The sequence below is a fragment of the Giraffa tippelskirchi genome, chromosome 3, assembly GCF_054371585.1.
Source record: "Giraffa tippelskirchi isolate mGirTip1 chromosome 3, T2T-mGirTip1v1.2.pri, whole genome shotgun sequence".
In the NCBI taxonomy this organism is placed as follows: Eukaryota; Metazoa; Chordata; class Mammalia; order Artiodactyla; family Giraffidae; genus Giraffa; species Giraffa tippelskirchi.
The window spans coordinates 162,351,530-162,404,702 of record NC_137277.1 but is presented as its reverse complement, the minus strand read 5'-3'; the positions used below and the strand labels follow the sequence as shown (position 1 = coordinate 162,404,702).

At 48.0% G+C, this 53,173-nt stretch overlaps 1 protein-coding gene and 1 long non-coding RNA gene across 2 annotated transcripts; one reads left to right on the top strand and one right to left on the bottom strand.

Annotated features, from left to right (window-relative positions):
* Positions 1 to 23,271: 23,271 nt before the first annotated feature.
* LOC145541550 (uncharacterized) lies at positions 23,272 to 25,638 on the bottom strand. The gene is made up of 2 exons (XR_014079105.1): positions 25,106 to 25,638; positions 23,272 to 24,608 (listed from the first exon to the last, which is right to left on the bottom strand). It is a non-coding gene; the product is annotated as an uncharacterized LOC145541550 (long non-coding RNA).
* On the top strand, positions 24,302 to 48,395 carry IGFBP5 (insulin like growth factor binding protein 5). The gene is made up of 4 exons (XM_081578234.1): positions 24,302 to 25,428; positions 40,313 to 40,542; positions 40,840 to 40,959; positions 43,739 to 48,395. Exons 1-4 carry the CDS (start codon positions 25,095 to 25,097, stop codon positions 43,868 to 43,870), a joined length of 816 nt encoding a protein of 271 aa, XP_081434360.1. The 5' UTR covers positions 24,302 to 25,094; the 3' UTR covers positions 43,871 to 48,395.
* The last annotated feature ends 4,778 nt before the right edge of the window (positions 48,396 to 53,173 follow it).

The following is a 53,173-nucleotide window of genomic DNA, read 5'->3' as shown; positions in this document are numbered from 1 at the left end:
TCACCATCAGCAGTGATTTTGGAGCCCAAAAAAATAAAGTCTGACACTGTTTCCACTGTTTCCCCATCTATTTCCCATGAAGTGATGGGACCAGATGCCATGATCTTGGTTTTCTGAACGTTGAGCTGTAAGCCAACTGTTTCACTCTCCTCTTTCACTTTCATCAAGAGGCTCTTTAGTTCTTCTTCACTTTCTGCCATAAGGGTGGTGTCATCCGCATATCTGAGGTTATTGATATTTCTCCCAGCAATCTTGATTCCAGCTTGTGTTTCTTCCAGCCCAGCGTTTCTCATGATGTACTCTGCATATAAGTTAAATAAGCAGGGTGACAATATACAGCCTTGATGTACTCCTTTTCCTATTTGGAACCAGTCTGTTGTTCCATGTCCAGTTCTAACTGTTGCTTCCTGACCTGCATACAGGTTTCTCAAGAGACAGGTCAGATGGTCTGGTATTCCCATCTCTTTCAGAATTGTCCACAGTTTATTGTGATCCACACAGTCAAAGGCTTTGGCATAGTCAATAAAGCAGAAATAGATGTTTTTCTGGAACTCTCTTGCTTTTTCGATGATCCATCGGATGTTGGCAATTTGATTACTGTCATTCGGGATTTCCCAGCACTTTTCAAGTCTGGATGTAGGTTTCAGCCCAACTGGGTGATGTATATGCTGCTATTCCTCTCTACAGTTTCTCTTCCTTTTCTTCCAAGAACTGTGTATTGAAGTTAAGTTAAATAATCTTTTGTAAAAAATTGAAATTGTTTTTGGGTAACCAGCAGTTTCTTTTGTTAACAAATCCTTCAAACCTAAAACAAAACTTTCAGCAAAACATCTGTGGTAGGCTGAATAATGCCCCCCAAGGATGTCCATGTCCTAATCTCTATCCTGTGAATAGGCTACCTTATAGGACAAAAGGGGCCTCCTCAGGTGGTGCTAGTGGTAAAGAATAAGCCCGTCAATGCAGGAGATGCAAGAGACGTGGGTTCAATCCCTAGGTCGGGAAGATCCCCTGGAGGAGGAAACAGTAACCCACTCCAGTTTTCTTGCCTGAAAAATTCCATAGACAGAGGAGCCTGGCGGGATACAGTCCACGGAGTTGCAAAGAGTCAGACACGACTATGGCAAAAAGGATTTTATAGATGGAAGCCAATACTATTGATATGGGGAGATTGTCTTGGGTTATCTGAGTGGACCTAATGATGCAATCACAGAGTCTGTATAAGAGGCAGATGCACTTGACCCTCCAGGACCCTGGCCACCCTTCTTCCTCCTCCACTGCTCCCCTCAAGAGCTTTGCAGAGTCAGCTCCCAAATCACTGCAGAGAGAAACCTGCTCCAACCAAATTCATCCCAGCCCTGACCAGCCCTGGAGAGAAGGCTTCTTGGTCAGTGCACTAGAAAGTTTCCAACTTTTTGCAAATCCCCTCCAGGCAGAGAATTAGAATAAAAAGACAGACAGGGAAGGAGGAGGAGCTATTTGAGAACTAAGCTTTCCTCAAACATTTCAGCAAGTCTTAAACATCCTGAGGACTGGGGCCCGACAAGTTCTGACTTACCAAGAGCTCTTCCCCGCTAGCTGTACCAACTAATTATAAGGGAAAGGTTGAAAGGGGCTTTTCTGAGCTTTTCATGACAGTGCAGTTTTCTTTTTTACTCTCCTCTCTCCTCCTCCATATCCCTTCCCCATTATCTGATTCCTGACAATACTCTGTTGCAGGTAGGTAGGAGCTGGCTGGGCCCACTGAGCACAGACTCGAATTGGATCCCCACCTCTACACACTGCTCACCCATCAGCATCCTCCAGAAAAAGTTAGCAAAAAGTCTAAACTTCCCCTCAAGATAGCATTTAAAGGTAATGTTAATTTCTCCTTATACAAGTAATGCATATTCATGAAAAAGCTACAAAGAAGACACTTAAGATCATTCTTCCAACCACCAGGGATAACACACTATCAATATTTTGATGTACAGTAAATTCTTGACACTCCCAAGAATTGTCTGTCAAGATTTTCATGAATCTCCAAATTTAAGAAAAAGGAGGTGGCAAAGTGAATGCCCACTGGTGAGGAGCACTGGCTGAGATGCAGGGAGGTGCTGAGCTACTTGCCCCCAAGCATGCTTCTCAGGACCTGCCACCAGGTATGCTGGTGCTGGCCACACGGCCAGGACCTGTGGCAGAGCATCCTGCCCTATAACCCTGCCAAGGTGCGGCCCATCACCCGCACTTGCCTGCCCCCTGCTGAGGGCCCCAGGCCCTGCATCCTGGGCCGCTTCTGCAAGCACAGAACCATAGGATGCAAGCCCATCGTGAACCACGTGGGCAAAGATATCTGGAACTGTATGATGCTGAGCGGTAGCGATGACTCAGAGGAAGAGGAGGAAAACGTGGAGGTCAGGCCAGAGGCTTCTTGGGAGGTGAGCTACTGTCCTGCCTATGGGTGTGGATATGAGGGAGAACTTTTAGACTTGGAGAAGAAAGGTCTGTGGCTGGAACTTCTGGAGAGTGGAAGGATTGGATTTCTGTCTCTCGCTGCTGAACAGAACAACAAGGCAGTGACCGTACGTATCTGCCAGTCATCAGACTTCTAGATGCCAACTGTGCCATCCTGCAGTATTTCTTTCATAAACGTTTTCCCATCTAGTGGCAGACAGAGAGTTTCTCCTTTTGGATCATGTGTACATTGACTAACATCAAGAAGGGCGTCCACTTTGTGTTGTTTGACCACAGTGTTGAGGGCTTTGATTCGTGGCCTGAGCAACGTGGAGTCTGTAGGCCCCAATCCAGTGTCATTGTGTGGGGCTGTCTCTAGGCCATTCTTGTAAAAACAACCTGGCCATGCCTTCCAGGAGCTGGAACTATTGCTGGGCCACCTCAGTAATCAAGGGCTTGTAGCTCTTGATGCCAGGATGCCATCTTGCCAGAATGCCAGGCATCCTGGGATCTCCTGGGTCCAATTAAGGGTCCTACTGGGCCCTGCCTTTAAATTCTGGAAGCTACGAGAAGAACGTTCTTGCATCAGATTTACTGGCTGCTGCTGCTCTAAGGCAGCACTTGTTCTACGGAGTGGAGACGCAGGGGTGAACACAGAGGCCCTCGCCAGGCCCCTCCGGTTCAGCCCCTGTGCCCTCTGCCCTTGTCTTCCATTTCTGCTGCAGAGGCTTCATTGGTCACTTCCAGGAACCCTCTCCTCACCTCTGAACTAGAAGCTCATCCCTATCACTGAGTAATTCCAGCCCCTAACCTTCTGTGATTTCAAGACTGCGACCAGGACTCAGAGCTGAAAGTTAAACTAGCTTAAAAAGTTGTTTGAAGGCAGAGGGTTCTGCCCACCCTGTGAACAATGAATTTGGTCATCCTGAGCCCAACCCTACCCTGGATTCTATGGTGTATAAAATTATTATTTTGTTACTTTGAAATTTGAATATGGAGATAATAAATCAGGAATATATCTTAGGTAAATATATAAATACAATATTTCCCTTAAAGAAAAAGGAAATATTAGGGGCAACCAACCTCAAGAAGCTTTACAAAGAGATTCTAACTCCATGGAAGCAACCTAAGCATCTAATATCATACAAATAGATAAAGAAGATATGACATATTCCATTATATATATATATATCACATTTTATATATATATCGTATATATATCACATCTTCTATCTGTATATATCCCATCTTATTTTTTATGGCTGAATAATATTATATTATGCTGTTGTTTAGTCGCTAAGTCGTATCAGAACCATTTGTGACCCCAAGGACTGTAGCCTTCCAGGCTCCTCTGTCTGTGGGATTTCCCAGGCAAGAATACTGGAGTGGGTTGCCTTTCTCTTCTCCAGGGGATCTTCGTGACCCAGGGATTGAACCTGCGTCTCCTGCATTAGCAGATGGATTCTTCACCACTGAACCATCAGGGAAGTCCCAATATTATGTTTTTTATATATATTTACATATATAAATATATATTTATTTTATGTATATAGTGGAATATTCATATGCTCAGTCACAAGAGAGAATGAAATTTTGCAACAACATGGATGGACTTGGAGGCTATTATGCTTATTGAAATAAGAGAAAAACCAATACCACTTACACGTGGAATCTAGAAACACAACAAACTAATGAATATAACAGAAAAGGAGCAGACTCACAGATATAGAGAACAAACTAATGGTTACCAGTTGGGAGAGGGATGGAAGAGGAACAAGAGAGGAGTAAGGAATTAAGAATTGCAAACTATTATGTATAAAATAAACTACAAGGATATATTCTACAACAACACAACCAATACTTTATAACTGTAAATGGATTATAATACCTTTAAAATTATGAATCACTAGATTGCACACCTGTAACACATAGTGTTGTGCAATCAACAATACTGCAATTTTTTAAAAATGGAAAGAGAAAAAATGTATTTAAAATAAAGATCTAACAATAGCTTTAAAAGAGAGAGAAACTGTAACTCCATATCTAATCTATGTTATATCATATCTAATCTATAGCATCATAAGCTTCAAGGATATCTCAGTTCAAGGCTGAGGGATGGATAAAGTGCCAGCCACTTTAAAGATGAGGAAACTGAGGCCAAGGAGAGAGATCAATTTGTCTGTGGCCCTCAGCTAAATGGGAGTCATAATGCGGCAGAGAAGGGAAATGCTTTGACAGCATCTGGAGAGAACGGGCTGGTGCATGCATTTTCCAGGGAACAGGGAAGCCAGCAGGAACCCTGATTTCCCACTTGCACAAACAAGTTGAGCCTCCAACTTGATCAAATCCAAATTTTACAGGATCTGAAGCCAGGCATATTGCCTGGGTTTGGAAAAGAGACACCAGTGAGGTTGAACATCCTAATGGCAGGTGGCCGGCCGCTCACTGAGACAGGGCATGTGCTCCCAGGTATCAGAGCTGGGGCCAATGTATCCCCAGAGAAGATAACCAAGAAGGAGAGATGCTCACCTGAATGTCACAGGAACACTTGGTTCAAGAGTGTGTGTCCTACCCACACAAGCAGGGTAAGCTTGCCTGAGCTGAAAATCTAGGACCAGCCCGCCTCCCACCCTTGCCCTGCACTTAACACTGCTTAATCCTGGTCAACTCTCTGACAGCTAGCATCATGCAGTAACAAATCTGCCTTGAACAGAAAGATCCAGACACGCCAGACTGGCAGTTGAGCTTACACCTCCATTCCAGGGCAACCAAAGAGCTCGAGGCAATGCTTTGGATTTCTGTTGCAACCTGTAAAGCTGCCTGTCCCTCCCATGCTCCTCCAGGATTTAGCCTGAGGCTAAAAGCCCTCACTTGCCACTCCCTTTGCACCGCCCGGAGCCAGCTGTGTGGAGTCCTCCATTCCTAGACCTGCCTGGGACTGATTCATCCGCTGCCAGATTTCCCTGAGTCCCAGCCCAGAGCCTGTTCTCACCGCGCCCACAAAGCCCTGCTGCAAGCCCCTCTCTTGCGCAGGAACCTCTAAGAGTCAATTTCTTTTTCCTCCACCACGCCTAAGCTCCTATAGCTTCTGTCTTCATATTTTATCTCCTCAGTGGTTCATCAAAGAGAAGGAGGAGGGTGATGAGAACAATCCTCAAGAACGATTTAAAAAAAAAAAAAAGAAGTGGGAAAGATCTACATGCTACTCTTAGAATTTTAGCTAGCTCATTCTTCCAAACGGCCTAATGGGACTATTGAATTTAGAAAGATCAAACACTCAAATTTTAGGAGGGCCTTTGGAACTCCCCAAGGATCTCCAAGTTCTTGGGAAATGTTTGGAAAGAAAAATTAATAAATCTTGGAATCATTCAAAGTACACACAAAAAATTATTTCAGACCAAGATATTGTTTCCTCTTAAGATACAGACACACTTTTACACAGAAACTCTTTGGTACCCGTGTCTCCCACATGCAAATCTATGCATATTTCACCTTCACACAAACTTGGAGTCACCAGGGACTGTGCACACCCCAGGCAGAGTTGTCAGAAAAATACAAAAATATATAAATACAAAAATACAGCAGTCAAATTTGAATTTCAGATAAACAGTTCAGTTCAGTTCAGTCGCTCAGTCCTGTCTGACTCTTTGCGACCCCATGAACTGCAACACGCCAGGCCTCCCTGTCCATCACCAACTCCCGGAGTCCACCCAAACCCATGTCCATTCAGTTGGTGATGCTATCCAACCATCTCATCCTCTGTCGTCCCCTTCTCCTCCTGCCCTCAATCTTTCCCAGCATCAGGGTCTTTTCAAATGAGTCAGCTCTTCACATCAGGTGGTCCAAGTATTGGAGTTTCAGCTTCAACATCAGTCCTACCAATGAACACCCAGGACTGATCTCCTTTAGGATGGACTGGTTGGATCTCCTCGCAGTCCAAGGGACTCTCAAGAGTCTTCTGCAACACCACAGTTCAAAAGCATCAATTCTTCGGTGCTCAGCTTTCTTTATAGTCCAACTCTCACATCCATATATGACCACTGGAAAAACCACAGCCTTGACTAGACGGACCTTTGTTGACAAAATAATGTCTCTGCTTTTTAATATGCTGTCTAGGTTGGTCATAACTATTCTTCCAAGGAGTAAGCGTCTTTTAATTTCATGGCTGCAATCACCATCTGCAGTGGTTTTGGAGCCCAGAAAAATAGTCAGCCACTGTTTCCACTGTTTCCCCATCTATTTGCCACGAAGTGATGGGACTGGATGCCATGATCTTAGTTTTCTGAATGTTGAGCTTTAAGCCAACTTTTTCACTCTCCTCTTTCACTTTCATCAAGAGGCTCTTTAGTTCTTCTTCACTTTCTGCCATAAGGATGATGTCATCTGCATATCTGAGGTTATTGATATTTCTCCCAGCAAACTTGATTCCAGCTTGTGCTTCCTCCAGCCCAGCATTTCTCATGATGTACTCTGCATAGAAGTTAAATAAGCAGGGTGACAATATACAGCCTTGACGTACTCCTTTTCCTATTTGGAACCAGTCTGTTGTTCCATGTCCAGTTCTAACTATTGCTTCCTGACCTGCATACAGGTTTCTCAAGAGGCGGGTCAGGTTGTCTGGTATTCCCATCTTTTTCAGAATTTCCCACAGTTTATTGTGATCCACACAGTCAAAGCCTTTGGCATAGTCAGATAAACAATGGATACAATTTAAATATGTCTCAAATATTGCATTGTTGTTGTTCAGTCATTAAGTCGTGTCCGACTATTTGCAATCCCGTGAACTGCACCATGCCAGGCTTCCCTGTCCATCACTATCTCCCTGAGTTTGCTCAAACTCATGTCCATTGAGTCAGTGATGCCATCCAACCATCTTATCCTCTGTTGCCCCCTTCTTTTCCTGCCCTTAATCTTTCCCAGTATCAGGGCCTTTTCCAATGAATTGGCTCTTCACATCAGGTGGCCAAAGTATTAGAGCTTCAGCTTCATCATCAGTACTTCCAATGAATATTCAGGGTTGATCTCCTTTAGGATTGACTGGCTTAATCTCCTTGCTGTACAAAGGAGTCTCAAGAGTCTTCTAAAGCACTACAATTTGAAATCATCAATTCTTTGGTACTCAGCCTTTTTTATGGTCTAACTCTCACATCTCTACATGACTACTGGAAAAACCATAGCTTTGACTATACGGACCTTTGTTGGCAAAGTGGTGTCTCTGCTTTTTAATACGCTGTCTAGGTTTGTTTAGCTTTTCTTCCAAGGAGCAATCATCTTTTAATTTCATGGCTCCAGTCACTGCACTGATTTTGAAGCCCTAGAAGAGCATGGAATATACTTACATTAAATTTATTCATTGTTTATTTGAAATTCCAATTGAACTGGCCATTCTAAACCCTATCTGGCACCTCTAACCCTAAGGGATCTACCTCTAGGTCCCCCACAAAAGTACTCTCACCTAGCCCCACATAGACACTCTACCTTGAACATGAACCTTGATCCATTGTGAATTTTCTCGATTTTCAGCTGAAAATTACCAGGGCTGAGGATACAGGGAGAAAAAGGCTATTTTCAGGCCCTTCACCCATTTGTCTTACTCCTGATCTCACTTAGGAAGGCAGTCAGTGGCTCAAAGTTTGAGCTGTTGCAGTGTGCAAACTCACCAAGTGCCAAAGATCTGTGGTATCCCAAAAGATTATTAGTGCACTTGTTCTAAGTTTGGACTAAGAAAAGGCTGCAAATATAGCTCATATGAAAAGTTTAATTCCCAGGTACTAGAGACAATCAAAGAAGTGGTTTAGCTGGTTTCTAAGGTAATATCCGTCCATGACAGCAGTGGTGTTATCTTAGATCTAGTGTTGAAGGATGAGAGGTATGTTTTGTGCCTGTTATGAGTGCCCCTCAACCCTGTGCTCCAAGAGACTACCATTACCATGGAGACAGGGCCTCAGGGCATCTCTAAGTCTCTTCCCTGCTCATCACCTAGAGAGCTGTGCATCCTCCAAGTTGGTGGGCTCTCTCCTAGTGGATAAAAGCAAAGATCTCCAAAGATCCTGGTAGGATTCCTTGAAACATCTCTGTCAGGGACATTTCCCTTGTTGGGTACAGATCAACAGAATCCCTCATGTTTTTGACTCCTCCTAAAACAAGCTCAGCATCCAAAGCTCAGGGTTGTAGCTGGAAGTTTGGCAATGGGCCTGGGATAGTGGGGAAGGAGGCATACTACCCAGGTTTCCAAAGCTGACATGCCTTAGAGACCCGTACTGCAAACCATCTTCCTCTGAGCGTCTATGTCCAGGTTGGTAGAATAGGTTTACTTAAACAGTCAGGTACTGTCAGGAGAATCAAAGAAAGGCTGACTGTGAATATATGGTGAATTCTCAGAGGCCTAGCCTCAAGATCTGAGACAAGAGACATCTTTCAAGAGAAAGATATGGTTTAAGGCTTTCAAAATGAGTTTTGTATCTCCAGGCTCTCTCTGTTGAGAACTCCGACCCTTTTGGATGCAGAAAAAAGATCTCCAGTCTCCTGGAACCCAAACAATTTGGAGGAAACAAAGAGAGCACTTCAAGGATCCCAGGGGGAATAAAAAGAATTATGAAAGGAGAGATCTAAACTTTAGCAAGAGGGCCAGGTTTAGCACATCAGGAGTTTCCTAAGAGTAAAAGATCCTTATGCATGAAAACTGACAGGATGATGAACTCTTACTGCACAACTTCTTGTAGAGCTGACATTCCATAATGACACACAATCCCAATATGCTTCAAGGTGGGAGAAGGAGAGGACTTCCGTGAGAGCCCAGTGCTACTGCAAATCAGAAAATCCAAGATGTTTTAGTAAAAGCTCTTTGGTTGCCAAGAGCAGAAACTTTCTCCAGTTAGTCATGGTTGTTGACAGGGTAACAGAAATGTCATGGAATGGTGAGGAAAATCATGGGACTGTGGAACAAGAAAGCCAAGAGCCTTTGTGAGTCAGGGCCTTTTGCTGCTGAGTACGTGTTCATCTTGTCATCCCATTACTCCAATCTCCTACGAGACTTCTTAGCTCCACTTACTACCACCAACTGGTCCTTGCTTCAGTGTCTTTTATTCACATTTATGTATGGGAAAATCTAATCAGCCCAGCCTCACCCATTGGTGATGGGGTCAGGTATCCTACCCAGAGTCGATCACTGTGATTGGCAGAGAGGATTAGGGCACTGAGCTTTGTTAAGCATGAGTAGGGGCAGGGCAATCATCATTAAGCCCAATAAGAAGAGAGTAAGGAGGACAATGAGAAGAGAAGGCATCTTTTAAAATTGTGGCACTACTTTGTGTCCACTACCCATAACAAGTATGCAAGTTGAAGCCCATTCATTTAGTGGACTGAATGATAAGAATTTTACATATATTTTCCTGTTTAGTATTCCCTCCCTGTACAGTAGGCTTATTTCCATTTTATAAGTAAGGAAAACTAAAACTCAGAAAGGTAACTCACCAGGATCACTCAGTTAAATGTTTCAACTAAGGTCTATATGACTCCTAACCATTATGTTTTCAGACATCCTGGCCACAGCCACCAAACAAGGTTCTCTCTCTGCAAATGAAGTGAAATCAACTACACACAGAAAAAGACAATCTACTCCCTAAAGCACCCTAAATAAAGATGAAAGAGAAGGGAGGAAGGCTAGATAGAGGGAAAATGGATTTGCTTTCCCTGAGGAAATAGGAAGGATGAAATGGTAGAAAAATGGAGGAAGTTTGGACCATTGAGGACCCTGGATAGGGGTGGGAGGGGCAGAGAAAATGAAATCCAAGGCCATAGAAAAGTGCTCACTTTAAACGAGTGATCTTTTTTGTTTGTTTGTTTTTGTTTTCCTTTGTTCCTATACCAAAAGTGCCAATAAAAAAAAAAAAACCCTGCCATTGCTCCAGCAACAGAGCCAGGACTCTGCAAGGCCTTTGCCAGGAGAAAGAGCTTTCTCTACTTCCCCCACCCCCAACATTTCCATTGTCAAGATGAGGGGCAGAGGTTTGCTGAGACACACCAGTCAGAAGATGTGACAGAAATTCAGACCTCACTTGAATTAGAAGGGAAGCTAAAGAGAGGCATGAGGGGTAAGGGGCACCATGAAAAAAGTATTAGTCACTCAGTCGTGTCCGAGTCTTTGCAACCCCATGGACTGTAGCCCATCAGACTCCTCTGTCCATGGGGGGCACCAAGGGCTCAGCCCAGTTATAACCTAAAGACAGTGACAGAAGTGGAGACCAAAAACAAATCCTGAAGCTAGTCCACAGAGAAAGTAAGAGGACAGGAACAGAGAGAAATGAACACAGATAAAACACACACGCACATACCCCTAAAGACCCAGAAATAGACATAAATACACACAGAGAAACAGAGACCAGAGAGAAGGGAAAGCTGCCTTGTTTATTCTTGTGAAAAGCATCTGGATTTCTCAGTGCGATCCTGACTTGGGTTTTTCTCCTCATTTTCCAGCTGGACTGAATGGTGAAATGCCTGGCATGAGAGGTGGTGTGAGTCAGTCGCAGATCCAAATCCATCCCTCTGCCCCCTGCCCTGCTCTTTGCCAGACCACACAGATTCCCTGCCCCTGCTGCCAAGTATGGCTTAGCTCCCTGTCCAGGTAACACACTTCAAAGACTTGGGGGTGAGATGGAGTGGGCTGGACCAGCCTCCCAGACCAAACACTTTTCATCAGTTTTCTTGAATGTCTTCCCATCTTCTCATATCCCTGATACTTTGAATGATCCCTGGAAGTTAGAATTGGAAAACCTGATTTTTCACCAGGGCTTTGTTGTCATTCTCTTTTGCACTGCAAGCCTTTGCGGCTTTAGTGTTGTGGGGTTGACCAGATGTCAGCCAATGCCAAAGAACAGCCTGGCAATAATAGAGTTTGTATGTTCATCCCTGGAGTTGGTTATGATCTCCATGGCAATCAGAAACAAAAGGAGGTACTTAAGTGACCAGACGGCTTCCCAGGTGGCACTAGTGGTAAAGAACCTGGCTCCCAAGGCAGGAGATGTAAGAAATGCAGGCTCAATCCCCGGGTCAGGAAGATCCCCTAGAGGAGGGCATGGCAACACATTCCAGTATTCTTGCCTGGAGAATGCCATGGACAGAGGAGCCTGATGGGCAAGCTCCACAGGGTCGCAAAGAGTCAGATACGACTGAAGTGACTTAGCATGCATGCATGCAAGTGACCAGAAGCCATAGGACATCAACTAAAGTGTGTGTATTATCAGGATACTCCCAAGTGTAGGTCTTATGGCCCCCAGGCTGCCTACATCTAGTAAGGTATTTCCTTTAGACTACTGTGTACTAACTATATGTGTCCAATTTCTTATAGAAAATTGTAAAGGTCTATGCAATCAAACACACTCATCTTTGTGTCTCTGGTAACACAAAGTGAAAGACAGTGCCTGGGGTAAAATGCTCTCATTCAACATCTGCTAACTTGAGTTCATTTGCTGGCATCTTCCTCTGACTTTTTTGAAACACTACAGAACTTGAGAAACTTGAAAATAACTTAATATTTCTTCCTCTCTTAAGTCTTCTCTCTTGACAGTTAGATCTATGCAAGAGATTTAGTAGTGTCCCAAGGACTCAAAGTCCTATTATTGTACTGGTGGGGAATCTGAGGACAAAAATGGCATTGACCTGTCAAACACTGGGGTAGGCAGTATTCTAAAATGACCTCTAATAACCCATATACTCTTCTGTAATCCCCTCCCCTTGAGTGTTGGTGGGACATGTAACTTGCTTCTAACCACTAGAATATGGCAATAGAATATCAACTCCTGTGATTATGTTGCCTTATATGGCAAAGGTGAAGGGACTTTGCAGATTCAATTAATTTGCAGTTGACTTTGAGTGAATCAAAAGGTAGATTATCCTGGGTGGGGCTGCCCTAATCAGTTCAGTTCAGTCGCTCAGTTGTGTCCAACTCTCTGCAACCCCATGGGCTGCAGCTCACCAGGCCTCCCTGTCCATCACTAACTCCTGGAGTTTGTTCAAACTCATGTCCATCAAGTCGGTGGTGCCATCCAATCATCTCATCCTCTGTTGTCCCCTTCTCCTCCTGCCTTCAGTCTTTCCCAGGATCAGGGTCTTTTCCAATGAGTCAGCTCTTCACATCAGGTATTGGATACATTCTGCTTCAGCAGAATGAATATTCGGGGTTGATTTCCTTTAAGATTGACTGATTTAATCTCCTTGCAGTCCAAGGGATTCTCAAGAGTCTTCTCCAACACCACAGTTCAAAAGCATCAATTCTTCAGCACCCAGCCTTCTTTATGGTCCAACTCTCACATCCATACATGACTACCGGAAAAACCATAGCTTTGACTAGAAGACCTTTGTCAGCAAAGTAATGTCTCTGCTTTTTAATATGCTGTCTAGGTTGGTCATAGCTTTTCTTCCAAGGAGTAAGTGTCTTTTAATTTCATGGCTGCAGTCACCATCTGCAGTGATTTTGAAGCTCAAGAAAATAAAATCTATCATTGTTGTCATTGTTTCCATTTTTTTCCCCATCTACTTGCCATGAAGTGATGGGACCAGATGCCATGATCTTAGTTTTCTGAATGTTGAGTTTTAAGCCAGCTTTTTCACTCTCCTCTTTCACTTTCATCAAGAGGTTCTTCAGTTCCTCTTCACTTTCTGTCACAAGGGTAGTGTCATCTGCATATCTGAGATTATAGATATACCCTAATGAGGTGAACTATTAAAAGAGGCTCTAAATGTTCCTTGAAGTTAGAAACTCAAACCAGCAGAGGTTATTCTTCTCCTCCTCCCTTTCTTCTCCTTCTCTCTCTCCTGGAACAGATAATTTTTGGTGTGGGTACAGAGGTTTGCCATCTGTGGAGTCAGGGAGTCACTTCCGCCTCTGAGTTTCCTGGGACTCCTCTCTCTTGCCCAGTGCATCCCAGCTGTTTCAAAGGTTCATTTCTCTCCACATGTCCCAATCTCTTCCTACCTTGACATCGTGACCAGTTCTTGACATCTTTCACCAAGTTCAAATCAAACAGGTGTCTTCCATCACTCCTTCCTCCCAGTACCACCTCTCTGCCTTCCTGGGAAACTGAATAATAACCAGGTTCCAGGCAATAACTTGAATTCTCCTCCTAAGCTCAGAACGAGGTGCTCTTCTCTGCATAGTGCTCTCCCTCTGGGCATTCATGTTCATACTGCCACGATTCTGTGGACAGTCCTTAGATCTTTCCCACCATCCCTGCTGTCTTCTCTGAGTTCAGGGCAACTTCAGCAGATGTACCCTGTTTACCACCTTCTCTCCATCTTTTATCAGTGATTCCTCTGTCTGGATCATCTGCCTCCCACTCCATCCTCTCAGATGTCCAAACTGAAACCTCAAAGTCACTTATCCTCCACTAACCCATTTTCCTCAACTATTCTTTTATCGGTCACCGATTTCCTCCTCCATAATATAGAAGGAAAGCATCTCCCTATATATTATGTAGAAATGTTTGGGTGAATTTTCAGCATGCAAGAGGAAAGAAGCTCCATAAATATAACCATGTACCTGAAGCTGAAGCATTATGTTTTCATTTTGTTTTAAAAGTTCAGTCAAAGGGAATGGAAGAAGTGAAGAGAGCTGTGTATACGGTCAGGACAGCCATGGAATGGGCTTCCCCCAGTGGCTCAGCGGTAAAGAATCCACCTACAATGCAAGAGATGCAGGTTCAATCCCTGGATCATGAAGATCCCCTAGAGAAGGAAACAGCAACCCACTCCAATATAGGCCACATACTATAGGGTTGCAAAGAGTTGGACACAACTAAGCAACTAAGTGGGGTGGTGGAGCTATGGAATAATGGTTGCTTCCAGCTGAAGAATGGACTCATGGGGATTTATTATACTATTCTCTCCACTTTTATGTATACTTGACAATCTCCATGATAAAAATAAAATGCGTTTTGTAATAAAATTAAATATCCAATTAAATCTTCTTTTAACACAAAAACATTTTGCGTTGGGGTAGAGCTGATTAACAATGTTGGGAAGTTTCAGGTGGACAGCTGAGGGTCTCAGCCATATGTATATATGTATCCATTCTCCTGCAAACCACCCTGCCACCCAGTAAATTAAAAAAAAAAAAAGTCAGAGTAGGGTGGGGCAATGCTGCTTTCATAATCTCAAAGGGTAATGATAGTCTTAAAGTGAATTGTAACAGGACCTCTTGAACCTAAGTTTCTCCTCAGCCCCCAACCAGCCTGCATCCTGTGACTTGCCAAGGGCTATGAGCATTTGTGACATCTGTTCTACAGTTGTGAGAAAACAGCTAAGTAGATGGATAGCTATATATACGCATAGGTGGTGAAATTCAGTAAATTATTAGTATGTTTTCAGTTTTCAGTCACTTGTTTTTAGACCATGACAACCAACCTCTGGGTCTCTAAAATACAGAGCATTGTCTCCTCAAACTACCACAACTGACATGCCAGTTCCTGTCGGAGTCCAAGATTTATATAGAATTCCTGGTTTTCAGACCAGGGCACCATATGACACAGGTGGTCACATCTTTGGGACCTGAACTGGTGGTTTGTGGAGCAGAGTCATTGCAACAGACAAAGTGGATATGCATCTTTCTGAAGACTAAATAAAACCCCTGTACCTTTCCAGCCTGTGGCTCCTGAGTCACATGTGGCTTTTGAGTCTTCTTTGGAGAATTCCATGGACAGAGGAGCCTGGCAAGCTACAATCTGTGGGGTCAAAAAGAGTCGGACACGACTGAGTGACTAACCCACACAAACACACACATTTCCAGCCTGTGGCTCCTGATGTAGATTTTGACTCTCAACTTGTAGAGCCAATATTGACCTTGTGGGTTTCTTCCCAGAGTCCCAGGATAGAGTTGGGTGCCCTTCATTCCCAAGTCCTAGTCCTGGCCAACATCAAGTCCCAGGAAGTGCTCCAAGTAGGCTCCAGCTGGCTCTAACACAGGCCCCTCCAGCCCCCCCGCACAAACACCCCCACTGCCCATTGCCATCTGGCCAGTTTCTAACTGGCTGCAGAGAGTAAGTGATCGGGGAGGATTTAATAACTATCAACAGAGGAAATTAAAATTTGTTTGATTTCATTTCTTTCCCCTTTAATACTTGGCAGTTGAGAAAAGATAACTAGAGAAAGAGTCTGGCTAACTGAGAAATCAATCCAAAATGGGGGGGAGCGGGAATGGGAAGGAAGAAAGAGGAAAGAAACAGACTTTGTTCACTTATCCACAAAACTTCAGAGTGTCTGCAGTGTGCCCATCACTGTTCTAAGCACCTAACAACACAATGGTGAACACAACTGTTCGATCACCTGGTCTCAGGGCACTTTCTAGACATAAACAGGCCGGGAAAGACAATGAGAATAAAGAAGATCTAAAAATTCCAACTATAAAACTACCCCATGGAAAGGGGACTGAAGAAGGCCTTGTGAATAATAGTAACTACCAAAGGGGTGTTAACTCCTTGTTGTAGACGGAATTGTGTCCCCACGAAATTCATATGTTGAAATCCTCACCCCAGAATGTGCCCTCATTTGGAAATAGGGTCTTGGCAGACATAATTGGTTAAGATGCGGTCACACTGGAGTGGGATGGGCCACTAATCCACTATGACCAGTGTCCTTATAAAAGGGGGAATTCAGACACAGACACACACTCAGGGAAACAGCGTGTGAAGATTGGAGTTATGCTGCCATAAACCAAGGAGCTACCAGAAGCTAAGAGACAGGCCTGGAACAGGTCCTTCCCTAGAGCTTTCCAAGATAGCGTGGCCTTGCCAGTACCTTGATCTCAGACTTCTGGACTCTCCAACTGTGAGACATAAAATTTCTGTTGTTTAAGCCTCTCAGTTTGTGGTACTTCGTTACAGCAGCCCTCATAATTAATTAAAATAAATTAATTAAATAAATTAATTCACAATGCAATAGGTGTGGTGCTAAACAAGATACATAATTATCTCATGTAACCCTCACAACAGCCACTGACAAGGACCATAACCCATTTTACAGAATAAACTGAACCAGAGGAAGGTTAAGTAATTTGTCCAAGGTTGAGCTGCTTTAACATAAAAGGGCAGAAGTATTCAAAGCTTGGGGCTCAGGGAACGCTGCCTTCCACACTCAGTCTTCTCTAATTTAGTAAACCCCACCTCTCTCTCCAGTCTTTGGATCTTTGCTCCAAACACACGTTGTCTCTTCTGTTGGTTTATGGTTAGTCTTTTCTGTTGGTTTATAGTTAAGATGCTCCTACTTCCTATTTGATAGTCAAATTGGCGCCTCTACCTGTTCTAAGTCTGTATAAGCAGGATGACCTAGTGAGTCATGATGGCATGCTGAATGTGGCACTCATTCACCAACAAACAAGTAGCCAACCACCCTGGCTTCATGACCCCTCTGTGTGCAACCTCCAAATACCCCTCAAATACACACACACACCAGCCATAATAGTACAGGCTATTCATGTTGTTTAATTTGTGTTTTTCTCCAAAGCTCATCACCTGGTTGTGTGGAAGTTCCTTACCTCAGCCTTGTATCCAGCAATAGAAGACATTTTTCATTTTCAAAGGTATAGAAGTCACTTAACTTCATTGTGATTGTCATGTACTAATGGGCCAAAGAGTAGGTATGGATTTGATCCTGAGACAACCCATAGGAGCTGAGCAAAGGCTGGTTGTGTTGAGACTATTATAAAAGTAAAGGTTTCGCAGTATTGTTTTGTTTTTCAAATGATTTAAGGGGTTTTCCTGGGTAATTTTGTTTATACTCAGTTTTTGTATGTCAAACTGACTTTAACCACTATCTAAGCCATGACTCCACTATGGCTTAAAAAAAAAAAAAATAGTGGGAGACTTAAATCATCAGACAGGACATCGAACATGTGCATGCCAAGCTCAAAAACTCTGCACCAGAACAGTTAAACCATACTCACAACATAAACAGTGATTTATTTCCAGCAAAACATCAACCAATACACTAAATTAATGTTGTCATTTTGGGTTTTGTTGGGTTTGTAGTTTTGATTGAGTTTATTTACATATTTGTTGGATTTTACAGTGAGATAAGTGCATGAAGCCCATACCTTAATATGTTTGTACATGTTCAGGTTACACTACAATTAACATACTTCAAGTCCAACAATAGGAGTATATTGGAATTTATTGTAATTTTTAAAGAGTTCATAAATTACTCACATTTGAAACACAAAGGATTGACCAGATCAGTATATAAAGTTACAAAGTAGAAACACATCAACATGAATTTTAAAACAGCCAGAATGATGAAGAGATAAAGCTCATTTAGGAAGACGTTGGTATAATTAGGGAGTGGTAAATGTTTTTCATTCAAAAATAATTTATAAAGTGCTCTCTGCTCCAGGAACTGTACTAGGAACTCACAGCCAAGAGGTAGGGAAAGAAGGAGAAGTGGAAATAAAATATCAAGATGAGTAAGACCTTGGGTCCTTCAAGACATTTACTCTAATGGGAAGATAAGGGTACAGTAGGTAATGTTAAGTGCTAATGAGGCTCATATGCATGCTAAGTCACTACAGTCGTGTCCGACTCTTTGCAACCCTTTGGACTGTAGCCCACCAGGCTCCTCTGTCCATGGGATTCTCCAGGCAAGAATACTGCAGTAGGCCTCTGTGCCCTCTTCCAGGGGATCTTTCCAACTCAGGGATCGAACTAGAGTCTCTTTTGTCTCGTGCAATGGCAGGCAAGTTCTTTACCACTAGCTCCACCTGGTTCACATAGACGGCCTCATTCAAGGATCACAACAACCCTAAGGGGTAGGCAATATTATTCCCCCATTTTATTGATGAGGACACAGAGGACCACATGGGATAAACACCACTACTCGGCTAGGTGCTCTTAGAAAATCACACATGGGAGTCAGAGAAACCTTCCAAAGTAGATACGGTTTCACCTGACTCAGGTGAAAACTAGTCATCTTTAATGATGACTAGTATTTCAAATGGCACCCCACTCCAGTACTCTTGCCTGGAAAATCCCATGGACGGAGGAGCCTGGTAGGCTGCAGTCCATGGGGTCGCTGAGAGTCGGACACGACTGAGAGACTTCACTTTCACTTTTCACTTTCATGCACTGGAGAAGGCAATGGCAACCCACTCCAGTGTTCTTGCCTGGAGAATCCCAGGGACAGAGGAGCCTGGTGGACTGCCATCTGTGGGGTCGCACAGAGTCGGCCACGACTGAAGCGACTTAGCAGCAGCAGCAGTATTTCACCAGTCAGCACAGAGAGGGAAAGGCGTTCTTGTCAGAAGGGACAGTTGTGCAAAGCCATGGGGGCACAGAAAAGCATGGCCCAGCTGAACCGGTTGCCTTGAAGGGGTTCTCGCCTATCCCTCAACCCTAGGAAGGGATCAAGCCAAGTCATGTCACTGGACCCATCCTTCCCACACTAGTAGAAAAGCAGTGCTTCCTGATGGTTTGGAAACCAGGCTCAACTCTTCCAAATAGGACCATCACATACAGCTGTACACACTGAGCACTGCACAATAAGAGCCCCACCTAAGAGGCACGTATCACACAGCAGACAGTGTAGATACATACATTCATTATGACACTTTACTGGAAGGGGTAGGAGAGTTGATTTTTCCTAACAAAATCTGTATGTTATAACACTTTTCTAACAAATAGAAAGAAGTAAGGTACTAACATCTTGGGGAAGGGCATCTTTTCCTAATTCACACAAATGTGCCCTATGGGCTACTGGTGGTAAACTAGCTCTTACCAATTCTCCTTCTTGCACTGTGATGAAACCTATTCCAATCACACACTGTTACTTTATTTGACCTTTTCATGACGCAAATGCATTACATCAAACCTGCTTCAAGCAGGTAACACTTTCACTTTCCTCCTATCCCATGTCATTCCATCTTCCCTAATCAGTCCATCTGTATCCCTCCTAGATGTGGGTCGATCCACAGTGTCTTCTGACTCAATGGATCACTTTTCCTGTTGTTGTTGTTGTTTAGTCGCTGAGTCCTGTTCAAGATCGCATGGACTACAGTACACCAGGCTACCCTGTACTTCACCATCTCCCAGAGTTTGCTCAAGCTCATGTCCACTGAGTCGATGTTGCCATCCAACCATCTCATCCTCTGTTGTCCTCTTCTCCTCCTGCCCTCCATCTTTCCCAGCATCAGGATCTTTCCCAATGAGTTGGTTCTTCGCATCAGGTGGCCAAAGTATTGGAGCTTCAGCTTCAGCATCAGCCCTTCCAATGAATATTCAGGGTTGATTTCCTTTAGGATTGACTGGTTTGATCTCCTTGCTGTCCAAGGGACTCTTAAGAGTCTTCTCCAGCACCACAGCTTGAAAGCATCAATCCTTCCATGCTCAACCTTCTTTATGTTCTAACTCTCATACTCTTCCTGGTTAATCTCATTTTTCCAAAACTCACACACAGCCCTGGGCCTACATGTTGTCAGGACATACCAGGTCCCGTGACCCAAGAAGACAAAAGCCCTCCAACCAGAAACATGAAGCCCTCCCTATTCTGCATATCTTTCTGGTTCCATATGCATTATCATTTTTTGGTGAGGGGGGGCTGCCCACTCAGCTTGTGGGATCTGAGCTTCCCAAGGGATTGAACCCATGGCCCTGCAGTGGAAGCGCAGAGTCCTAACCGCTGAACCGCCAGGGAATTCCCAACATAAATTCTTAAAACTATTAACTTATATATTGCTTGCATAGAAATATAAATTATTCTGAACTGCAGTTGGCTCCAACTTCTTCAAAATACAGCCTGAGATCTGTTTACCCTCTAGTTCAATGGCCACCACAACAAGCACAGCTACAAAATGAGCTCAAAAGTAGTCCATGGGTTCGCCCTCAAAATCGTTCTAAGAAACTTCATAAAAGCTAGAAAAACACTGTGCAGAAAGGATACAGAACTATTTCAGGAGGAGGGCTATCTCTGCAGAGGGAAAAGGGGCATGGGCCACAGCCAGGGGTGAGCTGTTCTCTGTAACATTGTATTTCTTTAAAAATAAAACAATAAATAAATAACCTCTAACAAGATGGTGGCAAAATCTTAAGGTGGTCAATGTGTGGAGTGAGTAGGCTACTCTACCATATTATCTCCTGCTTTTTGAATGCTGGAAATACACCATAATTAACATTTTAAAATGTGAAACAAAAGGACATTTCTCTGCACTTTGGCTGTAGACTAGTTTTCTAATTATTCACCAGAGACGCTTTAGGGCATCCTTTGATGAACCCCAAGTAATCAAGTTCTGACCTGGTCCGTTCGCGGTTCAGAGGGAAAGTGATTGTTAATACAGCTGCTGGGGGGACTTGGAAGATCTTCCCCCCTCCAGGTGGATTGATGCTATCACAGCAAAGGGCAGTGCCAAGGCTGGAGCGGTGGATAGTGCACCCCAGATACACCATCCATCCGTGCTGTTGCTTCCCCTGCCCCCCATTCCTGTTGTCAGACTTCCACCAGCGTCAGCTTCTTTTCCTTATCCTAAGGAGGGGTGTTTTAAATGATGTATCCATTCTGCCACCTAGCCTTCAGCCCCATCACTACAACAAAGCTGCCTTAACTAGCTCTTCTGCAGAGATCTCAATCTTGCTACATTTCCCTAATCTTGGGGGGTTGGGGGGCACAGGACCTGGGTGACTGGGGACACTTTATTTCTTAAGGGTCACCATACCTTAGATTTGGGCCAGGATGAAGTGGTAACATTGAAACGCCCAGTGTGAAAGGGCATTTTCCTTTGGGAAAGGGACCAGTCAATCCCATAGGACCTTTAAAAAGGAATAATAACTCACAATTTAGGCAAATCTGTCGAGGACAGAGGAGAGAGCAATGACTAGGAATAAATAAAGACAAAATCCTTAGCTAACATTTTTCTTCTCCAATCAGAGGAATCCATGATATTTTATGTCCCATTAAAAGCCTCGCTTCCCCAAGTCATCAGGCATCACTCTGGGCTCAAAAATCATATAGAAACTCAGGAAAAATGACCACAGGAAAGGACTCAAACTTTATAAAACACAAATGCTATGTACCCTTGGAAAAGTTGTTCATACAGAAGCACAAATCTTTTACTGGGTTGCATTTCTTAAGATATTTGGTTAATCGTTTAAAGGAATGGGAAAGGGTAATCTCTGGGGAAATGGACACAAGTGAATGATATTTAACTTCTTACTTTTCTAAGAAAGATATAGTTGAAAGGCATCAATACTGCTTGGAAAGCAGTATTGGGAAGCTCCTGACAGAGAAGGAGGAAAGGGACCTCAGCTTCTGACATTTGAATCTGGCAGGCATAAATGTGCCACCCCCTACCCGCCACAAAACTAAATTCATTGATGCAAACTTTTTTTTTCCCAAAAGCAATCCTCTAAAGGTGCTTGTGACAGATCTAAGGCTTCAGAACTCAGGGGAGGGGAAAATGGAATCAAGAAAGGCTCCAACGCATCTCCCATAATCCAACATCCTGGAACAGACCTTCCAGTCCACCGTCAGATGTTAATTACCAGCTCTTAAGGGCAAAGCCATCCATCCAGGAGCACATCTTTGAGCCAAATTGCCATAGACTAGCCCAGGCTACCGAGAAAGTTCTCTCTTAAGCCCTCTCAGGGAGCCTGCCTACCTGAGGGTCCCTTGGAGGGCAGCTTCTGTCCCATCAGCCAACTGTCAACCTCTCATGACATAAGCCTGTTTCTCCATCGAGAGACAGACAGTCATAATGTGTACAGACCTGCAGAGCACCCCTCTCCCTCTCCCTGGCCCCCTGCCGCCCTACCCCACAGACCAGCTCTGGCTTCCTTTCTCTCTACCCTTTTCGTCTTCTCTGTGAATCATCCCCTCTCCTTTTTACCTGTCTTCACACATTTTATTTTCCAGCCACTGGAAGTCGGCTAGACAAAAAGACGTGTCACTGAGGCCGTCTCTCTCAGAATAGAGGGTGGCTGGAACTAGGCAACTCATGTTTCTCTGGAAGCAGCACCACAATCTCCCCATTCATCTGAAATGCTACCAGTGTGCCCAGAGCCGGCTTTGCCGCGGAGTCGGTGCAGAAATAGGAGCAGGGGCCGGGACACACACAACACCCTGTCCGAACCTGACACAAAGGGAAAAATAATACGTGATCTCCCTCACTCCTCAAATATTCCAACCAGAGTTGGGAATATTAATTTTCCTCCTACCTTACCGAGCCCCCAGACACAGAGGAGAAGCAGTACTAATGAGCCTTCCTTGCTTTTTTTTTTTTTAATCATTACACACAGCTCCTCCTCCCTCTCCCAGCCAACACTTAAAGCCCCTCTGGCAATACGAACAAAAGAAAACTTAAAATTTTTGCCTTCATTTTAAAATGTGCCTTTCAGCAAGTAGGTAAGAGGGAAGAGATCAGGATCTGGGGGTGTTAACAGCTTAGAGCGAGATGCTTCTGAACCCAACCGGGAAGACAAATATTTTCTACCAGCAGAAGGAATTCTTATCATAGAGGAGGGTGCAGTCTAGTGGCAAACTTCATGAAATGCAACCCCTTCTCCAAAGGGAAATTAGAGCCCTTCCAGAGCAACGAAGAGAAATGTAAAAGGGGTGACAGCACTGACCCAAGTCGCCCCAAACAGGACAGCCACAGCTGCTCAGCTCTCTCAGATGGGGCTCTGAAGGCCACAGCCCCCACCCCCCATGCCAAGTGCAGGAAAAAATTAAAACCCCACCTTCCTTCTTTGAAGGCATTCACTTTCTTTCCTTTCACTAAGGAAAGAAGGGTCCCTAGGGTCCCCATAGATCCTCTGAGCTTTCAAAAGGGATCACGATGTTTCTGGTCGGGATCAGCTCTCTTGTGGTACGCCAGCGGCTCCAGTTCCTGGGCTATGCCTGCTCCCAGGAGGGTCCCTCATAACCAGGGGTCCCTCTGGTCTGTTACCTATGCCCTCCAGGGCTGTGGCTCCATAGAAATACTTTCAAAGAACCTGGATGGGCAGGATCACTCCACTCTGCCTTCCTTGCCTCTGACAACCCCACAGCAGGGCAGGACACCGTGGGCCTCCAGGCACGATTTTCAGAACCAGCATTTCCTCCCAAGTGCCAGTCTCTGTAACTCAGTGCTGCCTATGATGCTGCTGCTATGAATGCCCCTTGGTGCAAGTACACACAGCACACACACACACAGAGCTTCCCTGGGCCAACAGTGGAACTAAAGAAAAATGGCCCCTTCCCCCTGTGACCAAAGGCAGTCACTTCACCAGCAACAGAAACACTAGATTAAATCCCCTTCCCCAGATTTTTAGGGGGGAAATTTAATTTTTCTTTTCTATTTCCCCTCACCACCCATCGCTGGCCATTTTACACTAACACCCATTCCAACACATACACACACACACACACCCTTACTCCGTCACTCAGACACTAGCAGACAGCAATTTCCCAAAGCTAAGGTAGCATTTCTTGGGCACTCTATACATCCAGTTGGCTAATAAGAAAATTCTCCCTCCAGCCTGAGCCTTGGCTAGCTAAGGGGTGGGGGGGACGGGAGACGAGTTGCTCCTTATTGTATCCACCGCGCTGCAAGAACTCTCTTCTCCCCCTCGACCCCCACCTCCTCTCCCTCTCTGGGCAGCTCCAGCCCTGTTCCCTGCCCCCCCTGCCCCGTCCCCTCACCACTTTCTTCCATTCTAGGGTCTAGGGAGAGGAGGGCGCTGTTCAGGCAGCGAAGGGGAGCCCCCGTGTGTCTAGAAGGCCTCTCCCCACCCCCACCCCGTGTGAGTTTGTACTCCTTGGCATCCTTGCCTGGGTTGGGTGTTGGGGAGCTCAAATTGCAGCTACAAACTGGCTGGCAGCCAGGGGCCGTCTATTTAAAAGCGCCTGCTCAACCGGAGCCCTTAGTCTCTTTGGAAACTTCTGCCCGGGGAAAAAGAGCTAGGAAAGAGCTGCAAAGCGGTGTGGGTTTTTTCCTTTTTTTTTTTCCCCCTCCTCTTTACTACCCTCTCCTCCGTTTGCACCTTTCTTCGGGCTTCACGCAGAACCTGCGAATTTCGAAAAGGTGCTAGCAGAGTGGGAGAAAAGAGGTGTTAGGGGGGTTGGTGTGTGGGTTTTTTTTTTTTAATTTCTTGATTTCCACATTTTTCCCCACCCTCGCGGCTGAAGCCGCCGCCTCTTACCTGTTCGCAGCAGCCGCGCGCCGCTGGCAGCTGAGGGTTAGAAAGGAGCAGGGTGTACTTTGAGATTTTAAACAAAAATTTTGAAGACGAAATCTATTTTTCTCCCGCCCCCGCGCCCCAACCGCCTCTCCTCCACAGCCTCCGAGCTCTTTTTTCAGGTGGTTGTTTGGGGGTGAACCATTTTTGGCTCCCCCGCCGCAATTCTGAGCAGGTCAGACTCGTGGGGAGGGAGGTTTGTTTCTCCAGCCTCCGATTCCTCTGCGTGCACCTGGCGCTGCTCCCTTTCCCCCTACCTGTTGCAAGTCTGTAATCTTTGCAATTGAGACTTGCTTGCAGGCACTCCAGCCCTCCATCGCTCCCTACATTTTGCAATTGTCCGGGGGAGGGCACCTGCTCTACCTGCCAGAAATTTTTATCAAAAAAGAACAACATTGCTCCGCGCGCCCTCCTGGCCCCTTTCTCCCTGCACTCTTGCGCTCCTGCCCCGCCCCAGGTAAAGGGGGAGACTCGGAGAAGATGGTGCTCACCGCGCTCCTCCTGCTTCTGGCCGCCTGTGCGGGACCGGCCCAGGGTCTGGGCTCCTTCGTGCACTGCGAGCCCTGCGACGAGAAAGCCCTCTCCATGTGCCCCCCCAGCCCCCTGGGCTGCGAGCTGGTCAAAGAGCCGGGCTGCGGCTGCTGCATGACCTGCGCCCTGGCCGAGGGGCAGTCGTGCGGCGTCTACACTGAGCGCTGCGCCCAGGGGCTGCGTTGCCTCCCCCGGCAGGACGAGGAGAAGCCGCTGCACGCCCTGCTGCACGGCCGCGGGGTTTGCCTGAACGAAAAGAGCTACCGCGAGCAAGCCAAGATCGGTGAGCGCGCTCCGTGTGCCAGGCAGCTACACGGCGCACGGGCGGGGGGGGTGGGAGGGCACCGGACAGGCTGGCCCCGCGCGCTCTGCCCAGCAAGTGGCTTAGAGCCGGGCTGCTGGCCGGGAGGAGGGCGGGGAGGGTCCCTGCACTTCGGAATCGGAGCCCCAGCCGATCCTGCTACCCCAGGAGTCGGTCTAGCCGAGCCTCTCCGGGTTTTCGCTCCTTCTCCTCGTCCCTACCCCCACCTTCTTCATCCCACCCCTCCCCCCTCGACTAAACGGTGACTCTGAGCTCCTATTTCTTCTCTAGATGCAAATCCCCAGGTATTCAATCTCCAGTCCGAAAGTGTGCATCTTACATGATCAACTCCCTCTCCACCATCCCCATGTACCCAATATGTTATGGGTTTTCTTTTGTTTTTTTCTGAACTTGAAAAAAAAATGCCTTTTGTTAAAATATTGCTTCAACTGGGGACCTGGAGAGAGAGGCGTTACCGGTTTTCGATGCTAATTCTACCTTTGTCCCTCCCAGCCCCCTACCCCCCTACCAGTCCCCCTTGACGTTTCTATTCTCCTACCCCGCCCCCCCAAACACGGGCGCACACGCACACTCACGTGCACACATAACACACGCACGCACCCTTGGTAGCTCTTGCCTTTTGGGCGGGGGCTTTGATGCCCCTACCACGTGCACACTCATTGCTCTTGACTTGATATGATTGATTGGTCGTCTGTAAAACATACTGAAATGCAAAATACCTCTTTTTCCTCCCAGGCAAGGAAAGGTGACTTTGGACAAGCTCAGAGGCGGCGGGGAGGTGGAGCAAGTCGGGCATGGGGGGAGTGAAGGAAAGGAATAGGAAGGGTCGGCTTGATGTTCCAGGGCTGGGTGTTCCTGAATCGAACCCCTTTCCCCTGCTCCTATTCAGATTTTACCTAGGAAGAAAGGTGGATATAGGGCTGGGAAACGAGAAGAGATGTGAAATTCAGACACCGCAGCTTCCCCGCCAGTGCTAATCCCCCACCCTGTCGCGTCGCCCCTCGAGCTCTCAAGCCAGAACACAAGTGGGTGTGGTGTAAATGGAAGAGGGGCCCTGGAAACGCAGAATGCAAAATCAAGGGGGCGGAGACGGAAAAGCCACGCACCAGGCGCCTCCCCTCCACCTCCAAGTAGCCCCGCCCCCGGGTTGCCCCGCCCCCAAATTCTCAGTGCCGGGGTTTAAAAGGTTGACAGAGCTACTTGTTCAACTGAAACAGTTCGGCTTCCTCTTGGAAAGTTACTTGATCTTAATTTTTTTTTTTAAGTTTAATGAACTATACACAAAAGTCTGGGTTCTGAGCATTGGTCTTCCCCCAAAGGGGTTAAGACTTGGCTAAATTGTGTTTATTCAGTGCGGTATTTTCTTACTGGGACAATGCCTTTCCCTCCTATCTCCGTCCATTACGAGCACCCCAACATGAGTTGTCTTAACTGCAAACTACAGACACTCTCATGTAGGAAAGGAGTGCGTCTGCGGTTGAGAAGAGAGGCACGAGAGATTTCCTGGGCTCGACCTGGATTCCCGCAAACCCTGCAGGTTTTGTCTGTCCAGCTTTGCAAGAGGTAGCGTTTCTCCAGTTTACGGCCAGCAAAAAAGGGAGAGAGGGCAATGTGCAGGCCCCGGGGGCCCCCGAGGACAGTTGGTGAAGTTATTTTTATTAAAAGCCAATTTTCAAAGGCGGTCCCGCCCCTCCTTCATCTTGTGAGATGTGTGGAAAAGCTTAGCACGGGCACCGAGGGGGGAAAAGGCATGAATCGATTTCCTGGCTTGGGAGCGAGCGCTCTGGGTAACAATCCGGTCACAGCGAAAGTATGCAAGGTATCGCTTGGCCGCATTCTGGCCTCGCTTTTATTTGCCCAGCCGTGTGGTTGGTGTGATGTGGTTGGTGTGGAGGGTGAGCGCGCGCAATTACTGGGAGAGCAAACTGGCGCATACAACTTTCCAGTTCAATCCCAACCCCTCCCCCCCCCCAACACACACACACAAGGGCTTTTGTCCCAAGCAAGAAGAGATGCCCTTTAGACTTCTCTGCAGCCCCTTCCTCAGCCGCTACCTTCAAAGTGCCTTGAAGCACGGAGCGGCCTCCCTCCCCCTCCCCCCACCCCATCCCAACCCCTCTGAAAGACTCCACCTCGCCTAAAGCAGGTGCCTGATGGGCTCCGGTTGCTGGATGGCTGCCCTTGACCGGTAGCTGGAACTGACGCCTTCCTCCCGGACAGATGGGATGGGAGTGGGCCCTTCTGGCTGGAGCTTTTCAGCTTGGGTGGGTCTCCCCAAAGTTGGAGATGGTGCAGCGACAGAACTTAAAGAGAGGAAAACGAACAGAGAAGAGGGAGGAGAGTGTCGGCTCCTTTCGCCAAAATTGCTGCCCTCCGACATTCCACCGCCACGCCTCTCTACCAATATCGAGCAGTGTGAACTGGGATTTGCCCCTTCCGATGTAGATTTAGAGACAGACATAGATGATGTATATATATATACGTATATAACCAAAAATATGTGTATAGAAAGATAGATGTAGATTTTTTTCAACAACAACAACAAAAAAGCGCATTTCTAGAATCAGAAATGGGGAGCTAAGGAGAGAGAGATGGCTGGCCGCCAAAGCTTGTGGGAGGAAGAGAGCAGGGCCGGTGGGGACTGGTGTTTTGCTAGGAGCGTTGCTGGGCAACGGGAGAGGGAGTCCGCCTGCGAGCCCGGTCCTGGGAGCGCTCTGGGCCCTGCATTTTATTTTGGCCAGTTCAGGGGCAGAGATAGATATAGAAACAGAGGGCAGTGTGTATGAGGGCTGGAGCTATTTATTGGACCAAGCGCAATAAATATGGGAGAGCTGGGTCGAGTCCGGGGAAGGACCGAGCTTTGCTCTGGCATTCTTTGGAGAAGGAGCCATGTGGCTTTACTGGCCCGCATACTTTACCCGGGTCTGGAAGATCTCTCTTGTGCCTGTGAGACATTAAGTTTGGGATACAGGGAGAAGTGGGTGCTAGATTTCGGTTCTGTCATTGAGAAATAAGAGAGAGGGGAAGAGCAGAAAATATGCTTCTCGGAAAGAAAGAAAAATTACCTAAATAAAAATGCATTCAGCCTTTGCCTCTTTGAGGTGTTTGGCCCTCCATCACCTTGGCTTCCATTCCCAGCCTAGTCCAAATGCCCTGTTGAAGTCAAGTTCCAGGGTTAGGTTTATTGGCCAAATTTGTGTCTGGATTGAACAAGATCATGGAAAACTGAAGGATCCAGATTCCTTTCCTACCCGTATCCCCTCCCTTTGAAACAAGTCTTTGAGAGGCTGGCTGTGCCCTGAGCCAACCAAAATGGGAACTGGGAAGACAAGAAGAGGGCGCTTTTAACTTGACTTTTCTTGCCTCCCCACTCCCCTCCCTTCCTCCTCTTTCTGCTGTGTCAGCTCAGACTGGAGGAGCAAGCACGATTGGCTACAGTGCAAGTTCATTTTCTTTCCATTTCTCTTTTTCTCCCCCCTACTTTCTTATCCCTCTCTCCCATCCCACTCGCTTCTCTATCCCACCCCCTTCTCCATCCCCCAACTCCAAGACATCCCCAGGGGGCTTGGCTTTTCAATCAGAGCAGCTGTGCTAGTCCTGGGGCTCAGGGTTGGATTTTGAGCAGGCAGGTGGGCTTGCAGCTGCAGAGGGAGGACCGGGCTGACCTAGGAGCCAGGGGTCACCAGAAGGTTACAACAAAGAGCATGAGAGCAGGAATTCCCACAGAAACCTCGGTCCCCTTAAGGCTAGGGAGGGGGAAGGAGCTAGCAGGAAAGGAAGGTGATTTTTGTCTAAAGCTTTTACTTTGTACTTGAGCGATGTATTTAAAACTCTGGGTTATTTAATGTATGGAAAATAAAATTTTGGAGAAGGGACCACCACACTCCAGGCCCACTGCCTCCAGAAACTGGAAGAACATCGTAAACAGATCACGTACCTATGAGGTCCCACCAGAAGCGGATGTGAAAAGGGCAGAGAATGGCTGCCATGACATGGACGCTATCTGGTGGGGTTTTGTTTGCATGTCTGTTTTGCAATTTTACTATGGTAGGTCCAGAAGTTACCATCCTCAGAGACCATCCTTCAATTGTAACCTGGAAATATGTTTTCCAAAACAGTAAGATTTATTACACATCTGCAAAAATAAATAAGCAAATAAACAAACAAAAACAGTTCTAAGATTCCACTCCCCTCTCCCTCTATCCACAGAATTCCCCATTCTTGTTTCCAGCTCCAATTCTTTCCATGATTTCTGTTATGATGTCTTTTTCTTCTTCTTTAATATAAATCCAAAGAAGTGACTGGGAATCTGTATCAGAGGTGAAGTAGCCTTTCCTGCCTGGCCACTCAGCTTAGCTAGGTTTGAGTGTCTCTCCAGGAATTGTCTGGGTATTGGCCAAAGAATGTTACAGCTGGAAGGAACCTGCCACAATCGCAGCATCTTGGCAGTCAGGCCCTCATTTTACAGATAAGGACGCTGAACCCCAAAGTACAAGTCACGAGCCTAGAATTAAGTGCAGGGTTAGAGGCAGAGCCAGGGCTAGAACTCAGTCTTAGAATCTTGTTGAGCCTAGTCTTCCTAGTCCTAGTTCTGCTCTCCCTGGCTTTCTTCCTTAAGTCCCTGGGGCTCTGGCCTGGGCCTGGTCTAACCTGCAATGAGGCCTTTGGCAAATATTACCCAATGCTGTCATCTCATAGCAGGAGGGGCAGAGGGGGGATGATGTGAAGATGAAATAAGAGCTCAGAACTGGGAGTGCTCCATTTGAGGAGAGGCAAAGTGGCCCCAAAGTGGAGAAAGCAGTACTTCTTTATTTTCAATCTTGTTCTGTTCCATCCCTTTTTCTGCACGGTCTTGCAAGCAAGGCTGGCTTAGGCGAGTGATTTGGTGAGGGTTGAGGGGGTAAGAAGGGTGGAAAGGGGGTGTGTTCAGCCCAGACTTCAGGCCCATGTGCCAAACCTCATTTTCTGAATGACAGAGAGCTGTCCTGATATGGGCAGGCAGGCAGGCCCTCCTGCCCCTTGGCTGAGCAGCAGTCCACAGTCTCTAAGGAGCCCTCAGGATGGAAGTGGCCGGCTTCCCGTGGTAACCAGCCTCCTCCAGCACGAGCTTCCACAGAGCGGGACAGCAGGATATTGAGATCCAAGCTGGGGTGGGGTGAGGTGGGATGAGGGAGTGATTGGGGGATTTTCACATTGGAAGCAAAGAGAGAAAACCATATGCCACAAAAGTTGATAAGGAAGAGAGAGAGAGAGAGGATCGTCAGGTTTTTTAACAGTCAGAGCTCTTTTAGAAGGAGAGGAGAGGAAGGCCTCCAGATTATAGCTGGGAGCCTCCGGTTGACCTGAGGAGTTGTTGAGCACCATCCTCACACACCTTGGAGACTGTGGCAGCTGCTCCTTTAGGGGATTCCCAAGAAGGAGGCAGGTAAGATAAAACTCTCTTCCCAATGGGTTAGACCACCAAGGAAGTCCTAGAGGGGGTTCTAAAATAAATGTGCGTGTTCAGTCATGTCGGACTCTGTGACCCCATTGACTGTAGCCCGCCAGGCCACTCTGTCCATGGGATTTTCCAGGCAAGAATACTAGAGTGGTTTCTCACTTCCTTCTCCAGGGGATCTTCCCAACCCAGGGATCAAACCTGAATCTCCTGCATCAACAGGCAGATTTTTTTTACCACTGACCCCTCTGAAGCCCCTTGAAATAAATAGGTTATCTCATTTTTTTTTTCCTTCTTGGTGGGATCTTCCAGGACCAGGGATCGAACCTGTGTCTCCTGCATTGGCAGGCAGACTCTTTACCACTGAGGCACCAGGGAAGCCCCTAGGTTATTTCATTTTTGATCCCCATCCTAAACCATCAGAGACCAGCCCTTCTCTTGCCAAATCCTGAAGCAAGATCCAAGTTGAATTTGCACTCAGGATCCAGCCCCATGTGACCTATTCTGACTTGCAGTGATGTTCTACGTGGGTCCTCTTCATCCTGAACTGTGTAGGTTGTACCAGTAAAGCTGTACTGAGCATGCTCCCCAATCTCCCTGTCCCTCAGGGAAGATGCCTCTCATTCCAGACCCTTTAGAGCAGCACTGTCCAACTGAAGTACAATATAAGCCACATACAAATGTCATTTCAAGCTTTCTAACAGCCACATTTTTAAAACAGGTAAAAAGAAATAGGTGAAATGAAATTTAATTGTATATCTTTTCAATATATCCAAAATATTATAATTTTCATATAGATTCAAAATAAGCCATTCTAACAAGCTATTTTAATAAGCCATTTAATAAGCTATTCTAGTGAGCCACCTGATGCAAAGAACTGACTCATTTGAAAAGACCCTAATGCTGGGAAAGATTGAAGGTGGGAAGAGAAGAGGATGACAGAGGATGAGATGGTTGGGTGGCATCACCGACTCAACAGACATGAGTTTGATTAAACTCTGGGAGTTGGTGATGGACAGGGAGGCCTGGCATGTTACAGTCCATGGGGTCACAGAGTCAGACACAACTGAGCGACTAAACTGAACTGAATGAGCTATTTTACATTCTGTCTTTCATATTAAGTCTTTGAAATCTGAGGTGTATTTTACATTTACAGCACATCACAATTCAAACACTGAATTTTCATTGGGAAGAGTTCTGTATTTTTAGGTTTCATAAGATTTACAGTTGAAAAAGTAGATTCATATATCTGAGTTGTCCCAAACATATTCAAAACTTTTCCAATAACCAAAGGTATTGGTTGTCTAATTTAAATTAATTTAAATAAAATAAATCTTAAAATTCAGTCCCACTGGCCACATGTGAAGTGAAGTGAAGTGTTAGTCACTCAGTTGTGTCTGACTCTTTTTGATCCCATGGACTGTAGCCTGCCAGGCTTCTCTGTCCATGGAATCCTCCAGGCAAGAATGCTGGAGTGGATAGCCATTCCCTTCTCCAGGGAATCTCCCCAACCCAGGGATCAAACACGGGTCTCCCACATCGCAGGCAGATTCTTTACTGTCTGAGCTATCAGGCAAGCCCTAGTGTCAAAAACCACATTGGCTAGTGGGCACCTAACCAGACAGGGCAGAGGCCACCAGCAAGCCCCTCCCACACCTGTGAAGGGAACCTGTCTCCACCCTCTGCTTCTGCTCCAAAAAAGTCAAAAATGAAGAGTCTGAGCTTTAATTGCCAAAAAGTACACACTCTCTTGTTTGACCCCTAGCAAGTCTCTCTTAGGAGGACCTGGGGGCGGGGGAGGGCGACGAAAGAGTCCAAACAATTTGCTCCCTGCCGCCCCCTTCTGGTCAAGCAGGGCTTTCCAGGGAATTTGGCTAAATTGTGCTGTTCTGAATGGGCCACGATGAGTCACCAGTGGGAGCGTGGCCAGATCAGAGAAATGGCCCCTCACTTCCTCTCTTTCATTATCTTCCCTTACCCCATTGAAAGGCTACTCCCCACCTCACTCCTCCATTACCTTCTGGTTTGGGGTGTGCATTGTTGTTGTTCAGTTGCTAAGTCGTGTCCCACTTTTTGCGACCCCATGGACTGCAGCACGCCAGGCTTCCCCGGGGGTGCGTATAGGGCACGTATACAGACGTTTTTACTGAGCATGCTCCACCTTCCCCAAGTCTAGAGACCTGGCTGGAGATACTCATGCTGGGTGTTGTGCATAAGTGTGTATTTCTCATGTGTAAATTTATCACCAGCTGCTGCCCAGGGATCAAGAAATGTATACCAGAGTCACGGCCCTGCATCCTAGTTCATCCTCAGGGAGAAAAAGTGAGGAGGATCCTTTCTGTTACCTAGAGGATGTGTGAGTGGGACCCCAGTCTTTCATTCTGGGAAAGGGTCACCAACTTGACACTTGTCACATCTACACTGTGAAAGGTAGTAGGTCACATTTTCTCTCTCAGTCTTTAGGGACGGAGACTTAGTGCCTTAATGCAGCATGAAGGAATGAGGTTACACAAGGGACGAACTCCCAGGCAGTGTTCTCTAAGTGGAAACTGGTTCTCAGAAGCACTTGGGTAAAGTTCCTCTCACTTGGGGCTGGCAACCTAGACTCCCCGGGGACGAGGGTAGAGCCATCGCTTCTCAGCAGACCTTTCTGCAGTCCAAGGCGCCTGAGACCTTGTGATCTACAAGCAGACACCTGTCAGCCACGTATCACAGCAACCAGATTTTTAGTTGATGATGGAAACAGCGGAGGTGGGAGGCAACAGAGACCTTACAAAGGCAGAGACCTGTACTGAGAGTTCACTAGCACGTAATGACTCATGGAATCCTCATAACCCTATGAAGAGGGGCCTGTTGTCATCCTCCCCATAAGTCAGATGAGAAGACTAAGGCAAGGAGAGGGGAGGAAGCAACTAAGAGAGGGCAAAATACACCTGCACCAGGATTTAGTGAAGCACTGTTAGCAACCCCATCTTCCACTTAAGAAGGGAGACTGACAGTCAAGGGCTGGTAGACCAACTCCTGATTCTATTTATCTGCTTTCCTGTAAGGTGACTTTATTTCCCTGCTCAGGATAGAGATGTTACATACCTATGTTGGTCAACGTGGCTGTTGGTTTTCCTGGTATGAAATGGGGAGGGGGCTGTAAAGGAGCTAAGAGGGATAAGTCTATTGCTCTCAAGGTCCAGTCACTGACTCTCTGAATCTGCTCCCCACCTTTGCCATGCACCCCAAGTCAGCAAGACTCCCTCCGCATGTCTATTTGAAACTCCTCCCTACCTGCAACTGGTTCCTTTGGATGACAGTTGTGTGGATTTCTTTTCCTCTTGCAAAGTCCATGCTTCTTCCCTTTTCAGCCCATAATTCAGGTAAAGAAAGAGCCCAGAACATGCATGTCTGTTACTGACCACAAAGGAAAAGAAAACAATTTTCCAGGAAAGACTGGGGCAAGGCAAGCCTTGGTCAGGGATGTCATGGGCAGGGCTGGGGATGGTGCAGCTCCCCTAGGAGGCTTCACAGCCCTCCCTATAGTCCCTGTCCCTTTTTTTTAATGCAGAGACACACACAATGTAATTGAGTCTCTTGGCATCTGCAGCTGGGAAACGGTCAGACTTCAGGAGGCTGAGACATGCCTCACATTTTTTTCAACATTGAGCAGCTGATCCGTCATTTTCCCAGAAGCTTCATGTTGTAGCAAAGAGCAGGAGGCTGCAGGTTGGCTAGGAAACAGGGCAAAGTGGGGAGGAAGCACGGAGCATCCAGCCATCCCCAGGCACGGATCAGGGCCCTCTGATGAGCTGTCCAGTGGAATTTTCTGTAGTGAAGGAAGTGTTCTCAATCATCGCCGTCCAACACGGTAGCCACCAGCCACGTGTGGCTATTGAGCACTTGAAATGTGGTTCAAGCAACTGAGAAGCTGAATTTGTAATCTGATTTAACATTTATTCTTTTCAATAGACACATGTGGCTGCTAGTTATCGTACTCAACAGCACAGTCTTAGATCAAAGAAGCCCAGTAAATGTCCTACTTCTTCCCACTCCTGAGGCCCACCTCTCTGCCCCTTATTCCCTCTGTAGCAAATTCCTGTGTTTAAAGGCAGGTCTGTGGGTGACATGACCCCCCAGGGCATCTACTTAGCTCCAACATGCCGCAGCTAGCCTTACAGAGCTGCCCCTAGACCTGCACATTTTCCCATGAGCCGATTCACACACCTCTCCATTTCAAGATTCTTTATTGAAGACCGTGTGCCGGAGAGACCAAGATAAATGACAAAGTTCTGCCCTTAAGATGTTGACAGTCTGAATTCCACAGAGGGAGCTAGAATGAGAGCCGGTGGAAACCCAGCTCCCCTTGTCATTCCTGGCAGAGAAATTCTGGGCGAATCCCTCTTGCCTTCTGGCAAGAAAAAGAGACTCTTCCTCTCCCAGGTCCAGGTGGCCTGGCATAGCCCTACATCCTTCCTGCACTTCGAGTTCCAAGTACGCCTCAGCTTCTTCAATTTCCGTAAGCAAAGTCGCAATATCTGATCCACCCTTTTTTCTCTAGTTCTGACTATTAAGTCAAGATAGCGTGGGAAACAACCACCAGGCTGGGCCCAGGCTGTTAATGGTGCCAGGGTAGGACTAAAAGCCCCAGGGTAGAAAGTTCGATTGTAGTTTCAATCATAGCAGCAGGTCTCCATGGTGGGCTTGGGGAGGGAAGATGCATTGGCACTTGTGCTGTGAGGAGCAGTTCCCCCCCCGCCAACTGGGGATGCCTCTGGGTCCACAGTGGCTGGGCCTGCACACAGACACCCTCAACATTCGCTGGGGAAATTCTGTGGTGGTCCAGTGGTTAGGACTCAGTGTTTTCACTTCCAGGGCCTGGGTTCAATCCCTGGTTGGGGAACCAAGATTCCACAAGCCGTACAGCGAAAAAAAAAAAAGGTTCACTGGGACACGAGGATGACACAGTCCTCAAGCAGCTTTTCGTGCTGCCAAGGGTGGTGCCTCAGTGAATGTTGTTGTATCAGTATGAATGGGCAGCATCTTAGGAATGAAGCAGAAACTGAGTTGGCTGCCCTAACACGGCAGGGCTGGGACCATCAGAGAGCCAGCTGGCAGGACTAGGGGCAGAACAGAGCAGAGAATCAGAACTCAGCCTAAAGATAACTATCAGGACACTGCCAGAGCCCTTGCTTTCTTAAGACACTGAATTAAAGGGTCCTGCCTCCACAGCTTCCCAGAGAAAGGGACAACAGTGAACACTCTGTGCGGAATCCTTTCAAAAGGTCAGCTAGAGATAGGAAGGGAGGTCCTAGATCTGCTTCCCTTCTTTCCCTAATCATTACACTTGCATTGTTGACTAAAGAAACAGCCGGGGTTTACACACTGATGGCCTTGTCCCCTCCCAGCCATCCCTGGCCTCACGTAGGTCCTTCCCAGTCTATGCACGTCCATCTTCCTGACTCTAAATGCATGCTGAGAGGGGAAGGCTGGGGTGGTGGTCAGAGAAGTAAGAGACGGAGACCACAAAAAGTTCCAGATTTTAAAACTGCTTACAATTCCTACAAGGAAGCCTGTTCTGCAGCCATCAGTCTCCTCCGCCACCTGCTGGCCATATGCAGGTACTGACCTTCCAGTCAACTGAGTCCAGAACCTACTGCATTGTTAAGTACCTGAGAGATTGCTATTCACGTGCAGCGCAACTTCACCAGGAAGTCCTAAATCCTTTTGCAGCCCTGACCTATCTTCTTTTGATGAAACAGCTAGGGAGCTGCCAGTCTACTTGTGCCTTCTTGAGTTATCTAAAATTTAAACCCTTACAAATTGTAAGCCTATTTATGACTCGGCCACAAAGCAGCTGAGTAGGACTAGCTGGCTCTGGCATCCCAGCTCCAGTCTTACTTTCCAGCCCTTTAATATTCCAGGCTCCTGCCCTGGCTCTGATCCAACTTTCCGCTGTCTCTCTGGAACCTACAGGTGACCACAAGACCCTGATTAGTATCGGATACTTGACTCTCCCGCTGCCTAAGTAATAGGTCCCATGGGGTTAAGTGGCACCAAAACCTGGGAGGCACATCAAAACTTTAAGCCTGCCCTCCAGAAGCAGCCAAAGAGACTGCAAACTGGGGAGGGAACCCTGCCTTGGTGAAGCCAGGGGAAGGACAGAGGGTTTGCGAAAGTATCTGGAGTTCTTGGAGAATGGCAACCCACTCCAGTATTCTTGCCTGGAGAATCCTCATGGACAGAGGAGCCTGGTGAGCCACAGTCCATGGGATCAAAAAGAGTCAGACACAACTGAGCGACTAACACAGAGAAGGTACAAGAATCTACATTTTGTTCCCCAGTATTGTCTTTGCTTAGTCTCAAGGCTAACACCTTCACAGGAAAGACTGAGAGAGGTCTAAGTAAATTGCCCCAAAGTTTCAGGAACCATTGTGAACAGCCCATCCTCCTCCCAGGAAAGGTGACTCCAGGTTAAGGGTAGCCCACAGCACTTCTTGAAGATCCTAAAATATGAAGAGTCTGGAGAAGAGCTGCCGATGGCGGGGTGGGGGGCATTAGCCAATGTACTTGCACAATCACCAAAGCCAGAGCCAGAAGCTCCATAAGAGAAGGTGCAACGGCATCTGGAGGACAACACCCTCTGACCAAAGGGACACAATAGGTGGCCAGAGGACAATAAGTGGCAGCCTCACCCCAATGTCTTTAAGAACTAGAAAGAGCACCACTGGGATGGAAGCATGCACTTGTGGCCCCAGGGGAAAGCTCACCCTTCTTCCACGCACTGGTCAACACCTGGCTGTCTGGCCCTACTTCCCCTCCCTTCATCTGGTTACAATCTTGGCTGGGGAAGGGGGTGGTCATGCACCCCCGCAATGCTCCCAATCTTTCAATGGCAACCACCTCTTGCCGTCTCTCCTACCGCACCATTCAGGTGACAGGCAGAATGCTTGGGGATGTTCAGGGAGGCTGAGTGATGTGTCAGGTCACTCAGTAAGATGGGACCAGGCCATGGCCAGCTTTTCCTCTCCTCACTCAGATCACTCAGTAAGATGGGACCAGGCCACGGCCAGCTTTTCCTCTCCTCACCTACTTCTTCCAGATCTGAGCCTCAGGTTTGGGCCTGAGTTACTAGATAACAGAGCCCTAATCTTTCACTTTGTACGGAGTCCCCCAGATCAGCTTGTTCCGCCCTGCCTCCTACCCCCATCACAGCTCATCCCACAACCAAGAAAAGCTGGTTTATGCCACAACCTCACTCTGTCAGCTAATCCCCAGAAGGCTCCATTCCACAGACTCAGTGCATCGCCGTGTTGGTTCATCATCCCATCGGGTTTTGATAAAGTAGAGGCAGTGCCGAGGGCAGGACATGGTGGGAAGAGGGAGTGAAAGGCCAGAAGGGGACAGAGATCCTGGTGCTGGGTTCTCTTCTGGGAGAGTCTGCCCACTCTTTTGCCATGTGCCTCCTCCCACCTTCTTCTCCAGAAACTACTTCCCTTCCTCTCCTGTGGATACATACCTAGATCAGCTAACCACTCAGAACACTGCACACCTCTGGAGGCTTCTTTAGGGTGGGGAGCTTCCCTAAAGGGGCTTAAACACTGGACACCCATTCGATTAAATCCAACAAACCCTGAGCCAAGAGACAAACTCAGGTGCTTTCTGCCACCTGCCATCCTGACCAGGTGAGGCTGGGTCTCCAAATGCCTCCCTCAAGACACACCTGGAATTTCCCCTGGGCTGAGAACGCCTGCCCTGGGGATATGCAACTGTCCTCTCACCAAACTGCTCCCTCTCCACACCTCTTCTCACATCCTGGGGAGCCCAGTGAGAGGAGGATTTCCCTTCATCCCTGGTGGCTCAAATGGTGAAGAATCTGCCTACAATGCAGGAGACTGGGGTTCCATCCCTGGGTCCGGAAGAACCCCTGGAGAAGGGAATGGCTGCCCACTCCAGTATCCTTTCCTGGAGAATCCCATGGACAGAGGCATCTGGCAGACTACAGTCCATGGGGTCACAAAGAGTAACTAACACTTCCACTTTCCAGAGTCACCCCAAAGCCCTATTTTCTTTTTCTAGAACTGAAAAAGAAAAGAGAACAGGGAAGACAGGGCTCCCTGCCCCCGCCCATCCTGCCCTGCACCTGCTCTGGCTCTGGCCATCCTGGCCATGCCCTGCCCACCTGGGAAGAGCAATCTGGGTCTGGTGGGGTCAGTGAGGTGACAGGAGGCACTCAGGGGAGGGTGTCTGTGAGAGGAGAATTTCATGGAAATCTGTGGACCAAGAAAAGGCCAAAGGCTTGGGGGTGGGGGGTGGATTAAAAGATCGACAAAAAAATGAACAAAGTCCTAGTTCTTTAAAGGTCATAAGTCAGCTAAGTATAGACTGTCACCAAGTCACTGCTATATATAACCACTCTAGCCCCAGCCAGCTGTCTGCCGCTCTTGGCCGGGAGCTGTTATGTCCCAGGGCACAGAGCACAGAGCCAGCTCTGAGCAGGGAGCAAGGCCTCAGGCTTCCATGCCCCCCACCTCCACCCGCCTGCACTGATCCCCTCCGGATCCCACATTTCTGGCTCTCCCGGGTCCCTTCCTCCTGTTCCTCCTATGATTCGCCCCCCACCCCCACCCCCCGCCCCATCGCCCACTAGTCCAGACACCCCAGGGCCCTCCTGCCCTCAGGTCCCCATATGCAAATGTATCTCAACTCCAGCCGTTCCAAAAGCAGGAAGATCTCACTAGAGGATGGACTTGGCCTCTTGTCCACGCCCTGGCAATCCCTTTTCCTCCGTCAGCCTTGACCTCCAGATGGTGTTCTCACACCTCAGCCCCACCTCCAGCCACTTCCCCACCTGTTTAGCCAGATCCCCACCACCACCACCACCACCAAACAGGGCCTTCCCTGGTGGCTCAGGTGGTAAAGAATCTGCCCACAATGCGAGACACTTGGGTTCAATCCCTAGGTTGGGAAGATCCCCTGGAGAAGGGAATGGCTACACACTCCAGTATTCTTGTCTGGAGAATTCCACGAACAGAGGAACCCGGCAGGCTACAGTCCCTGGGGTCACAAACAGTCGGACAGGACTGAGCAACTAACACTTCCATTACCACTTCCCAGCAAACAAGTCCCTTCCCTGCCCCCAGACTGTGCTCTTCCTCCAGTGTTACTGCCCTCCTTGTATCAGCTTGACTTTTCCAGCACTCTCCTACTCCACAAAGTCAACCCTGGTTTGCTCTACTGAACTTCCCACCACTCACACGCCTGTTGGCTCGTGTCCTGATTCTCACTCCCCTTTGCCCAGTTTGGGCAGCCCCAAGAGGGTGCAGAGAGCCTGTCTCCTCGCTCCAAAGCTTGGAGCTCTGGGCTCCGCACGGTTGGCTCTCAGCTGGCAGACGCTAATCCTCCACCCACTTCTCCCCACAGAGAGAGACTCCCGTGAGCACGAGGAGCCCACCACCTCCGAGATGGCAGAGGAGACCTACTCGCCCAAGATCTTCCGGCCCAAACACACCCGCATCTCTGAGCTGAAGGCTGAGGCTGTGAAGAAGGACCGCAGAAAGAAGCTGACCCAGTCCAAGTTCGTGGGTGGAGCTGAGAATACCGCCCATCCCCGGGTCATCTCGGCACCTGAGATGAGACAGGAATCTGAGCAGGTGAGGCTCAATGACCCTCTCTCCATCTCCCTCTATATCCGCACCCTTAGTCTCTGCCACCTTCAGCTTTTAACCTGGCCCCTAGCTATCTAAATGAGCATGCGTGGTAGCACTTTATACATCCAGGGGTCATGGCAGGGGAGGCAGAGGAAGACCTTGGGTAGCACCTAATCTAGACAAAAGGTGGCGACTTTCCATGTAGACCCTTGACCCACACACCTTGGCCACTGCATTCTGCACATCTAGGTGACTCCCTTGGGTCTGGCCACGCCTCTCACGCCTCCGATCCGCACACAGGGTCCCTGCCGCCGGCACATGGAAGCTTCCCTGCAGGAACTCAAAGCCAGCCCGCGCATGGTGCCCCGCGCCGTGTACCTGCCCAACTGTGACCGCAAAGGGTTCTACAAAAGAAAGCAGGTACGTGAAGCTCTTTCTCTACAAGAGAAAGCAGGTACATCCAGTGTCCCCAGCTCCACTTACTGAAGAGACTGTACACCTGAAACTAACACAACATTGTAGATCAACTCAACTCCAGTAAAACTTTAAAAAAAAAAGAAAGAAAGCAGGCATACCCCATCCCATATCCCACATTCAGGGCATGCATGCTAAGTCACTTCAGTCGTGTCCCACTCTGTGCAACCCTGTGGACCCCATGCCTACCAGGGTCCTCAGTCCATGGGATTCTCCAGGCAAGAATACTGGAGTGGGTTGCCATGCCCTCCTCCACAATGGAACCTGAGTCTGTTAGGTCTCCTCATCTAAGTTCCCTGGCAGTGTAGGAGTAAAGAATCCACCTGCCACTAAAGGAAACACGGATTCGATCCCTGGGTCAGGAAGACCCCCTAAAGAAAAAAATGGCATCCCACTCCTTTACCACTGCTGCTGCTGCTGCTAAGTCACTTCAGTCGTGTCCAACTCTGTGTGACCCCATAGACAGCAGCCTACCAGGCTCCCCCGTCCCTGGGATTCTCCAGGCAAGAACCCTGGAGTGGGTTGCCATGTCCTTCTCCAATGCGTGAAAGTGAAGTAGCTCAGTCATGTCCAACTCTTAGCGACCCCATGGACTGCAGCCTACCAGGCTCCTCCGTCCATGGGATTTTCCAGGCCACCAAATCTCTACCTCTAAATGCCTGGATTTCTGTCATTAACAACACTGTGTCCCAAAACACCAGTATCCCTGCTCCCACCACAGTCATGACTGACCCCATTCCCGCCTACACTGTAATCTACTCATGTTTTAATGATTCACCATAGGTACATGAGTTCATCTAAAAGGAAACTTTCTATCACTATGTCACATCCCATGTTGTCTGTGTTGTTTTCTGATACACATACATAAATATATGGGACTTCCCAGGAGGTGCTAGTAAAGAACCCACCTGCCAATGCAGGAGACTCAAGAGACATGGGTTGGATCCCCAGGTCAGGAAGATCCTCTGGAGGAGAGTATGGCAACCCCACCAGAGTATTCTTGCCTGGAGAATCCCATGGACAGAAGAGCCTGATGGGCTACCGTCCATGGGGTCACAAAGAGTCAGATATGACTGAAGCGACCTAGGATGCACACACACATGACTCTAAAGTATATTTTTACCATGTACCTCCTGAAATCATTTTGTGACCCATTCACAGCCAGGCTACCCTTTGTTACCCAGTCATCTAAGCTTGTTAAGGAGTACACATTAGGGCATCAGCATCACACAGATTGCTGGGTCCCACACCAGAGTTTCTGATCGGTGGGTCTAGGGTGGCCTCTGAGAACTTGTGTTTCCAACAAGTTCCCTCCCGGGTGACTCAGATGCTCCATAAAGGCACCCCTCATCTAAGTTCCCTTAGATGGTGATGTAGGGGTAAAGAATCCACCTGCCACTGGAGGAGACACGGGTTCAATCCCTGGGTCAGGAAGATCCCCTAAAGAAAGAAATGGCATCCCACTCCAGTATTCTTGCCTGGGAAATCCCATGGACAGTGCAGCCTTATTGGCTACAGTCCATGGGGTCACAAAGAGTCGGACACAACTTAGTGACTAAACAACGACAACATCTAAGTTAGGGATCAAGAGCCAGGCAACTTTGGGTGAGTCCTTGGGTGTCCTGCTTACTAGCTGTGTCCTTTTACTCCAGTCGGTTAATGTCTCCGGCTCTAGTTTCTCATGTAAAATGGAGAATAATTGTACCTATTGTTCTCACATGATTATGAGGAATAATGAACTCATCTTTGTAAAGCACTTAGAACAGTATCTACAGTATAGTTAAGTGTTAAGTGGTATCTTGTATATGGTACAGCTAGCTACACAAGTGATGCCTTTTATTATTATTACTATTATTTAATGGGCTTCCTCGTAACTTAGTCAGTAAAGAAAGTGAAACTGAAAGTGCAAATTGCTCAATCGTGTCTGACTCTTTGCAACCCCAGGGACTATACAGTCCATGGAATTCTCCAGGCCAGAATATTGGAGTGGGTAGCCTTTTCCTTCTCCAGGGGATCTTCCCAACCCAGGGATCGAACCCAGGTCTCCCACATTGCAGGCAGATTCTTTACCAGCTGAGCTCCAAGGGAAACCAGATATGTCGGTAAAGAATCTGCCTGCAATGCAGGAGACCTGGGTTCGATTCCTAGGTCGGGAAGATCCCTTGGAGAAGGAAATAGCAACCCACTCCAATATTCTTGCCTGGAGAATCCCATGGACAGAGGAGCAAGAGTCGGACACAACTTAGTGACTCAGCCACCACCACATTATTTAATAATTTAATTTATCATCATCATCATCATGATCATGATCAAGTTATGTTGTTCTCTGGAGAATACCAAGTTGGAGGTAAAAACCAACTTGTTTGGGGTGACATAAGACAAAGTTGCAAGAGCTAGCCAAGGACAGACTGCCTAAATGAGCACCTTTCCCTGGGTTGTCCCATGTAATGTGGACACCAGAACCCCAAGGGTAGGGTGTTGATGTTGTTCAGTTGCTAAGTCATGTCCAACTCTTTGGGACCCCATGGACTGCAGCACACCAGGCTCCCTGTCCTTCACCATCTCCCAGAGTCTGCTCAAGTTCGTGTCCATTGAGTTGGTGATACAGTCCCCTCAGCTCTTTGAGGATGAGAGTCTGTCTTGGGGCAGGGAAGACAAAAGGTTAGGGAGGAGCAGAGCCTCAGGGTACAGCCATGCTCACTGCCTGTCCCTCTCCCCACCCCAGTGCAAACCTTCCCGTGGCCGCAAGCGTGGCATCTGCTGGTGCGTGGACAAGTATGGGATGAAGCTGCCGGGCATGGAGTACGTGGACGGGGACTTTCAGTGCCACACCTTTGACAGCAGCAATGTTGAGTGACGCGTCCCCTCCCCATCTTTCCCTCACCCCATCCCACCCTCAGCCCCGACTCCAGCCAGTGCCTCCCTCCACCCCAGGACGCCACTCATTTCATCTCATGTAAGGGAAAAAAAAAAATACATATATCTATCTATTTGAGGAAACTGAGGACCTCGGAATCTCTGGCAAGGTCGCAACTTTGAAAACGGCAACAACAGAGATGTGAAAAGCTAAGGAGACCCCCCCTTTTAAAAAAGGTTTTCTTTTTGAGGCAAGTTGAATGAACAAGGAGAGCAAGAGAGGAAGAAGAAGGGAAAGAGAAGGGAGGAAAGCAGACATGTGTAAGAGTGGGGAGGATGAGTAGTCATGAGGAGGAGAATGGAGCATGGGCCAGGAGCGTCCGTCTTTACACCCAGCCCTGGCCCGAGTTGGGAAGCCATCTGGGCAGGAGCAGGTGCGGCCCTAGGTGTGGCCTTTGATGCCACACTTGGAATTTGCTGTTTGGATGGGTCGCAGGGGGAGAAAGAAAAAGACAACAGGTGTCAATGCCTCTCCTGGATCAATCTCCTCCTGCAGCCAGCAGCTCGCATGGCTCAAATCCTGTCCTTCCTCTCCTCCCACCTCGGCACTGTGTTCTCTCTCCCTCCAATTTACAAAGATGAAAATGCATTCCATCCTTCTCAACATAAGGCAGATTCATAACTGAGTGATACTAGATGGTAGGTGTTCCTAAAGCAGATCCATGAATACGAAGTATGTGTGCATATTTCACTCCCCACGCAGACTCTGAGAAATCAATCCACATCCCGACAGTGGGAACACATGTGCTTCCAGGGTGGCTAAAACTCAGCGCCAAATGAAGCCTGTGGTTTCAGCCCTTCATTGCATCCAATTCACAGCTAGCACAGCCTTCATGGGGGAGGATAGGCTGAAAAAAAAGTGGGCTTGTATTTATCTACAAGGCTCCATATAGTCATATATAGGCATATAAGTCTATTTTCTTTCTTTTTTTTTTTACCCCTTTCTTCCTTCCTTTCTGTCAAAGGTTTGCATTAACTTTTCCAAGTAGTTCCTCTGGGGACATTGAAGAGCGTCCTTATTCTGGGGAAACCAAGAAAACCCATATTCTTCTAACACAACCCATAAAACCAGTTTTGCCTGCCTCCCATGAGCAGCAGCAAACTCAACCTTCTGTGGGACACTGTGTTGGATTCTTTCTTTCATGATTGCCCATGTGCACATGTGTTCACGTACCGCCAAGCCAGGTTGGTGAGCACACCCAGTAGTGCATCCACCAAGCTCCCCAGGACATCACATTCACCTTTAGACCCTTGGGAAGTTACTGTCTCTGGACCCTACACCCAGAGAACCCAATCGGTACAAGTCAACCCCCTGGTCCTGCCCAGCGTTTTCATTTCATCTGGACAGAGCCTGCATTTGGAAAGCTTCCCTCAGCCTTCATGCTGGCAGAGCAGGAGAGAGACTGAAATGAGAGATGGCAAAGAGGGAGATGGAGGTGAAAAGTGTAAATACGGGGAAACAATAAAAGTGATTGCTCAGGCCAGAGTAGATGGAGTGAAGGGCAGAGAGCTGGAGAGACAGAGGGCTGAGTGCCCCGTCCTAGGTTTGGAGCAAAGCAAAAAGAAGAGGGGACAAAGCCAAGAGACACTTCCCTGGGTCCCCACCTGATAAGCTCTCTGGGATTTAAGAAGAAGGAGAGAGGTTTAAGAAGAAAAGGAAACAGGTTGTAAGAGAGAAATGAGTTTAACCCAGCCCTGTGAGCCAGAGAAGGTGAGGAACTTTCGGTGGGTTCTAGACTGTAGGAGCTGGACAGGAACAAGGATAAGCAGAGACCAGCCGTGGTTTGGAAGGGACAAGTCTACGACCTCACCTGCCCGCCTTCACCCTGCAGTAAGGGAAGGAGGCTGGAGAGACTTTCAAGCTCTTGGTCCACCCTGGCCCGTTCCAGCTTCCTTCCTGGGATGGGAGATGGCAGAAAGGAGATGGACAAGCAGTGAATGGATGCTTTGGGGCAGCCAAGATTCTGAACCAAGAAAACTCCCATCCTCTGCTGATTCCCCTGACCCCCACAACAAATGGGCAGCCCTGAGGATGGAGAACTCTGGCCAGGAGACGGGGCTTGGACATAGCAAAGGAGACTCTCTCTCGCTGTGAACATAGCTCACTCCACTCTTCCCCGACGACATGACACCGTGGAGACTAATCCAGCATCAAACTCAGAGACAGTGAAGAGGGGCAGCTATGGAACTGAAACACTTTAGCTGGTGGCAAGCCTGCAGCTCTGGGATTCAGTAGGGGAGTGTCCCCTGCTCCCCCGGAGTGGACGGTTGGCTGGGATGGGAGAGGCATCAATCTTCATTGGACAAAGGGCCTGATGGGGACGGCAGCCGTGAGGACTTCCTTGACTTGCTGTGTATCCGCATGGCCCCTCCCTGCGCCACTGTCCCCAAACCCCCGACTCACACTTCAACGTCTTAGGCCAGTATCGTCAGCCTTTCCCACTTCACTCTTCTCTCCACCCATTCTTTCTCTGGATCTTGAGCAGTCGTCTAAACTGGGATTGCCACATGGATACTGGGGTGCCATTCCCCCTAAGAAAAGACTGAGCCAGGAATTTGCAGACCCCACCCCACCACCTCCCCCCAAGGCCTGGACCCGGTTTCTGGTTCCTGAGAGGCGGCCGTCGTTTCCTCCCACTGTTTACTGGACTTCGAAGGGGCCTCGGCTCCTTCCATGGGCTCTTTGCAGTCAGCTACAAGGTGGGGGGTTAGGGCATGCCTGTCTTCAGGTCTCCAAAGCTAACGCTGACAACCCCAAATCTGTGAGTCTCTCTCTAGTGCTTGCAGAGGGGGCAGGGAGACTCTGGTCCGCTGGCCACTCCCTAGAGGATGCTGGACCTTCAGACAGAGCCCAGGGTGGGACTCCAGGGGGAGGGAATCATAGAGGAAAGCGAGGCCTCTCCAAGCAGGGTGGTGAGCAGGCAGGTGTGGCGAGCTGCCAGCTGTGAAGTTCCAAGCAGGGACCGTCTTGACCCCAGGCTGCCTGTTGGCCACTGTCTGCTCACCCAGAGGCCTCAGGCTCCGGCTTTTCCATGGCCTCAAATCTAAACATTGGCCCGCAGCACCAATAGGAGGTCTCTTCCCATCTCCCTTTGACTCATGCCTCACTCTAGCAGAGAAGACCTGTCTCCACCACTGCTGCCAGGTGACTGAGGGGGTCCTAGCTAGGGCTGACCCCCCACCCCACCTCAACCCGGGAAAAGCAGGCAGTCTGGGACAGAAGAGACTTGGAAGTTTCTCAGACAGCCAGGCCTGGAGAGACAGGCCTGGAGACATTCAGCCCCAACTCCGGGGACTACGGGAGGCTCTGCGTGGTCCCACCTCCTGTCCCCTCACCCATTTTCCCATCACCACCTCTGTGGTCTCCATGGTAACCCAGTGGGGCCAACCTCCCCTGGGGAAGCGGGCCTGGACCACCACTCTCCCACTGCCCAGTTCGTCAGCAGCCGCAGGGCTACCATGCAGCCACCAAGCCCCCCTCCATGTGGGGCAGTGCCCCACCTCCATCCGCTCAGCCCCCACAAGGGCTCCAGCTCAGATGGGAATTGCAGAGAGGAGTGGGCCAAGGAGAAGCAACGCTCCGGTCTTGGAGAAGACACAGTTGGCTTCCAAGATTGAGGAGACTGTATTTTGAGAGGTGATGGTACTGGGCGTTGTACTGTCTTTGTTTTTAAAACCACTAAAGTGCAAGACTTATTTTGCACTTTTCTCTACTTTTTTTTTCTCGTAGGTTTTTGGTGTCTTTTTTTAAGCATCCTTTCTTGGTTCCCTAATGGAGTATATAGTTTAGCTATTTCCACAGACTCTGGCCTCCTCTCTTTAACTTTTTTTGGATGGAGGAAAGGGGAGGTGGGGGGGGGGGGTCAGCCACTCTGCACCCATTCACCCCACCTCTCTGGTCCCCGGCCACCAGCCTGAGTCCCGGACCGTCCACCACCACCACCACCACCATCACACAGTAGCCCACATGGATAGACAGTTGTCAGACAAGATTCCTTCAGATTCCGAGTTGCCTACCGGTTTGTTTGTTTGTTTGTTTTTTTAGACAGCAATAATCACAGCACATATTACTGTAGTTCTTTATAGTTTGACATACATACATACCATAGTGCTATTCTCTCCTCTTTTTTTGTTTTTGACTTTCTTGTTTTAAATAAATGCTCATAATCTTTACTGGTGAAAAGGATGAAAAAAAAATTAACCAGCAAACAAAACTGTTTGTGGAAAAAAAAAACGAAAAAGCGGGGGGAAAAAAATCGCCTGAATGTGGAAGAGCTCGCCTCCTGTTTAGTGTTTTGTACCTAAGGAAATAAAACAAAACAAAAAACCCCTGAGGATCTCACGTTTTATTAAAAGAAGTGAAGATTGCTGTATACTATTTATTCAACTTATAATTTATGTTACTCCTTGATCTTTGTCTTTTATCATGACAAAGCATTTATTTAATAAAGTTATGCATTCAGTTAGCCTGCCTCAGCTTCCTCCTCGGGCCCAGGGAAGGTAGGCGAAGGAAGAGAGAACAAGGGGAAGGAGAAGGGACCAGTGGAGGCAGGACTAGGGCCTGTGCCCTCCAGAGGGGCCCCCCGGACCTGCCCTCCCACCAGGAACTCTGGTGCCCCTTTCTCTAGCTCTTCAAAACCTTTTCAGTGAGTATACATAGCACTTAAGAAGGCCAGTGGTCCTGTGGGGTCAGCTGCTATTACCACTAGGACTATTACCATTATTACTGTTTAAGCTTAGCTCTTGCTGCTAAAGAAAGTCATCTTATTATTTATTTATTGGCTTCACTGGGTGTTTGTTACAGCGCAAAGTCTTTCTCAAAGTTTCTCTAGTGGTGGCACATGGGTTTAGTTGCCTTTGGCATATGGGATCTTAGTTTCCGGACCAGGGATCAAACCCTGGACCCCTGCATCAAAAGATAGATTTTTAACCACTGGACCGCCAGGGAAATCCCTAAAGAAAAGTGATCTCAATTGACTCTTAAGCAAGTGATGGGTCTCTTCTCCTCAGGTAGGACTTTAAGGAAGGCATTGCTAGAATGTTCCTCGTAAGATCTTAACTCCTGGGAACCTCTGGTCGAGGTGAATCCTACCTCCTGCTTCTGCCAGCTCACCGCTGCTGTTTCCACCCGATGAAGAGGAACGTTATGAAATGGCTAACCCTCCATTGACGTAAAGTGCACAGTTCCTACCGTCCGCCCTTCCCTCCTCTGGCCCCTTCTCCTCTCAGGCTCTTCTCCCCATCTCCATGTACCCTATTCATCTGCGAGTCCACAGTAGGCACCACCCTTCATGTACTCCCCTGACTGCCCCCAACAAGTGTCTCTGTCTGTGGGCACTGTGGGGGAATGAAGCCGGGGGCATCTCCACTCAGCCCAGCCCGGACCTGGTACCCTGCCCTGTCCGAGTCACGTGGAAAACAGAGTCATTGGCAGTGTCCCTGCCTGGCAAGGGGCTGGCCTGTCGCTGGGCACACAGGCTCCTGAAGCATAACTGAAGCTCTCTCCCCTGAGACCGCTTAAGCCCGTGCACAACCTTGCAAACATACAGCCATTTAGCCAGCACCCAGCAGTGACGGGAGAGTTGGAGGGTGGGACAGTGGTGCTGGGAGGTCCCACTTTCCTCTGCAGGGGTGCTGATGAAGGGGGATGGGGGCAGAACGAGTAGTGTGCAGGAAGGCCATGCTGGTCCAAGTCCGGCCACAGGGCACCACCAGCCCCGGGACTGTCTCCTGGCCCCTCCACTGGCAGCTGCTTACCCACATACTGCCTTGGGGTGGGGGGCAGTGAGCTAGGATTCTTGGCCCCTTTGTTCCTCCTTCAAGGGTTGTCCCACCCTCAGACCCACTCCACCATGCCAACACCCACCCTCACCAACCAACACCCTGTTCACCTCCCCACTTCATTAGGAGATCTGGCTCCAGGATGCTCTGCCCTTCAACCTGTTCCTCCCTCCACAGTTCATCACTGAGAGCCACAGCACCTTGCTGACCATTCATTCATCTGGGGGCCTTGTGATCTGGACCCGGCTGGGGTCTGGGGTCTGCTCTGTCCCACATTCACCCTTAGGTGTCGGGGCTGATCGGAGACCACACTCTGTTAGCGAAAGTGAAAGTGGTAGTCCCTCCATCGTGTACAACTCTTTGAGACTCCATGGACTGTAGCCTGCCAGGCTCCTCTGTCCATGAAATTCTCCAGGCAAGACTACTGGAGTGGGTTGCCATTCCCATCTTCAGGGGATCTTCCCGACCCAAGAATCAAACCTGTGTCTCTTGCATTGCAAGCAGTTTCTTTACCATCTTAGCCATCAGAGAAGCCACACTCTGTTCCACACTTTATTAGAAATGTTCTCAACTCCAAGGTCCTCCATCCACTGCAGCCACTCTCTGAGCCGGGTTCTGTCATGGGTTCCAAACGGAAAATCTGAAGATGCTACTTTCCCATTCCAAGCTCAGCTAGCTCTTTCAGTGAGAGCAATGAGGTGAAAGGGCTGCAGTGTCAATGTTTTACTCAGTGGAGAACGAGAGCCTTTGGCCTCCCTCATTCTGTTTCTCGATTCATCAACCCTTCCCTGGCTGCTTCCTTCCCCCAGGAGCCTGGAGCCCGCGGGGCTCCACTGTTAGCATCTACTCATCTGGTGTCACCTGCCCTGCAGCCCCTCGGCCCTGGGACACCTCCCCTTATCACTCCTGCACAGCCCCACTGAACCCTGCTGGAGAAAGTCCCAGCGTCATGTGGGCTGACACCACCAAGGGGTCACCAAGCTCCAAAACCTGCCTGGGGAGTCCCCCAACTCTCCTTCTCATCTACTACACACCTTCATGCTCCGCTTCACACTGCCGTCTTGCTACCAGAGAAAACCAAGACCCACTTTTGAGTACATCCTACCTCCCCTTCCCAACCCAGATGGAGTCAGCCACTAAACCACTGTCACGTTTTCTCACACCCTTGACATCACTCCTCCTCTGTTTCCAAGGGACAGTCCCCTTCTTTTCTCTCCCTACCCATCCCTTCCATCAGCCATCCCCTCTCCTGCTGTGCTGGCGACAGAGGCGAGGCAGAGAAGGGGATGGACAGGCCGATGGGACTTGCTCATGAATCAGATATTAGGATGAGAATGATGGGAGGGTCAAGGATATTTTCTCCACCCAAAGTCTCCCAGACAACTCAAGTTCAAAGTGTCCAAAACTGAACTCGTACCATAAGCTCATGTATTTTGCCCGTCTGATTTTATACCTTAGAAGCACAAAGTTCAAAACCACGAACAAAATCTGGACTCGTCACCCCTGCTCCTGAACTGTTTGCTCTTCATCTCCTTTCTTCTCCTCCTCCCCGTCTCTCTCTGCTCTCAGAGAATGGAATCACTATCCACCCAGCTGCCTCGGCCTGACTCTCCTTAACCGGTGACACCTGGTAAGTTCCCAAATCCCAGGAATAAGCCACCTCGCTGACAGCTCTCCAGTCTGACTGTTCTCATCACCTTCCCTGCCCGCTTCAGACCATGCTCTCTTCTCGCCTGGGTCATTGCAGTTCCTTCCTGCTGGGACCTTCCATCCCTACTCGTGTCCTCCATGTTGGACATTGCAGTCAGAGTTCACTTTCTAACACACAGATCATGACAAACCGACACAGGATATTAAAAAGGAGAGACATACGTTTGTCGACAAAGATCCATCTAATCAAAGCTATGCTTTTTCCAGTAGTCATGTGTGGATGTGAGAGTTGAACCGTAAAGAAAGCTGAGCACCAAAGAACTGATGCTTTTGAACTAAGGTGTTGGAGAAGACTCTTGAGAGTCCCTTGGACGGCAAAGAAATCAAACCAGTCAATCCTAATGGAAATCAATTCTTCTGAGTATTCACTAAAAAGACTGAAGCTGAAGCTAAAGCTCCAATACTTTGGCCACATGGTGCGAAGAGCAGACTCACTGGAAAAGACCCTGATGCTGGGGAAGATTGAGGGCAGGAGGAGAAGGGGATGACAGAGGATGAGATGGTTGGATGGCATCATCGACTCAATGGACATGAGTTTGAGCAAATTCCAGGAGATAGGGAAGGACAGGGAAGCCTGGTGTGCTGCAGTCCATTGGGTCACAGAGTCGGACACGATTTAGCAACTGAACAACAACCAGTCACATTATCCTCTGCCTAAATTCCTTGACTCTTGAGAGCTTTCAGTCCAAAACCCTTCAGCAAGACACCCAGGTCCTTCCCGGTGGGCCCTCCTCACCTTAAACCTACCATTCCACAGGCAGCCTCAACCTCAGGCAGGTGTCCACATTCACTGTGTAGCTCATGCTGGCCCCTCTGTGTGAACCCCACCATACATGCATGCACACACTCATATACACACACCACTCCTTTCTCCAAATGCCTGCTTCCTCCTTACGCCTCTGTCTTTGCATCCCCCAAGACACAGATGTCCCTCTTAGTTTCACTGGGCACACTTCTGTTGGTGGCTGATTCCCTCCACTAGAATGTCAGCCCCTTCAGGACAGGGACCATAATCTTTTTCTTCTTTATATTGTAAAACCCTAACACTGAACCCAGGATGCTGTACAACTGCATGTGTGTGTGCTAGTCGCTCAGTTGTGTCCAACTTGTTGCAACCCCATGGTCTGTCCACAGGATTCTCCAGGCAAGAATACTGGAGTGGGTTACCATTCCCTCCTCTAAGGGATTTTCCTGATCCAGGGATTGAACTCGCATCTCCTACATTGCAGGCAGATTCTTTACCATCTGAGCTACCAGGGAAGTCTACAACTGCATGTAGGCAGCATTTATTATATGACAGAAATGACTTTATATTCTCAAAGCAATCCTTTGAGAGAAATTATCTCAATATTTAAAGATGAAACAAATGAGGTTCAGAGGTTAGAAACGTGTCCAAAGTCACCTAAGTCAGGGAATTCCCTGGCAGTCCAGTGGTCAGGACTGCCCTTTTACTGCCAAAAGCCTGGGTTCGATCCCTGCTCAGGAAACTAGATCCCACAAGTTACATGGCACAGCAAAAAAAAAAAAGTTCCCATACACTATAAGTAGTACAGTCCAAATTCCAAGACTGCCTTATCTCCAAGCTCATGCTCTCAAATACCCATCACATGGAGCTAGTACTCCAGACACATCTGACAGATGAAGTCACTACAGCGATGAGTCTCCAAATTCAGAGGGCACGAAAACAGGAAGTCCAGGAGAGATTCCATAGGTCGCAAGTTTAACAAGCATCCCCAGCTGACTCAACCTGGAC

Coding starts and splice junctions, on each gene's coding strand:
- IGFBP5 (XM_081578234.1), top strand. CDS start 25,095: ATGGTGCTCACCGCGCTCCTCCTGCTTCTGGCCGCCTGTGCGGGACCG. Junction 25,429..40,312: donor CCGCGAGCAAGCCAAGATCG/GTGAGCGCGCTC, acceptor TTCTCCCCACAG/AGAGAGACTCCCGTGAGCAC. Junction 40,543..40,839: donor TGAGACAGGAATCTGAGCAG/GTGAGGCTCAAT, acceptor ATCCGCACACAG/GGTCCCTGCCGCCGGCACAT.